Genomic DNA, 72,089 nt, shown 5'->3' with positions numbered 1-72,089 from the left:
TTACCCCCGAGGATGGACCCTTGACTCCTGTTAAAATGGTGCGTAATTTGGGGGTCATGGTGAATGATAACCTCCAAAATGGAACCACAGGCCAACAAAACTGCTAGTGTCTGTTTCTCCCTGCTACTCATGTTACGGAAGGTTCTTCAGCCACTACCAAAAGATACTTGATCTCTTGTAGTGAGGAGCATTTTGAGCAGATTGGACTACTGCAACTCCCTGTATTTGGGAGCACCGCAATATATTCTGCAGGGGTTGCAGAGCGTCCAGTCCTTGGCAGCTAAGCTGGTGCTAAATAGACAGCGTAGGTCTTCCACAGCATTGGCCTTGAGAGACCTGCATTGGCTGCCTATTAAGGAGAGAATTTGTTTCAAATCTCTCTGTATTGTACACAGAGCAGTACATGACCGGGTCCAGTTCCCCTGCAGGAGATGTTCACCTGGCATAATCCCAGGAGGAAGCTTCGCTCTTTGAGTGTAAATCTGATAACAACCACCAGATTTAAGAGATCCAGGATGAGGGGCAGAGCTTTTGGTGTGACCACCACACGCCTATGGAACGAGCTGCCTCAGATCCTTAAACAGGGCAGTTCTCTGACTTGTTTTAGGAAGAGTCTGAAAACCTGGCTATTTCCAAGGGGTGAACACTAGATCCCCCCACTGACAATTGGTTCTGCTGCTACAATGGCTATTTTCAATCCAAGCGCCAGGATACCCGTAGGGTGGCAGTTTTGCATTATATAAGTTTTAATTCAATTCAATATCACATGTCATACCATACAAATATGGCACATTGTGTTACAGAAAACATAATAACAATAGTTACACAATACCATTTTATAGGCCTTTATTATGCATGGTGTATAAATGAAATTACTACACATTAAGATGATGAATAATATTTTATTTCCAACTTACATTGAGGAAGAGACAACATTGATTTTGGTGGTGTTATTCGGACAATAACTGGCTTATATCATGTGAGGACAGTCAATCATAGTAGTGATATATAAGGGTTTTTAAACCTTTTCAGACATGCATAGAAGGCACATATATGTTGCATCCATTGAACAAATAACATCCCTATTTGTTGAAATATGGATATGCACATCTCACAATGTGTTTCATGACAAGGTGTGTTAGCATTAATAGATGACTTGTCCATCTTTCTTTGAAAGTGAGTCTCATTGTGGGGAGTATGAAGGTGAAGACTCATCATGCTCGACTGTCGGACAATGCATCTCTGTATCACCAAGAACTGCCACCAAAGGGGCAACCTCAAGCAGCAAGACTCCTACTACCACACCATCCAAAGCTATAGCAATCACAAGTAACAAGGGTTCGACCAACAGACAATCCAAAACTGCACACAGCACAAACACAGAACCAGCGCCAGTCAAAGTAACAAAGATGGGAACTATTACTGTCACCAAAACACTAACCCTTGCAACCATTTCGACAGGTCTACGCAGTGCTGTCACAGCACGTCTCTGCCACTGCTTCCTTAGCCCCAACTAGCTTTTGGACTTTATTGCTACCAACCAGTGCCACTGCTGCAACAAGTGATGTTACTACTGAAGTTGGGATCCTACACGTGCCAACTTGAAGAGCAATCTTACTGTGTGAGGAGAGTCGGGGCCTTGAAGGGGGTGGGGCCTCATGCTGAGAATAACCTACAAGGCACTTTTGAACCCAACCCCATCACCATACCCCTTCCTCCAAAAAAAAAGCTGGCTGAGGCTGGTGTAGATGTCCTTGGGTGTTTTCACACCCTTTAATGGATGTCCGCAATTCAAAGCCTCAGAAAACGAGCTGGAAACCCACTATTTACAATGGCTTCAGCTTGTTTCCCCTGCCCCTGTGTGATATTGGTTCCTTACCTGGAGACTGTGCTATGGGATTCGATATTGTGTGTCACACAGTGGCAGGTATGAGATCCACTGTGATGTGACCACACTCATCATAACACCTGCCTTTACTGCACCTGCCACTGCTGCTTATGTCACCCACATGATGGATGTGACAATAGCTTCTAACAAAATGGCTTCAGTCACTACACTAGTTACAAACACTGTCCTCTCTTCAGTAAGAGCTGTAGTCCCCAAAGACATTTCACTGAAGCAGAGGCACATATTGTGCCTGCAGATGTCACTGCACTCCCCTACAAGTGTATACGCGAGGCACCAATGGAATTTGAAAGCAATATTACCACCTAATGTCAATGAAAAGTTGAATATACCAAAGATGGGGACAGGGGGGGCTTTTTAAAGAGGTCCAGTATCCGTGCCCACATGAGTAATGTTGTACAAAAAGATGGAAGCTGTTCCTCTAGGAAAGGGGGCCACAGACCAGCAAGTCAGTGGTGGTGGAGGGAAAGTCGGACTAGCTCTAGGAGGAAGAGGGATGGGGGGATCCCGCTCTTGCTGAACTAGGGTCCTCACACACCCAACAAGGTAGGTGTCATGCTTCATCATTTGGACCTGCTCCTTGTTGGGCCTGCGCTGCAATGCCCAATGGGCACCCGCGAAGGGGCTCTTTGTCGGAGATATTTTGTTCCTTAGCAGTATGATGAAGTGGGGGTATGTGGCCCGTGAAGTTGTAGATATAGTGAGGTGCAGTGAGTGAGTATATTAAAAAGGTTGGATATTCCAAATAAAGTTTGATTCCAGCTGGTAATCCACCTTATTAAAAATGTTTTAGAGTGTCAGTTTCCCTATGGAGGGGTAGTCATTTGACATTATGCTCTGCTCTCTGGGTGGACATGTTTCTTGCCCTGTTGGTTATAAAATACCGTGGCAATTCTTCAGGACCTATTAATGTGATAAAGTGAGAATAGAAAATAAGGTAAATATCTACACTAAATGGTGCTTCTAATAGCTTGCTACCATCCCGGAGGTACTACTTATCAAAGTTAATGTAGTCTTTGTGAGAGGACCTCCCTAATTAGAATGAGGTGCCTCAACCGGGGCGGGGAAGTCGCACGGGCGCCTTGAAGATAGGATCCTTGTCAGAAGAGGAAACCACGCTGGGTAACCTACCCTCGCTGCCCGTCCCAGGGCGGTTTCCTCTTTGGACAAGGCTTCTATCTTCAAGGAGCCTGTGGGACTTTCCCGCCCCGGTTGAGGCACCTCATTCTAAATAGGGAGGTCCTCTCACAAAGACCACATTAACTTTGATAAGTAGTACCTCCTGGATGGTAGCTAGGTATTAGAAGCACCATTTAGTGTAGATATTTACCTTATTTTCTATTCTCACTTTATCACATTAATAGGTCCTGAAGAATTGCCACGGTATTTTATAACCAGCATGACACCTAGCTTGTTGGGTGTGTGAGGACCCTAGTTCCACAAAAGCAGGATCTCCCCATCCCTCTTCCTCCTAGTGCGAGTCCAACTTTCCCTCCACCACCACTGCCTTGCTGGTGGGTGCCCCCCTTTCCTAGAGGAAAAGCTTCCATCTTTTTGTTCAGAATGAAAAGTTGAGTCAACCACATTTCATAGCAGAGGAGGAGACAGCAGCCACCTCCCTTGATGAGGAACATAATAGTCCGACATGCTCAGCACAGCATGAGCGAAGACAACATCTTTCCATAATTGAGACATATTAGGACACACATCTCAGTAACTGAGAGAGGCAATCCAAAAGCATGTCTCCTCTCCCTGAGATCAGGGACATCTTAAAACATGAGGTAGTACTCATGCGTCAGGGCGGTTGCACCCCTCCGTGATAGGCAGCAATAGAGATCACAAGCATGTGCACAGGCACATGCCCTGAACCAGCTGACTGACTCCATTCTCACCCTAGGTCATCATCTGTTCCAAGAACAATATCTAGGACCTGATTCCCAAAGGTAAAGTTAGACAAAAGTCTAACTTTGAGACTTGCGGTAGTCACAAATGGTATTTTCGTCCCAGTTTAACTTAACTGTTGGTCATGAGTTTAACTCAAGACTACAATTTTGGTCTCAGTCACACTTAAGACCAAAACTTAAGTTAAACTGAGACAAAAGTCTAACTTTACTACTCGTAAATGCCCTATGTGAATACCAAAAGTCATAAAGTTACACTTTCATCTCAGTTTGCCCTTGTGAATCGGGGCCCTACTGTCTCAGTTCTGCAAACCCTTGGAATATGATTTGAAAGGTAAGGGATGGCGCTGTCTCAGTTGAATGGCTTTGCACAAAGAGCACAACACCACCTACCACACCACCAACGACTGCTGCAAAGCCCTCCTACCAGACCTCAACCCCAATTGTAGTAGAAGGTCAGCACGTATGGTAAAGCTCTTGGGCACTCCTGTAGAGTTTGCACCCAAAAAGAATGGTGTAGACAATGATCTTCTTTAATTGTGTAACTGTGTTTGAATAACGTCATTTCATTTGTTCGTTATATTGTTTAGGGCACCTCTGATCTTGGTATTATATGTAGGGTATAAAAGATTCCACGCACATTTCAGAATGCACCTCAATACATTGGCTGTAATAATGACATATCTGAACTTCTAATTTAAGCACAACAATCATGCGAATGTCACATTATTTTGTTGAACTTCAGAATAAAAACAATTCATTAAGCATCAGCTAGGGTGATTTTTATTAGGTATAAAACGTGTGGCTTTTTCTTTTTCTTATAAACTTGATTTTGCACCTAAACGTTCCCGAATATAATGCTTTCTCACACGCATCTTGCCATAATAATGCGAAAAATCTGTAATTTGTTTAGTCAAACACTGGGATTCTGCAATAATGTTTTTCCAGTTCAAAGTTGTAAGTGGTGCTGTGCATTTTTAGGGGCCTGCACATTGGCAAAACACACGATGGTTTACAACGTGACTTTAGTGCCATTTGCTGGGCAGGAGATATGCATGACATTTCTTTGCAACACTTAATCTGCTGATATGTACCGTGTGTAATTTGCAGAGGGTTTTGAGGGTTGAGCAACCCTTGCATGCGTCCACGGGTCATTTTAGAAAACACATCATGGCGTAAAAGTAGAACTCATAAAGGAAAACGTTCTATTATTCCTCAATACACTTTTGGATTTCACTTGCTGCGGGTTGCACCGGTGGGTTTCATAATTTTTTGTAAAATTGTCACAGTAGCAATTATTCCACAATGCCCCATTTGGTGACTCATTTCCAGCGCTTATTTACCATTTGACATATCGAACTGGGACAAGTCCACATTGTCCACGTACAGGAGTTTTTCGACAGTAATTTCTGCAGGCGTACAATGTGCCAGCGCACGTGAAATTGTAACAGGGGCGTCGTTAACTACCCACTTTAGCAGCTACAGCAGGGGTGGGGTTTTTGAAGGGCCTTTTCTGTCTACCACTCGGCAGACAAAGGCGCATATTTAACGCAAAAGGGTGGGAAAGTTACTGAGGAGATGGATGCGTGACTGAAATAGTGAATGGGTGGGTGAGTGACGTGGGTGTATGGATGCATGAATGAATGAGTAAAAGGATGACTGTAAGGATAGATGAGTGAAAGGTAGGAAGGATGGATGAATGGATGCAAATTAATGAATGATGAGAAAAGGATGGGCGGATGAGTGAGCAAGTGAAAGGAATGGATGGAAAGATTGAGTAAATGAATGGTGGATGGAGTGAAAGGCAGAATGGATGGACGGGTTGAAAGGGTGGATTGATGCATAGATGAATGAGTGAAAGGGAAGACAGATGATGGCTGGGTGAAGGGGTGATGGTTGAAAGAAAAGGTAGGTGAATGCATGGATGGATGAGTGAGTGAAAGGATGGATGGATGTGTGAGGGAAATGGTGGATGGATGGCTGAGTGAAGAGTTGGATGATAGATGCATGGCTGAATGCGTGAAAGGATGGATGTAAGGATGCATGAGTGAAAGGGAGGAAGTTTGGATGGATGAGTGAAAGCGTGAATGGATGCATGTATGAGTGAAAGAATGGAGGGATGAGCGAAAGGATGGATGATGAGTGAGTGAAAGCATGGATCGATGAGTCAAAGAGTAAATGGATGGGTCAAAGAATAGGTGGATGGGTGGATGGATGATTGAATGGATGAATGAAAGAGTGACAAGATGAATGTAAGGATGGATGAGTGAAAGGGAGGGTAGATCGATGGCTGGATGAAAGGGTGGACAGATGGATGAATGAGAAGGTGAATGGACGGATGAGTGAGTAAGTGAAATGATGACTGGATGAGTGAAAGGGTAAATGGATGGATGGATTGATGGATGTGTGAGTGAAATGGTGGATGGATGGATGAATGAAAAGGTGGATGCATATATGCATGACTGAATGAGTGAAAGGATGGATGAGTGATAGGCAGCAAGGATAGATGGACGATGGATGGTTGGATGGATGGATAGATGGATGGACAATCAGAGAAAGGATGGATGGATAAGCAGTTAACATGGGGATCAATGAGGATTCGCGCAAGCGCACATTTCAAGATGGCTGCTGCACTGTGAGCTCCTTTGTTTTTCTGCCCGCTTTTTGATAAAAACGACGATTCCCTGTCCAAAAATCGGCGCAAATGTGGTCGCTGTAGTTATGCTACCACTTACCTGTTGAGGAGATTTTGAGCATTTTTGATCAACGGAGCTGCAGTTTTTAGCTTCATGGTTCCTGCTCCCTGCTTTCTACAGAGGTACTGCCTGAATTGTCTGTCAGGGGGGCGGAGTATACTTCAGGAAAGGGCCTCGCTTGGGCCTAGCCACACCCACAGTCCTGTTTAGCTGCTGCACCAGTCCTTTCTTTGTGGAGAGCTTCATATCCTTTTTCTTATTTACTCTGGCATTAATTATTTACTCATTTTACTTGAAAATTAGCTAATTTTCTCCTGAAAAAATTTAAAATAAAAATCCTACCAATAATAAATGGAGACAGCAGGTTTCACCTCTTCCATTAAAATCAAAAGTGGTAGAGTCCTCTGAACCTTCATTGTCTTTGATTTTAGAAGAAATTTAAGCACTTTGTGCTTATACTGAGATTATTGCGACAGAAGTGAAAAATGTGCGAAAAGAAATGGCCAGTTTATCTATGAAAATCTCTGATAATTCCATCAAGATACAAGATAATAAAGCCAAAATAGATGCTTTTACCCCACTGATGTCAAAAATATCTTTTGGATATAGAAAATCGTAATAGACAATACAATCTTCGCATCTTTAATTTACCAGAAGAAGTTGAGGGATCTAATTGTCGAAAATATTTGGAAACTTTGATTCCTGGTCTTTTAAATATCAAATTTCCAGAAACATTTGAGGTGGAAAAGACTCACAGAATCCCTTCTCATCGCAATCCTCAGCATACAAAACCACGGCAAATGATATTTAAAGTTTTTCGTCATCATAATCTGGTTTTGATCAGGAAAGCTGCAAGAGAAATTCCCTCATTGATGGTCAATGGCAATAACATTTTTGTTCATCAAGACTTTGCTAAAGAAACCGCCCGCAGCTGAGAAGTCTTGGTTTCAAAAATGGCCTTTTTGATCCATCTATAATGCGCATATGGAAAGGCAACTTTTCAAAATCCTTTCACCGACCAGAGGATCTACGACATTTTCTTGATCTCGAATTGAAACATTCAATGGACACTCATGACCCTACTACTTGAAGTGGATTTTTGCTGACAGCTTTATACGTCATTTCTTCAATTTTTGGGATTCAGGGGTTTTGGCCATGTTGTAGACCATGTGTGTGTTTCACTGTTTACATTTATGTTTGTTGTTTTGTTTGTTATTTGTCTTTTCTTCTCTGTTTTACCCTCTCTTACACCTTTTATATTCTCTAGAGCTACTCACACCTTTTTATATGTTCTTTCCCTCATTATCCTCTCCTTATCCTTTTCTTCTTTCTTCTTCCATTATGGCTAGCATTAAAGTACTTTAGTTAAATGTTAAAGGTTTACGCCATCCAGTTAAGCGTACTAAGATTTTGGATTATTTAGGCAGTTCCATAGTCGATTTTTGTTTTTTACAGGAAACTCATGTTGATGATAAAATACTAGATTATATGAAAAGAAAGTGGGTTGACAGTATTGTTTCTTCTCCTGCTAATGGCAAGAAAAATGGTGTAGCGATATTAATTGCAAAGAAATCTCATTGCCAAATATTGAGTAAATTTACTGATACAGAGGGAAGATACTTAATTGTTAAAGTTAAAGTTCAAGACTCTATTGTTTTCTTACTAAATGTTTATGGGCCCACTGCGGATGACTCTACTTTTTGGTCCAATCTTGCAACAGAGGTGCTAAAAATTGGGAATGTTCCTTTGATTGTGGCTGGTGACTTTAATGTTATCTCTGATACTTTACTAGATAGATTGTCTCAGACGAAATTTCATCCCTCTAAGGTCTATTTTGCTTTTAAAATGTTTCTTCAAACTACTAAGTTAGTTGATATATGGCGTCTTCATTTCCCTACAGAAACATTTTTTACTTTCATTTCTAACCCACACAATTCACACTCTAGAATTGATTTTATTTTAGTAACAAGACAACTTATTAACTCTATAAAAACCCCTATGATTGGAAATATTGATGTTTCGGATCATGCTATGATCTCTTGCATTTTAAATCTAAACTCATCATTTCCTAAACAACTGCTCGTCTTTTTATCAATGACCAAGTTTCCACTCAATTTTCCCTTTCCAGAGGTACACGTCAAGGATGTCCCCTTTCTCCAGTATTGTTTTTAGTAGGTATTGATCCCTTTCTTGCCTCTATCAGAAAATGTGATACTATTAAAAGAATTAAGGTTAAAGATGTTATTATTAAAACACTAGCATATGCTGATGATGTGCTTTTATTTATTAGAGATCCATTGTCCTCTTTCCCTTCCTTAATAGAAATAATTAAAAAATATTCTTTAGTATCGGGGTATAAATTGAATACTAAAAAAACAGAATTATTTCCTTTAAATGTTTTTTGTACTCCTGATATGATTCCCATGCAGGAAATTATTTGGCAAAAAATAAGTTAAAATATCTGGGTATTTTATTCTCTTCTTCTATAAAATCAACATTAACTTTAAACAGTGATTTTGTTTCTAACTTATATATAAGATAAAACATCTAAATGCTCTTCACTGCATCTTTCATGGTGGGGTAGACTGGAATCTATTAAAATGAATATTGCTCCTAAGATATTTTACACTCTCTACATTAAAATGTTATAAAGATATTGATAAACTCCTTTCCAAATTTCTTTGGAATAACAAAGCACAACGTATTAGTTATAAAAAATTAAAAATGTCTAAATGTAATGCTGGTTTTGGTATTCCTGATTTTCTTTTTTATCATAAAGCGTTTATTCTAAAACAAAGTGCTATTTGGTTTAATCATTCCTGTATACATAATTCTCCTACCTGGTTCCATATTGAAAAATCCATTGTGAATCCTTTTCCACTTACCACACTGTTAGCAATGTCTAACAAGTCATAATTTTTTCATAAAATCTCTTATCCTCAAATCCACCAAAATGATTTTCAATGATATTGATTCCATTTTTCAATACCCCATGTGCAATACTGATCAATTATCACAGTGGTATAGCAATGTTATTAAACGAAATAGGAAAGTTAGTTTCTGGTCTTTATGGATTAAAGCTGGTATTTTTTATCTTAAAGATGTTTATTCTAATAATAATTTTATTTAATTTCAAAAGTTACAAACAAAGTTTGGTTTAGCTGATTCTGACCTTATAAAATATGAATATTTAAGTAATTCGATTTTGGATTCATTTTCCCAAGCTTTTCCATCTGATATTCATGCTGATTTATCTATCTATATTCAAACAATATCATCTAATGCGCATGGTGTTTCCATTTTATATAACAAATTGTCCAACAATCTAGGAAGTAACATAAATATGAATGCAAAGTTCTGGAACAATGAATTATCGCTTTTAATATCTATTGATACGTGGGAAAATATATGAATTTCTAATATATATGGATGGTTACCTGTTTCACTTTTTCAAACTAATTCTTATATTTTATTCAATTGCTTATGGACTCCATCACGTTTATTTCACGCTAAACTTCTTCAATCTGATACATGTTGGCATTGTAATTTACAGCCTGGATCACTACAACATATGCTTTTTACTTGTCCTTTACTATCCAAATTCTGGACGGAAGTATGGGATATTATTAAAATGATTCTTAATATTCAAGAAGACGTATGATATGCAATGTTAATATGCAAATCTGTAACCTTGTCGCAAGATTTATGTGAACTTGACTGTAAACTTTTTAACTTTTTTAATTTCTGCTGCGTTAAAATCAATCACCTTTTGTTGGAAAGATGTTTCGAAGTTATCAGTTCATGCTTGGTGGTCTTGGGTTATTTTTGCAAGAAGAGGTGCACAGTTATCCTTGTCTGGGGTTTGTCAGAATTCTATTTCTTATCATCTATTTTGGACTCCTATTGATATCTATTTACCAAATTAACAGTATATGTATTGCTTCTCCCCTTTATTGTTCTATTACTATATAAATTGATATTGTATAGTAGCTCTATTTATCAACTATTATGTATTTGATATTTTATATTTCCCTTCCCTACCTTCCCCCTTTTTAAGTTTTCTATGCTCAAGTTCATCTTCATTATTTATAATGAATTAGCAAATGTTGTATCTTTAGTATTTTACTAGATCTTTTGAAATGTTATTCTTTTTTGTATGTCTTGCTTATTGTTTATTATGAAAAACGTTCAATAAAATATTTTGAACAAAAAAAAACATGGGGATCAATGAGTTAAAAGGTAAATCGATAGATCGATGAGTGGGTGGATGGAGTGAAAGTGTGGAAGGATGGATGAGTGAACAGATAGATGAATGAATTAGTGAAATATATTATGAGTGAATGATTGGGTGAATGAGTGAACAAGAGGGTTGATGAAAGGCTGGATGAAAGAGTGGACAGATTCATGAGTAAAAGGGTGAATGGATGACAAAATGAGTGAAAGGGTGGATGGGTGGATGAGTGAGTGAAAGGATGGATGGATGGATTTGTGAAATGGTAAATGGGTAAATGGATGAATGAATGGATGGATGATGTGTGGATGGATGGACGGGTCAAAGGGTTGATGAATGAGTGAAAGGATTGATGGCTGAGTGAAAGAATGGATGGATGTATGATATAATGGCTGGATGGATGTCTGAAAGAATGGATGGATGAATAGTTCATTGGGGCTGGATAAGTGAAAGGATGGATATGTTTGATGGATAGGTTTGACGATAGATGGATATGTTTGAATATGGATGGGCGGTTGGGTGGACAGAATGTTAGATAAAAGAATGAATGGATGACAGAATACAAAGATGAAATGGTGGATATCAGCAGGTAGATGGAAGGATGAAAACATGAATGGATAGCTGCTTGGATGGAAGAGACCAGCAAGCTTTTCTGGGGAGGGTTGTGATGATTTGCTATGCTTGCTTAGTGCCATAAGAGCTTAGGTTCAAAGTGGGCGATATTTAAATTTTCTAGCTACTCCCTTGGATTGTAATTTTAAATAAGACATGCGACAAATAATTCCCGATATTTACCGCTAACAGATTTTACCGCTAGCAGTATTCATCACTGGTGGTCTTGTCCACATATGTTTATTTCTGCATGGAAATCTATTGTGTGCAGTTTTCAGGTGGTAATAGAGAGCAGGGCATGAAACGTGCTTTTTACAGACACAGGCATTGGACACACCTCATTACTCCATATCAGGACCTCAAGGTATATGATGAAAGCAAGCGCATTTTATGACACTGAAAAACACAGCTTCATATTGCTTTGTAGGGTTGCACAGAATGACAAACGACCTTGCACTCTAGAGTGGCTGCCACATTACAAGAGTGTTTGTTTATAGTTATCAGAGAGCATGTTTTTGCATTCTGAAACAGCTGACTGCATGTGAAATTAAAATAAATAAATAGATGATGCTGAACTAATTGCGGTTGTGGCAGATATATGAATAAGAAGTGACATTTGATGGTGTGCAAGCACATTTATTTCTACGTGAGTGTTTCCCATGAATGTGTAACAATGTTAGATGCAATTTATAGTCAGCAAATTTTGCGGTAATAAATCAGAGACTGTTTTCCTAAAACAAGAATGTTTTTCTGTAGGGCCCAGGGGAGTATAATTAGCGGAAATCTTAGCGGACCAATTTCAAGAATTGTGTTTTGATGCATTGTGATGTTTCTTTTTCAAGTGCGCACGCTCCTAGTTCAATCCATTGGTGAATTCGCCATTTGATAGATAAGCGTAGAGTATGTGATTGTAAACTTTTCAGTCAAATTAGGATCAGAACATAAAATATAATTGAAGGTGCATTTTTAAATGGTGGGCAAAGGATATTTTGTACTTCGTCCATGTTTTAATTTCTAAATGAAACCCTTGAAAGCCCAAGTTATGATGTAACAGTGACATTAAAATATAATTGGTATCAATTTATTTCATGTCCGGTTTTTCTTTGTATCTTTATTTTGAAGTTTTTTGAAGTAGCAACAGAATCTCAGGCAGGTCAACATACAGTCCAGTACCATTGCACAGATCCTGTGCAGTCACAAGAGCCTTTCATTCCCATATCTCCCTCATGCCGTGTTTCCAAGAGAGCTCAGTCCCCAGCTATAGTTACTTAGCAACAGAGGGACTGCGGGTCAGCTGGGTATTTGATCCATCCTTTGAGTCGGTAGCTGAATTCCCCCCCCCCCCCCCTCCCCCCCCGAGACCAGGGAGAGCGATGCTGGCAGCATTCTGCCCGCTCAAACCAATCCCCTCGATTTTATCATCCGTCCGGACCTCCAGCATCCAACAGCCAGGGTCCACTAACGTACGTCCTTATATATATATATGTCTCATTATTTACAATAATGAATAACAACATACTCAGTTTCTCTATTAATTTGCTTTTATCTATTTTCTTTGAATGCATATGAAATAGTCAAACAAAGATAAAGTATCAAACTAGAATCCCCAAATAAGAGAACACAATTCAGTTATTCTCAATAACATCTCTATTAAAGAGCATGAGTTGAGTGGATAGAGTAAGAGACAAAGGAGCAATTTTATAAGATCAAATATGAATTCAGATTTTCATAGGAAGAAAACTACAGCACAGCGTGCTAATACCTGAAATGCTAACCCTCTGGCCGGAAGGGAATGCTGGGGCAATCCTCACAAGGTATGAGGAGCGAAGTTAAGGAGTCAGCTCACAGACAGCATCAGCCAAAGAATCTCAAAGAAACAGCTTACACAAACGCCTCATCCAGAAGTCTCATTCTAACCTGACCAACAAACATGGATTCTATCACTAATAGTTATACCCTCAAGTTAAAAGTCCAACCCCACTCTTGTATCAAATTTCGGGAAAGTCTCCCTCCCCCTTGGTCTAGAAGCATAGGGTGTTAAGTCACACCACTTCTGTCGCTCCTTTCTTTCAAAAGTTCTTTGTTTAGTTTTACGCTGTCATTATCGTCCTTCAGCAAAGGAACCAAAATCTTCTCCTTCCTTGACACACGCATATTTAAACAAATATTGTACATTTTACTAGCACAGTTATCCACAAAACTAAATATTTTCCACAGACAGTTGGAAGTTCCACTGATACTCCGAACACGTAGCAGCCATCGACAAGAAAGAACACAATAATCATCTATGAAGAATAGACACATTTTTCAGCATTTCTACATTTTAAAGCAAATTAACCCTAATAGCAGCTTTGAGCCCTTCTTTGTAAAATTTGCATTTTTCTGTAGGAGAAATAAACAGGTTCAGTTATTCGCTCAAAACAGAAGCTCCCTTTCATAATTAATTTCAATCTTCCATTAGTCTAATATAAACATAATCATTTTTAACTATTATTCTATGTAATTAATAATGCTTAATTTAACGATAATTGATAAACAATAAAGTATTTTCATTCCATATTTGCGCATGGAAATAATATTTGCTCCTTCTTCACTGTCTTTTTGTACAGGAAACATTTGTGGCCTACTTAAACACATTGTCATTTTCCCCCACCTTTCTTATTTCTTTTTCCAAAACTAAAGGTTATTAATACTTTTTCGGTTAATCTCAAAACTTTGTTAATGATGTTTACACCATGGAAGGTTTAATCCAAGCAGTTTTTATTTACAGAAAACCCTGCTCCATCAGGTTTCTCCCCGAAACAGGTACCAAGATGCTTGTTTCCGGTCCTGGGAAGACCTGGCTTGGCAGTTCGGGCAGGAAAGTTCTGATGAGGCACAGGATCAAGATTGATTTGCATATGGCTGGGTCTGTACTGGAGTGGTAAAGTGAGCATTGATGGATTCAACCCAGATCTGTGACTGGAGGTGAATGTTTGAAAAATTTTAGCACTCCGTCCATCATCTCCTTTTGTTTGCTTTGTTGTCCCTAGTCCTATATATACCATGTAAACTTTTCAGCCAGAGGTACACACAGTGTAGGATATCGAAGTGTGCTAATTTGAAGAGCGCATTACACGAGACTCCTCTCAGTAATGCATAGGCCTTTGCCCATTCCCTGTCCATCAAAGGCTCCTTCCAATCATTGAACCAGCCCCAGGCTTCCACCCTCAGGGTACCCACCCTATGCCACCTCAACGCTCCAAATAAACGGGAGACCAGCCCCGAGCGGGGCCCTCATCTAATAGCACATCCAATGTGTGTAACATTGTGAGGGTCTGCGGAAAGCAGTCCAGTGGCTGTTTTGGTAAGTTTGGCAAATTATAAAAACTGACTCCAAATGCTTCCTGGGCTGCTGCAAAAGTAATGCACATCTCCCCCAGATACAGGTCTCCAAAGGTCCCAAAACACCCAGCAATCCAGCCCAACATTGACAAAATATGTTTGACATGCAAGACAGGCTTCAACCACCAAAGTGGCAGCTGCATGGAAAATGGGGACTGACAAAGGACCAGTTGCGGCCCGTGGAGGGAGTTACGGTGGGGCAGGGAGCCGGGGAGTGGGAGGGGCAGGGTGGAGGGTGCTAAAAACTGGCATATGGATAATTGCAGGTAAGTAAACAATTTAATTATTAAAACGAATTTCGTAATGCGCACTGCATCGCAAAATGCACCCTCCACCTCCCCCTCCCCGCCTCCCTGCCCCACCGTAACTCCCTCCACGGGCCGCGGCTGCAAAGGACAGTTCTAATCATCAACTCCCACGTCCACGCTATTTGCTGCATTATGTATGGGTAGTATTTATTTCAACGAGCCTCCTCCATAAGGCAGTTGGGCAGATTATAAGAATATATATTATATGTTATAAGAAGGCTATCTATTTTAATAGTTTTGCCTCAAATCCCATGTGCGACAAGACTGCCCACATGAAGTCCCAGCCAACTGTGTCAAAGGTTTTTTCTACTTAAAGTGCCACCACTACCATCTCTGTCCTCAAATCCTGCACAGAGTGCATGAAGGGTGGGCCTATGGATATTCATGAGGGTATTTCTCTGTGGGATAAACCTGCATTGATCATCATGTACAAGCTGCCCAATTTCTCTCCGCAATCTATTAGCTAGAATCTTAGCAAGAATTTTAACATCTACATTAATCATGGACAATGGGTGTGATGAACCTATCTTCTCCAGGTCCCGATCTGGCTTTGTGAGCATGACTATAAGAGCCTCCCTCATGGTTTGGGTGAGTACACTTCTCTGATTGCCTCATTGTAAACCTCCAGCTGTTTCTCGGCCAGAACATCAAAGTAAGCAACAGAAAAATTCTGTGGGAACCCATCCGGACCCAAGACTTTGTGTCTTAGTATTTTCCCCTACACTTCCTGTATCTCTTCATGGGTCAGTGCCAGAGCCAGGGCCTCCTGTTGTGAAGCTCATAGTTTTGGCAAGTCCAAACCGGCCAAGAACTCTTGCACTTCAAGGGCAGCACAATCTTCGCTTCTTTCATACAGCCATGCCAAATATTGTTGGAGCTCCCAATTAACTGCAGCATGTATCAAGACAAGCCTGCTATCTTCAGTCCTTAGGGACATAAAGTGGGTGGCTTTTTCCTACAGAGGAGCCAGAATAGAATACAAAAACTCTGCCATGTATGAAAAGGTTAACTCAAATGTGACTTTTTTTACTCTCAAAATATGATGTCCAGCTCTCACAGAGTCATACTGGTGATATCCAAGATACTGGCCTATCATGTGGCTTTTAGAGTACACAATTATCCCTTTGAAGCTCCATTGAAAGTTTGAGGTACTATTAAAAGGGTTTTAAGAATATGCTACATTTGCTGGTTTAATCTGGCTTTTATACATTGCATCCTTTGCCATATATTTGCTTTTAAGCTCTAGGCATATTATCAGAAAAATATCAATTGGTGCAGAATATGGGGTGGGCTTAACTTGAGTGATTTGCTGTTGTGTATTTACGTGAACTTACCACAAACCTAAATCAGATTTTGCAGAATTACATAAGTAGCATTACCCTACATTTTGCATTATTTACCTAGCACAAAATCTAAATTGGACGATGCTCACTGTTTCTGTGCTCCCGCAAAGGATTTCTGTGCCAAATTACTCATAATTACACTAACTGATGTAATTGTGTGATTGTGGGTAGTTTTACATTAAAACAAGTTATGTGGAATGCCTTCATGTTGACGTGCATCTAATTTGAACCAAACTAGTACTTCTGGAACTCACCTATTGGGTTTGGTAAAAATGGTTCCTGATTTTTTTACATTTTTGAAATTCCAGTAATTTGTCCAGGATATTTGTGAGCATTTTAGGGAAGGCATCCTGCAAGACTTGAGGGAGATTGGCCTCCACATCTTCTAGACTGAATCATCTACAGACTCTCTCAAATTGTACTGCTTCTTTCTTTGGTGGTTTACCCAATTGAGGAACAGGGACAGAGGTTTAAAGCAGATGCCAAGTGTTCTGCCCAAATCCGTATTCTTCTTTATCCCTCCCAACAGTCTGGTGTCAATGTTTCCCATATAATGTGTTCTGGCACTCTGTGTTTGTTTAAGATGTCTATGCTAGCATCTCTGATCAAGTATAACCTTCACATACAATGCTCCTTGATGGGTCAACTGAGCAGAGACATTGGTAAGCGTTTCCTTATCGTCCTATGGAAAAATATAGTTACTCCTTGTTCTGAATGTTGGTGGGAGGAATAGAGCATAGTTTGGGATTATGTTTTAGGATTGGGGGCATATTTATAAAAAAATCAGGCAGTGCAGCAAGCCACTAGGGAAAGGGAAGGAATGCACCATTTTTACCATTATACTGCATGTTCCTGGCTTTTCCCTGCGCTGGTGCACAATGTGCTACGTAGCGCAAATACAGGCACCCTTGCACCATGGTGCAAGGGTGCATGCATTGTAAGCTAGATTTTTTTGTGCAGGAAAGCAAACCTTCCTGCACAAAAACAATCCCGAGGCATTTTGGGAAAAATGAGGAGAAATAAAGATATTTCTCCTTGCTACGCCTCACCTGGGAAGGCGTAGCATTTTGACGCATTCCCAGGTATAACAGTAATGGTAAATTAGGGAATGCGTCAAAATCCATGGGTGGATGTGTGGGAACACCCACACTCCAACCATGGAATGCCTCCCCCCAGGCAGGGTCACGCAACGCAGCGATTTGCTCTGTGTTGTCATTCTTCAGATTTCTCAGGCCATTCGGGGCCACGCAAGGTGGCCCTGCATGGTTTGATAAATCTTACTTAGTATTTGCGTCACCCTTGCGCCCCATTACGTGGTGCAAGGGCGACGCAACCAGCCGCGGCCCGTGCAGATAAGAGCAGTGGGGCGGTTGGGTTCATTTTGACGGGCAACAACAAGGCAAAATGTATTATTTATTTAATGATCCCTCGTCATCGTCCCTCGAAATCTACCCCCACCTGGTCCCACCACTCGTACCTGCATGGGCTGCAGCTGGATGCAACCGCTTGATAAATATTCCCCTTAGTTTGTTGATTGATTGGTATTTGTACTGTATCTCCTGCAAGCCCCATCTCTCTGTGGTCTGTATACGTTTTATAGCCCTCTTTCCTTGGGCATTCATTCTTGGTGATTAGAAATTCTTGGAAATTGAGAGTTATGCATTTATTTATGGATCCCTTTTAGTAGGTTTATTGCGTGTGAAGTAGGTCCCAAGAGGTTTCGCATGATTGCATAGCTCAGTCGCTGAATGCCCAGGGGAAGTATCACAAATGGAGCATTTAAGCACTTACACATGCAGCACTGGAAGGCCATACTAATGGCAGCATGCTTTTTATAGAAATCACGCTAATATAACAAGAGCCGATTGTAGGATAAGCACGCACATTCACAATAAAAATGATACAACACCACGGGTCTCACGGACGGATGGCTTTCCTTTTGATATTGAATAAATTATACATTTATCACACTATGTCACTGAAGTAGGCTTATTGATTTATTTCTAGTATAGGTTCAAATGAATCATAGACCCAGCTGTTTTTGATTCGCACCTTCAGTAATTTCAGCAGCTCCTCTGTTATTGTCACCCCGGAGACACTCTGAAGGGAATAAGGAGGGTGTGAAGCTGTGCACAATGTTGAATCCTAAGATGTATTTTAAAAAAAGGCCTGAAGAATTCTAAGGCATGTGCAAGGGACTTCATCCTGGCTTTCAGAACACTCTGTCGTCCTATACTGTTCATTGCATACGATGCTGCAGACAGCTGTAGGTGCTCTAAAAGAGAGAACTCGACGCTGAGGTGCAAAACTTTTTATCAGCCGCAAACACACTGATTCGCTAAATCAAAGGAGTTGAAACAAGTAGGCAGCTTTTTCTGGTGTACTAAACCCACTTAATGAATCAGAAAGGTTTTCCTGAATCGATAAATGGACTTAGAAGTGGTTTACAAGTCACCATTAGGAAGGGGCGAGTTTTGGGCCTTCCTTCCAAATGGTGATTTGGTCACAAACCATTCACCAGTTACCGACTACCAAGCTCAGGTGGTAACCGATTCACATAGGGCAAAGGATGCTCTTTGGTACCCGTGCCTGCAACCAATTGCGACCTGCCTGATGAATATTAATTAGGAACCTCCTGGAATGTGGTACTTTTTAAATTGACCTAGGTCGGTTCATAAGATCAGGTTGCACTTGCAACTAGTTAGAGCATAATTCATGACCACTAGTTGGGAATGTAATCTTTGTACATCAAACCACGTACATTCTCAATTATGCTGACAGCAGTTCTGAAAGCCTGAAGGGGTTGCAAAATGATATTTGTAGACTGTCAAATTAATAGCTAGTTACATGACTCTTTTCATAGAATTTCCTGCTCTATGATTCATGTTCTTTAATGGAAATCTTCAAACTCCCTGGAGGGAATCTGTAGATTTTCAAAGTGCCCATGACTGACTTTTAAACAATGATTCGGTTTAAAATTGCTAGATCTAACAGCACTTTGATTCATCCCCCGAGATAAATAGTTACTTCCCTGGCATATGTTGACTATTATGAAGGCAGGCATAATTACTTCCAGAATGCACATGGATAGAGCAGTCGCAGTGAGCAGTTGTAAATGTCACCATTTTGACTTGACTTTCATATCACCGCATTGTTGTTTTAAAGTTGCATTTCAATTTTAAGAGAACTCAAAAAATCTTTAGAAATAATTCCATATGAACTCGTGGATCAGAGAATAAAAAGATAATTCATCTGCAACACCAACCTAGGAAGTCCAGTAGGATCACTGAATTGGTTATGGACAGACCCAAAATGATGCCCACCCCATCTCCCACTCCCCACTGTCAGCCGTTCTTGGATGTATGACAGTACGACGCGTACCGTCACAACGCAGTCCTTTACAACGCGTCCCTTACAACGCAAGTCGTTACCACGACTTGCGTTGGGGGCGCGGATTTCAAATAGTATAATTTACTATTCTAACACCAGTCCCCGTGGACACTAGGGAAGGTGTTGGAATAGTAAATATACTATTTTTAATCCTCTAGCGCCCTCCAGCGCAAGTCGTGGTTACGACTTGTGTTGTAACGGACGCGTTCTAAAGGCCATGCGGAGTAAAATCCGCGTGGTAAAGGATGTTTCCCGCCGTTCTTCCTCATTCAAAACCAAAATGACCCTTTGGATTCACATCCTGACACTCCTGGGCAACCGCGCCCATAATGTCTCCGCTAAGACATTCGCTTCCATCCCATCAACACTTCCTGTGCTGCAAGGGGATGTGACAGAGGCCCTCCTGGGACATTCCTGGCACCACAATTGCTTGCTACATGATCGCAAGGCTCTCTAATCAAAAATAGATACCTTCTTCTGGGAAGTTAGATCTCTAGCCAATCAATCATCTTATAACAACCTGCTTTTGTGTCCTTACTGTGAAATTCCAACTCTTGTCCTTTCATGCAGATTAAATGACCAACAATAAAAGAGTGTTACTAGTTGGAAAACACAAAGGTATTCGAGCACATCGAGAAACAACTATTTGGTGTGTCTAGAAAGCCCTCACTCACCGACCTGGTCGGTGACATGCTTCATCATTGGGCCCCACTGGGAGTGACCGAATGCCATCCCAGTGTGCTTCAACGCCAGATTTACTGCGGAGCGGGTAATGTGAAGATGTGGGAGCTAAATGATAAACTAAGTGAATTACACCCCAGCGGTATGGACACGCTAAGGCTCACCCTACCAAGGGACGTGAAAGTTAAAAGTCATCTGAAAAAAGTGCAAATGGAAGGGACCACACAAATAAAAATATTTTGGTGGTAGGTTCCCTTTAGAGTCTCTATGGATTATAGAGACCTCAAAATTTAAAATGCACCTGTGGAAGCAAACAACAAACACAAACATAAAGAGACAAACAAACAATTAGTTTTATGCTCGAGAGCTTGTGAGTAATCAACAGTGACTTGTGCTCGAATGGTCCGACAAACACTCACAACAATACACTAGCTATAAAGTTAGTGGCTCCGCCTCAGGGTGTGTGCTGAGCTGCGTCATAATTCACCATAGGTCCTGACGAATGCCAGGTAAATAAAACAGACATTGGCAGAAACATGTTGACCATCACCTAATAGTATTGGAAACAGACCATTCAACTTAGTTGGTCTAGTTCTCCAACACATTTTTAATATGTCTTCTTGATCAGCCATTAAAACAATTTTTGATACAATAAAGACATTTTTAAACTCACCACTCCACACTTTTCTTTATTCACTTAGTTTATCATTTAGCTCCCACATCTTCACATTACCCGCTCCGCAGTAAATCTGGCGTTGAAGCACACTGGGGTGGCATTCGGTCACTCCAAAGGGGGGCCCAATGATGAAGCATGTCACCGACCAGGTCGGTGAGTGAGGGCTTTCTAGACACACCAAATAGGTGTTGTTTCTCGATGTGCTCGAATACCTTTGTGTTTTCCAACTAGTAACACTCTTTTATTGTTGTTCATAATGTCAAGTGGGGAATAAGAGTGTTGCTCCCTCCCTACCTCTCTCTTTGTTGATATGTGATTAAATAACCAAAACAAAGAAGTGCTCTAGACCACAAAGACATATGCAGCCTTGCTCATGCACAACCATTGCCCTCACATCAAATCCCCCTAGGGGACATCTGTGAGACTATGACAAAGAAACCCCTTTATATAACGCACTCTGGATGTCGTCAATTCAAAATGTCGAAAACCTAAGGATGAAAGCTATATCTTATCCAAGTAACAGCAATGACCTCTACAGCCTCCTAAAAATTAAAACGACAAAATAAAATATAAGCGGCACTGCATATACATCCCTCCTTGCACCTTCTGTGTATCTATTGGTCAGGCGTGAAACATAGACCTGAGATAGTATAATAAATCCTCTCAGCCAATGCCAGACCATCTCATCTTCCAGAGTGCTCTATCACCCGCCTTGAGTGGATCCAGAAACAGTGATGGTGCAGCAGACATCTACTAAAACAGAAAGAAGCCCAGGACCCTAAAGAATGACCACATTTCAATATTTCAATGCCTTTCTATGGAAATATGGAAGGAAAAACCTTAAAACCTATAATCCACCTGCCATTTACCAGTTGACAATCAATCAATCAGAACTTTTGTAGAGCGCACTACTTACCCGTGAGGGTCTCAAGGCGCGGGGGAGGGGTGATGCTGCTACTGCTCGAAAAGCCAGGTCTTTAGGAGTCTTCTGAAGGTCAGCAGGTCTTGGGTCTGCCGTAGGGGGATGGGGTGGTTGTTCCGGGTCTTGGCGGCAAGGTGGGAGAATGTTCTGCCACCGGAATTCGCTCTTCGTATGCAGGGGACTGTGGCGAGGGCGAGGTCGGTGGAGCAAAGCTGGCGGTTGGGGGTTTAGAAGCTGAGTTGTCTGTTGAGGTATGCTGGTCTGGTGTTGTGGAGTGCCTTGTGTGCATGGGTGAGGAGCTTGAAGGTGATCCTCTTGTTGATAGGGAGCCAGTGCAGGTCTCTCAGGTGGGGTGTGATGTGGCTGCGACGAGGGGTGTTGAGGATAAGGCGTGCAGAGGCGTTCTGAATTTGTTGAAGTCATTTCAGGAGTTTGGCTGAGGCTCCTGCATAGAGGATGTTTCCATAGTCCAACCAGCTGCTGATGAGGGCCTGGGTGACCATTCTTCTCATTTCGGTGGGGATCCACCTGTAGATCTTGTGGAACATGCGGAGGGTGTTGAAGCAGGTGGATGAGATGGCGTTGACCTGCTTTGTCATGGAGAGGGTGGAGTCGAGGATGAACCCTAGGTTGCGTGCGTCGTTTGTGGGTGTTGGAACTGTTCCTAGTGCGGTCGGCCACCAGGAGTTATCCCAGGCTGAGGGGGTGGATCCGAGGATGAGGACTTCCATCTTGTCCGAGTTTAGCTTCAGTCGGCTGTTCTTCATCCACTCGGTGACAGCTTTCATTCCTTCATGGAGGTTGGTTGTGGCGGTGTGAGGGTCCATGGTGAGGGTGTTGTCGGCGTAGGAGATGATGTTGATGTCATGTAGTCGGGCGATGTGGGCGAGCGGTGCCATGTAGATGTTAAACAGTGAAGGGCTGAGGGATGAGCTCTGAGGTACGCTGCAGATGATCTCGGTGGCTTCAGCGCGGAAAGGGGGAGGCAGACACTCTGGGTTCTGCCGGAGAGGAAAGAGGTGGTCCAGTCCAGGGCCTTCTCTTGGAGCCCAGCGTCGTGGAGGCGTGTGCGTAGGGTGCGGTGGCAGACCCTGTTGAAGGCGGCTGACAGGTCCAGGAGGAGGAGGGCCGCGGCTTCTCCGTTGTCTAGCAGGGTCCTGATGTTGTCAGTGGCGGCGATGAGGGCAGTTTCTGTGCTGTGGTTGCTGCGGAACCCAGACTGGGACGGGTCCAGGATGTTGTTCTCCTTGAGGGAGCGGGTCAGTTGTTTGTTGACGGTCTTCTTGATGACCTTTGCCAGGAACGGGAGCAGGGAGATGGTCCGGAAGTTCTTGAGGTCCTTGGGGACAGCCTTGGGTTTTTTGAGTAAGGCGTTGATCTCGGCGTGCTTCCAGCTCTCCGGGAAGGTCGCTGTCTCGAAGGAGATGTTGATGGTGTTCCAGAGATTGGGTGCGATGGTGTTGAAGATGTGGTGTGGGCATGGTCTGACGGAGATCCGGAGTGGATGGTGTTCATGATTTTGATGGTGTTGTTGTTGTTTATGTAGGTCCAGGAGAGCAGGGGGTCAGTGCGGAAGGTGGTCATGGGGGCGGAGGCCTCAGTGGTTGTTGGGGCGGGCGTGGCGTTGACACTGTCATGGATGTCTGTGATCTTGCGATGGAAGAAGGTGGCAAGGGAGTTGCACAGGTCTTGCGAAGGAGGGATAACGTTGGTGTTGGAGCAGGGGTTGGAGAGTTCCATCACGATGTTGAAGAGCTCTTTGCTGTTTGTGCGTTGTTGTCTAGGCGGTCTTTGAAGGAGGCCCTGATGATTAAGTGATGGTGTCTGCGGATGACGTTCTTGTGGGCTGCGTAGCTGTCCGGTGTTTGTTCACGGTGCTATTTCTTCTCTAGCTTACGGCAAGTTTGCTTGGAGGCCTGGAGGTCTTCAGTGAACCAGCTGGCTTTCTTGCTTGTGTAACTGTTGGAGGGTTTCTTGATCAGGGAGACGGTGTTGGCGCAGCCGTCGATCCACTGCCTGAGGTTGCGTGGGACGGTGTCGGGGTCAGTGGGGTCAGTGGGTTTGCTCTGGGCGAGGGTGGAGGTTAGCTGGTCCACAGTGACTTTGCTCCAGCAGCGGCGGGGGATTTGTTGGATTCGGTGGTGCGCGGTGAGTTTCTGGAAGGTGAAGTGGATGCAGAGATGATCGGTCCAGTGGAGTTCGGTGGTGTGGTTGAAGGAGACGTTGGAGCTTATGGAGAAGATGGGGTCGAGCGTGTGACCGGCGGATTGGGTGGGTGTTGTGATGAGTTGTCTGAGTCCGAGGATGGCAAGGTTGATGATCAGGGTTGTGGAGTTGGTGTTGTTGTAGTTCTCGAGGTGGAAGTTCAGGTCCCCGAGGAGGATGTAGTCCGTGGAGGCGAGGGCGTGTGTGCTGACAAAGTCGGCGATGGAGTCGCTGAACTGTGTTTGGGGTCCGGGGGGTCTGCAGACGATGGTTCCTCTGAGGGTGGTGTTAGGTTCGGTGTGGATCTGGAAGTGCAGGTGTTCGGCGGTGCTGAGGGTGTCATCGGTGTTGGTCGAGACTCTGAGAGTATTTCTGTGGACGATGGCGATTCCTCCTCCTACTCCCTTGGTGCGGTCCCTCCGGGAGATCTTGTAGCCATCCGGGGTAGCTATGGCGATGTCGGGTGCCAAGGAGGGGTTCAGCCAGGTCTCGGTCAGCAAGGCGACGTCTGGGGAGGTTGAGTCGAGTAGGTCCCAGAGTTCCACAGCGTATTTGTGGGCGGAGCAGGTGTTGAGGAGAATGCATCTGAGATAGTTGGGTTCTTTTCTGGTGGGTGGGTTGGTGGGTCGGATACTGGTGAAACTGCAGTTCCGGCAGGAGAAGGGTCCTTGGGTGCGCTTCCGGGCGGCCAGGAAGCAGGTGTGTGATCGTCTGGTGTTGAGAGCGGGGAGGGTGCTGGCATCGTAGCAGAGACGGGTGTCGTCTGCGGTGGACAGGGGTTCTGGTGCTGGGCGCCGTGGCGCACCAGCGGCGCGCCCGTACAGCAGCCGCCATATAAGTGGAGGTGGAAGGGAGGAGCAGCTGGGAGGCTGGAGCTAGCGGCAAAAGGCAGCAGGGGGGCGGGCCGCAGGGGACGCAATGGCGGGAATGGCGAGCAGGGAAACAGAGGCAAAAGAGGAACAGAAAAGGAGGAACACGAGGGAAACAAAAATAAACCCACAGGCAATAGTAAAAATAAAAGGAGGCAGAGCAATGAGACAAGGCACAGAAAAAGAGGAGGGGAGATGAGGGAAACAAAAGTACACACAGCAATCAATAAAAAGATGTAGATAACACTGAGATAAGGCAGTGAAAAATTAAGGCAGTACCGGAAACTACCAAGGCGAGGGGCCTCAAACCTGCGGCAGTAGCTGTGAAAGGCAGCAGGGGCACACAGACTTACTGGTGGAGCTGTGCGGTGAGGGGGAGCGACCTGCCTGTAGACAGGGTCAACATACATTTTGTGGAACTACTGACTAAACCTTTGAAATTCTGTCTCCTCTTGTTACTATATGGGCCTAGGGGAATTTAACTTATATCAGTGAGATGTAAAGGACTCTGTTGTCTCACAGTTTTCCTAGTTTTTGCACAATAATAGCCTCCCTCAGCCGCTTTGCTTTAGACCTCATCATTGCTGCGGAAAGTGTACTTAAGGCAGAGATTCTGATCCCGAGTGATTGGTCTGTCTAATCTAAGGGTATATTATCTCTTTTCTTTTGTTTCCTCCAAAGACATAAGCATTGGTCAAACAAGAAGAGACAATGACAGGTCAGCAGTGTTAGAAGTATTGATCCAGACTCCTTGACAGAGAAAGTAGCTTCATACTTACCATACATTCATAAAGTAACTGCGCTTATGACATAGAACTCAGAGTCCTCAATCAAGGACACAGTAGTCCCAAAATACTAGGAAGTAAAAAAACATTAAAAAAAGGCAATACTGTACTCGAAGGACATGAATGAAGAAACAAGGGAGTATATGTACTAGGAAGTGGAGGAGAGAGGCATGACCCTTCATGACTTAACGCCTACCTCCTCCACTTCTGAAACACAAGGCTGCACCATATTTACAAGAATGTGATGCAGCCTCGCGTTTCCCAATGTGATGGTGCTAAATTTAGCAACCTAGGCACACTTGCACCAGAGTGCAAAGGTATCTGTGTACAGGGGAGGATTGGTTATGTGTAGAAAGATGTCCCTTCCTGCAGATAAACAATCCTAGAAATGCCATTCTGTCACTTTCATGCGTGCTGCTTCAAACAGCACACATAAAAGTGACAAAATTATTTTTTTTTAAAAAGTTTCTTTAAGTACAGGAAGGAACTCCTTCCTGTACATAAACAAACAATGGCATTTAGATTTTTCAATGTGTGCTGCACAAGGCAGCACACATGGAAAAAGTGGAAACGAGGAGAAATAGTGCATTGCTCCTCGTTTCGCCATCTTAAGACCAGTTTTTACCTGGTCTTGATTTTGGCAATGCCCCCTATGTACACTAACCTTGTACATAGGGGGCAGCATCAAAATAAATGGGTGTTGCGGTGGAACGGCCATCTCAACATCCACTGCCCAACCATCTTATGCTAACTATAGTTTGAAAGGGGTCCTTATGTACAAGGCAGTCTTAAACCACGTTAAGTAGATTAATGCTGCCTTGTACATAAGATGCAGCACCTATCATCACCACAACAACACTATGGGTGACGTTGTGGTGGCGATAGGGGCTTGTACATATGTCCCAAGGTAGTTCAGGGCTATATGGTAGGAAAATCCTCACCCAATCCCCTTGCCAAACTGAGAAGAAATAGATGGAAATACAAACACCAATTTTTGAAGCAAAGTACATGTTCATCAGAAAGGAGATTTACGCAGCAAAACCCCAGGAAGCTCTTTGAATTTGTGCAAATATCAACCCAGCTTCATATAGAGGAGAATGCCAATATTGCGAAAGAAAGGTGTCTGGCGTTTGGAGCTTTTTCTGCAGGTAAGGTGAAAAAGAAGGAAGGTGTGAGTACACTTGCCCTGGTCCAGGAACCACTCAGCCCTTCCAAGTTCCACTCATCAAGAGTTAAAGTAACGCACTTCAGTTCTTGCCCCCACATCTCTGCACTGAAATGTATTTGTCCTGCAATTAAACTCCCTGTGTGCCTTCACTACTGGAGGCTTACAGAATTATGTTGTATATTTAGCAATGACACGAGAAACTTGCGCCTTTCTTGATTTTAGGAGTAGTGACATAAACAGCCACCGTCGCCAGATGACCCTACTAAAATAAAACGATTTCTAGGCCAAAATTATTCCTGTCCTAAACCAGCAACATTCTCGATTAGCGCAGTGATTTTTGCACTGACTAACAACGAGTAAAGAATATCAAACGTTTGTTTCTAAATGAAAAGCGTTCTTTTCTCCAATTAATATTATCATGGGGAAACAAGTTATATATTTTAATTAAATGAGCTAAAAATATTATTTCAAGTGAGAAATGCTCTGCCCAAATGTGTGTCTGCTATGTCATTTTAGGTGCCAGAAAGAGAAGGGAGACGAGAAAAAGAGAGTAATTGTGGCGAAGAAAAATACAATCATGCAGATGAGAGAGAGAGGAAAGCGAATGGAGGAGAGTAGTCTGAGGATAAGATATTCCAAGGAAGGTGAAGTGTGGGGGGTGGGGGGGAGAAGAGTCAAATTTGAGGGGACAGGGAGAAACAAAAGTAGCATGGACGAGGAGAAACAAAGGGAGGAGACAAAGTGACTTAGATGGATGAAGAGCGAAAATGGCAAAGGGAAGAAAGAGGTGAGAGGAGGAAAGAAAGGAATACAAAAATTAAGTGGGATTCTGTTCTCCTATTTCTCGTAGAGGTGCTCAATCTGGGGGAATATAAGGTGTACCCAGAGGCGTAGCTAGAGCTTGTGGCGCCCGGGGCTATCCCTCAGATTGCCACCCCTAGGGTGGGGGACGTATCGCCGCTAATAGTTACCTCGATCATTCAAGGTACATGCACGTACATGACACAGTCCAAGGCTACACAGTTGTGAATACACTGGTGACCTGCAGTACAAAGGAGAACACACAGACTGCCACTCTATTGGATATCAATCTATCTACTACAAACACCTAAAAAGATTACATCTGTGTGCACACAATTAGGGGATACGCTGCCATGTCCCTCTCATTCCGTTCATGGTTCTCACACACATATCTCTCATGATCTTTATGGTAACCCCCTAAGGCCCGCCGAGCAGTGCAGATGAACAAGAGTCTTACCGAGTCTATTTTGTCATAAGGCTCGTACTGGCGTCAGGCGGGAGGGTTCCCAAAGAACACAAACTGTGTTCAAAAAGAAACAATAGCACTCAGGGCAAGTATATTGAAATAACCCTTAACCTGCATTCCCTCTACCTCCATGTTAACTTAAACTGCAGATAGTGCAAAGAACAGTCTGATTAGCCGGCAACCCACATGGGTCTGTGGACGAGCAAACAGACCCCAACAGTAGGTATTAGATTCAGGCCCCTCCTCGTCCTACAAAAGCTTAAGCTGAACCAGCAAACCTTTCTTACTGCACTGATGCTCCATGACTTGCCGATCAACTTTGCTGATGGCATTGGCAGCAAGTCTTGTGAATTGCTAGCCTTAATGTAATCATTTATTAAAATTGGGCAGAAACGTCATTTTTCTTTTATTACAAATGACGAGAGCCATCACAATGCGACCGCAGTAATGACATTAGAGATTTGCTTTTAAACATGTAGTTCAGGCTCGCTTGCAGTAAAATTACTTAAGATTGGGGACTTTGAAGACTACCAGACAGGTGACCCTGTATCGAGTATTTGAAATGTGATGAAAAAGGTGTGGAGATCCTTAAAAAAAGCACGTCCAGAAAAGCGTACCTAGAACTCCTTTACAAGAGATGTGACAGATGTAATTATAGGCGTGGCTAAAAACACGTAAACTAAATTTCTGTGTTCCTCACAGCATATTGTCCTCGGTCCGCCACGGCTTGTGAAGATTGTGCGGACAAACGTGAAGGCATTATTCTCACTTCCGTTCCATTGGCCTACTAACCGGAAGTGCAGTTAGCCTCCCAGTGTCTCTATCTGCCTTGTGCCCTACATAAGGCCAGTGGCGTGATGAACCTTGAGGGGGCCCCACTGCAGGGTACGTGAAGGGGCCCCCTTCGGACTCAATCTAGAGCTCCCCAGCAGAAGTGCGGTGCTGACGGGGCCCCCTGGAGGGTGAGGGCCCCCCGCACCACAGGGGCTGCAGGGGCCTGTGTTACGCCCCTGCATAAGGCGGGGCTGTGCAGTGGACGCACGCAGCGGCGTGCCTTCGGCGCGCCAAATGCAAGCCCGTCTGCGCCCATCCACACCAGACCGCTGCCAGCTGCCTGGACCCCTGCCCATTTCTATTTTTGGTCTATCCTAATCTTCATAGCTAGCTGTAATTAGTCAGTCCTATGATGTCCCTGCTCAGATATTCTAGTCAGGTACTGAAGGATCTTAATCCTTTTTCGTCTCTATACCCAGTCGCTCCAATCATTGCCGCAACTAGTGGGGATCATATCACTCCTTGTCTTCTTTCTCCTGTTTGTGAAACCTCTCGCACTACTACTCATTTAAAAGCAATTAGATCACTAAAGGCACTCTATTTTAATGCTCGCTCTATTCCAAAACATGCTGTGGAAATCTGGAGTTTCATTGACTCTGAGTCATCTGACATATGCTTTATTACGGAAACCTGGTTGCACGAGCATGCCTCTCCAAATGTAGCCATTGCGTATCCTCCACAATATAAAATAACAAGAGTTGATAGGGAAAAGAACAGAGGAGGTGGTCTACTGATTGCCACTACTCCGACTGTTTACATCAATTCCTTAGAGTCTATAAGTACAAGCATTTTGGAAGTGTGTATCTTTACTATGGATGGTTTGTCAGGTGGAGTATGGAGAGGTGCATTAGTATACAGACCTCCGGGTCCTAAAAAAGAGTTTCCACACAAATTACTGGAGATTATTGCTCCTCATGTTTTAGCCTCTAACTCTTTCCTCTTGTTAGGTGATTTTAACTATCATGCAGAAGTATACAACACGATATTGACACTGAACTGTTAATTTCTAGTATAAATTCTTTGGAATTAGTCCAACTGGTAACCGGCCCCACGCACATTGCTGGTCATACACTTGACTTATTAATGTCAAATTCTACTAAGATCACGGTAGAGTCTCCATTACCACTATTATGGTTTGATCATTTCTTATTAAAATGTACCATTCTGGACCATTCAATTAACACGGTCCCTTGCAAGGAAGTAGTATGGAGGCGATCTCGGCGTAAAGTTACTTTTCCTCTTTTTGCTGACACTTTTAGCCTAACGCCATTCTGCCCTATTGACAACATCGACTCTTCTGCAATTTCTCTAGATAGAAATATAACTAACACCCTGGACATAATTGCTCCTCTTACCAGAGTCACTCTTAAAACTCGAGCTGCTCCTTGGTTTACTGATCATCTAAAGCTACAGAAGCTTTCTTGCAGGTCCGCTGAGCGTAAATGGAGGAAAACCAAGGATCTGACTGATCGTGTAACATATAAAGGCATTCACCATAAGTATATGGCAAATATTAGGCATACAAGGAAACTATTTCTCTTAACCGTATTGAGAAGGCGGCAAATTCTAACAAGGAGCTCTACCACATTTTAAAATAATTCTCTACTCCCCCTTATCAACTTCCACTCTCCATTTCACAAGACTGGATCGATTCCCTTTCAAAATTCTTTGAGGATAAGATTATGGCTATCCATGCCTCTTTCCCAGTGTTGGACGACTGCAATGACTTAGGGAACTTTCTGTCAAGTTCTCTCAATTCTCTTCACATATTGAAGGAATTCACCCAGTGTTGCTCGGCTGAGGTGACTGAGGCCCTTAATAACCCGCTACCGAGAATCTATTGGCGAATACAAAGCTCAAGTAAAAGCAGCCCAGGCCACCTATTTCTCCAATAGAATACTGCTAGCCAAGTCAAAGCCTAAGGAGATTTTTCAGATCGTTAAAAAGCTAATGAATCCCCCCCCTGCCCTGCAGCCCGAAAAATCCACCACTCACTGCAACAACGTTGCTGAGTTCTTCTATCAGAAAGTAAATACTATCTACTCAGCCTTCCCCCCCAAAAAGATCACCTCTTCAGTCCAATCTAATAAACCCCCCGCTCCCCCCCTTTTTTTACCTCAACCCACTCTGACTCATTTTCCCCTACTAGACTCCACAACCCTTGAATCATTAGCGCACAGAGTTAAATCCGGCTCTCCTGCCGACCCAGCCCCGCCGGACATAATAATGGCTGCTTCTCAGATTACCCTGCCTACTATTAGGGAGGTATTAAATGCATCCATTACCTCCAGCACTGTCCCGACCGTCTGGAAGCAGGCCATGGTTAGATCTTTGCTGAAAAAACCCAATTTAGACCCGACTGACCTGGGTAACTACCGTCCAATACCTTGCTCCCATGGGTGAGCAAGGTATTGGAAAAACACATAAATCAACAGCTAGTAAGCTTTCTGGAAGATCATCACCTACTAGACCCCACCCAGACGGGTTTCAGACCGAAACACGGGACTGAGACCGCTCTCCTCATGGTCACAGAGGAAGCTAGAAAAATCCTGGATCAAGGAGGATCAGTGGCAGTGATCCTCCTTGACCTAAGTGCGGCGTTTGACACGGTCAGTCACGACACCCTACTGTACCGTCTGTCCTGCGCCGGGATTAAGGATAAAGCCTGGTCGTGGTTTAAGTCCTTTTTAGAGGACAGATCTTTTAGAGTCTTTGAGGGCGAGTCCGTGTCCTCCAGCAGACCTCTAAAGTGCGGAGTTCCGCAGGGCTCCTCTCTGAGCCCCGCACTCTTCAACCTGTACATGAGGCCACTGGCTGAGGTCGTCCGTCCATTCGGGGTTAAGATCATCTCTTATGCAGACGACACGCAGCTGGTGGTCTCACTGGCGCAGGAGGCCAACCGGCCTGCGCCAGGTGGGCTTAGAGAATGCCTAGAGGAGGTGAAGACCTGGATGTCCTCATCATCCCTCAAGCTGAATGGGGACAAAACGGAGCGGATGCTCCTAGGCCCCCCAGATCTCTGCCTCCCCGCCTCTTTGTGGTCTCCGTGTCTGGGTCTTCCTCCATCTCCCAAAGACAATATCAAGAGCCTCGGAGTGTGGTTGGACAGATCCCTGTCTTTCAACGTTCAGGCCACAAAACTGTCAGCCACCTGTTTTGGCATCATGAGGATGTTAAATAAAATCTTTCCCCTTCTTCCCATGGAAGCCAAACAGGTGGCTATATAGGGTCTTATACAGTCACGCCTTGATTTTAACAATGTGCTCTATCTCGGCGCCCCAGAGTACACCCTGCGCAGGCTGCAGACAGTGCAGAACTGCGCAGCGCGCTTACTGCTTAAGATCCCTCGGAGACAATCAGTGAGGGCCGGACTGGTTAGCCTTCACTGGCTACCGGTTCGCCAGAGAGTTCTTTTTAAGGCAATGTGCATAGCCCATCAAGCTTTCTGGGACACTGGCCCTAGCATTACCCGTGACCTAGTCACCCACTACACTCCCAACAGAAGTCTTTGCTCCAGCCAGACCTTTCTAGCAGTGGTTCCGAGAATAAAAAGATCCAGATCGGGCGGCAGGACGTTCGCCCACAATGCGTCCAGAACCTGGAATACCCTGCCACTGCACCTCAGAGCCAATCCCAATCTCTCTGTGTTTCGTAAACAGTTAAAGACCTTCCTTTTTAACTTACCCCTTTAACTTAGCTAACTTCCTTCACAGCTCTCTGGTAGGTTCTGGTTATTTTTAGCGCTTGGACTCCTCTGGGCAACAATTCGCGCTCTACAAGTCCACATCTAATCTAATCTAATCTAATCTAATAAAGTCAAAACGGGTTCACCCACTGACCCGTTGTCTTCAAAAATTTTCCCTGTGGTGGCTCCAGTGCTCCTTGATTGCCTTATGGATTTATTTAATAAATCTTTGTCTGAATCAAAGTTTCCCACATCATGGAAAATTGCCAGGGTCAGGCCTATATTAAAGAAATCTACTGCAGACCCAAAACTCCTTAGTAACTATCGTCCTATATCGCTGCTTCCTCACTTCGGTAAAATGCTCGAGTTCTTGGTCAACAAGCAGCTTGTTGTCCACCTCGAGAGCCATAGACTGCTCGACCCTTCTCAATTGGGCTTTCGGGCAGCTCATAGCACCAGAATTGCTTTGTTGGAGGTAGCCGATAACATCAGATGGGCATTAGATAGAGGGCAGTCATCCATCCTTGTCCTGCTTGACTTATCTGCAGCGTTTGACACCATCTCGCAATGCATTTTAGAACGCCGGCTCTGGGAGATTGGTGTCAGGGGAAAGGCTCTTCAGTGGCTTAAGAACTACTTAACTGATCGTGCTATGATAGTACAGGTGGGGTGTACAATCTCTCGTAGTAGACCAGTTGAGATGGGAGTACCACAGGTTTCCATTCTGGGTCCAACACTCTTCAATCTTTATGTGACCCCTTTGGCCAAGGTGATCCGATCATATGGTTTTGAGGTTGTCTCTTATGCTGACGACACTCAGATCTTGGTTACCCTTGGTCCTTCCTCTCCGGCAGAACCCAGAGCGTTCGCCTCCCACCCTTCCACTCGAAATCCACCGAGATCATCTGCGGCGTCCCACAGGGATCCTCCCTCAGCCCGACGCTGTTCAATATCTACATGGCACCACTCGCCCACGTCGCACGACAACATAACCTCAACATTATCTCCTACGCCGACGACACACAGCTGATCATATCCCTCACCGAAGACCCCCACACTGCCAAAGCCAACCTCCACAGAGGAATGAAGGACAGCAGACTGAAGCTGAACTCAGACAAAACGGAGGTCCTCATCCTCGGACCCACCCCTTCAGCCTGGGACGACTCCTGGTGGCCCAGATCGCAAGGCGCAGCCCCAGAACCCACAGACCACGCACGCAACCTGGGGTTCATCCTCGACTCCACCCTCTCCATGACCAGGCAAGTCAACACCGTCTCCGCGTCCTGCTTCAACACCCTCCGAATGCTCCGCAGAATCTTCAAATGGATCCCCACCGACACTAGAAAAACCGTCACCCAGGCCCTCATCACCAGCAGACTAGACTACGGGAACGCCCTCTACTCAGGAACTACAAACAAACTTCTGAGATGACTACAATGAATCCAGAACTGCTCGGCTCGAATGATCCTCGACGTCCCCCCGCCGCAGCCACATCGGCGTAAAGTTACTTTTCCTCTTTTTGCTGACACTTTTAGCCTAACGCCATTCTGCCCTATTGACAACATCGACTCTTCTGCAATTTCTCTAGATAGAAAGCCTGCACTGGCTCCCCGTCAAGAAGAGGATCACCTTCAAACTCCTCATCCACGCACACAAAGCACTACACAACACCGGACCCACCTACCTCAACAACCGACTCAGCTTCCACACCCCCACCCGAAGTCTCCGCTCTGCCAACCTCGCCCTCGCCACAGTACCTCAGATCCGGAAAACAACAGCCGGAGGAAGATCCTTCCCCTACCTCGCCGCCAAGACCTGGAACACTCTCCCAACCAATCTACGACAGACTCAGGACCTACTGGCCTTCAGAAGACTCCTCAAGACGTGGCTCTTCAACCAGTAGCACCCCCCCCACTCCCCCCAGCGCCTTTTGACCCTCACGGGTATGTAGCATGCTCTATAAATGTAATGATTGATTGATTGATTGATTGATTGATTGATCTGAAATGAAGTTGCGCTTTATTGACTGTATGTCTCAAATTGAGAAGTGGATGAGCACTAACCACCTTCAGCTGAATGGTGGGAAAACTGAGATTTTACTTTTTGGCTAGGCGGATGAATACTGGACACCAGGTCTGTGGCCCTCTAGCCTTGGCCTCTGTCCTACTCCAACTCAGTCCATAAGAAATCTGGGTTTCCAATTGGACATTAAACTATCAATGAAAGACCATGTCAATAAGACCTTTGGCGCTTGTTTTGGAATTATGCGTAGCCTGCGTAACATTTTTAAGTGGATTCCACCGGAGGCAAGAAAACCCCTAGTCCAGGGTCTTATCATCACCCATATAGACTATGGGAATGCCCTATTGGCCTCCACCTTCGGCTCCCAATTTGAAACTTCTGCACCTGTTGCCTGATGCATAAGAACATGTACGTAAATTAACCTGGTATGTCCCTGGCAGAACCCTGAGATCTAGCAATCAAGCGCTCCTTGTGTCTCCCAGAATATGCACCACTACTGGTGGAGGGCGTTCTTTCTCCTTCCTTGCTCTGTCTTTCTGGAATCAATTACCTTTACACCTACGCACTATTAGTGATCACAATCATTTTCATAGGAACCTAAAGACATGGTTGTTCGACCTTTAGTTGCATATGAAGTCTTATCCTTTCAGAGACATCCACCAGCGCCATGAGACTCCTGAGTGATATGTGTGCTTAATAAATGTTTTATGATTTGATTTGATTTGATATCGCCTGAACTCGTCAAGCTCCGAGAAACTTAAACCCCTGCCTTTAATCCCTTTAGTGGTCTCGCTGCTAGATGAGACCTGTGTAAGGCGCGTACTCTGACTGCACCAATACCTACACAGGCAGTAATTTACCTGGCCACAGCATATATTCCACACACCCTTACTTACCCAGTAATGTGCAGCCCCTAGATGCATCTCAATGCACACCGGTGCGTTGGGCGGGATGTTCCATTGCTTATCCTTCAGCATGACTCCAGACTGCCGGGTTATGACTCTGCCTGAAAACTTGACATGAGTAGCACACTCAATGGACAGCAACAGAAATCCGCCGGCTGCGTGGTCCACGTGCGTGCACAGCGTGACCTCATGCACGTTGCTCGCACGGGTGAAACAATAGGACGCAAACTAAGAGAGAGACATTGCAACTGGCGGCCATAATTGAATTTTGCCGCTGTCACCATAAACATAGGGCTAGATTAGTTTTTTCTTGTGAAAAAAACAAGAGGAAACCCGAGAGAGCAGAACGGAAGCAGGGCCGGACTGGCTACCAGGCAGTTGTGTGTGCTGCCGAGCTGGGGGCTATTTTCTCTGTGATGTGGGCTTATTTAGTTGATGGGGATGTGCGTGCGCTTTGAAATAAAAAAAGCAAAACGAATTTCGTTTTGCACACACGGGTCCCCATCAACGAAATCATCCCCCTGCTCGGCAGGACACACAACTGCCCGGTAGCCAGTCCGGCCCTGAGCGGAAGTGACAGGCGGGAGGAAGTGGCAGGTCAAAACAAGGTAAAAATAGTTCCAAGTCAAATGGGGGAAACATATGGCGGCAACACATGTGACTTAAGGACCTATTTGGAGAGAAGAAACATAAGGAAGGAAAGACCAGCACAAGCGCGTGCCTCGCGCGGCAGCAGGGGTAGGTGGCCTGCGCGATTACCTTGCGGGAGCGTGCAGCAAGGCACGCTGATTGCTACCATATGGTGCCACCATATGACGCTGCGCGCTCCCTCAAGGAAATCGCCAGACGTGCACGCGTTGCCATTGCAAGCAATGCAACGCGTGCAGGTTTTTGCCCCCAATGCTGTGCGATGGCTAATGGTCTCTCTCCTATGCATCGCATGCGTGATGCGTAGTCGAGACCTAAAAACGGAGTTGGTTAGTGACCTTGCATAGGCAGTTGAGGAGCGTTGACTTTTTTCTAAGGCACTTTTTAGACCATTATACTGTGGTCTAGAAAATGCCATAGAAAAACTGAATTAAGGGGTAACTTCTGAAATGTATATCATTTCGTCAACTTAACTACTTCATTCTACTCAATATGAAGTGTCACACATAACACATTTAAGTGTCACACATAAGTATCCTGAAAACATCAAAATGTCACTTATAAGTAACCTGAACACTTGGCGGGTATCAGCACTGTGCCACCATCCAGAAATGTAAAGGGTCTTACCCCCAAATTCATCATTGTAATGTTTTGCGAGTCCTTAATAGCGATTATTAAGGAATCGCTATTAAAGACTCGCAAAACGGCATTCATGTAGAAATCGCAAAAAAAATGCGATTTCTACAGCTTCCATATTTGCGATTAGCAAATTGCTAATCGCAAATAAGGAATAACTCTCCATTCATTCCTTTGGGCCTAAAGGCTAAAAGCCCATAGGATTGAATGGGGAGTCATTCCTTATTTGCGATTAGCAATTTGCTAATCGCAAATAAGGATGCGATTTCAAGGGTGCCAGGGGTGTCCAAAGGACACCCTGTAGCACCCCTGAAATGAAAATGTAGACTGATGTTGCGCACACACATGTCCAAAGGACATGTGTGTGTGTAACATACAACTTAGAAAAATGCACTAAAGTGCATTTTTCTAAGTTTTCGCTATTTACCACGAAGTCAGACTTCGCGGTAAATAGCGGCCAAAAATTGCGAATTCGCAACTCTAAATTGGTTCATGAATTGCATTTAAGGAATCTCAAATAGAGATTCCTTAAATGCGATTCCTCGCAATATAGCGATTTCGCAATTTGCGATTTTTGCATTTGGGGTGATGAATCCCAAATGCAAAAATTGCGCTCGCAAAGGGCCAGATTCTCAGAATCTGGCCCTTTGCGAGCCGAATTTACTTTGATGAATCTAGCTGTATGTCATCCTTCAGAGAAGTCACACACTTGGAAATGTTCCACACAAAAGGCAAGACCAGGTCATCCCGCCATTTTCTAGGAAACGTATCCTATACATTTACCAAAGGAAAAGCTTTACGACCATTCAATACTGGTAGAGATTAGCTTTTGTGTTTCTTTTTAAACTTGGTTTTATGATGAATTCGGCGACTGAAATTGTGCTGATGCAACTCCATTTTTACGTGCTTTTAAAACAATGGAAATCTGGATTTTATTATTGCTTTATTGTGGAATTTGTATTTGTATTTGTACAGATTGTCAAAAAATAGGCTATGTATCCACCATTCTGAAAATAAAAACAGGAAAGTATCCTGAAGATCTGTATGATTTCTGCTCAGTCTGTAAATTACTTTTCCTTGCAAAAATTCTAGAGAGCTGCATGGATGCCCAGCTGAAGGTTTTCGAAGTGGAATATGATATACTAGTTAAACTTCAAGCTAGATTCTGAGCAGGATAAACCAACCAGTTCTCAAAACAGTTGGCAATGCTCTTCACATCGTACACAAAGGTGACCAATCGTCAGCATCTGACATGGTAAATCATGCCCATTTTCTGAGAATACTTAAGAATTGAAGCAGAATGAATGATGATGTAGCTTTCAGTGGTATAAATTAGTGGTTCTGAGCATTTTGACTTCTGCGTACCCCACTGAGTCATAACTGGAAATCAGAGACCCCTAAGCCGTTTCTGTGATATAAACCGTAACAATATCACACATGAAATACACCAAAAAGTAAAGAGTATATAAACTCAGAACATTTAGGGCTCATTTGTGAAAAGTGTTGCATTGCTCTTCAAGAACAGCGATGCAACACTTTTCATAGCGCCATCCTTGCAACAACATGGATGCGCAATATTTACAAACAGAACTCTACGTCACAAGGATTGCACAAATGCGTCAGGAATCCTGGTGACGCAGTAATAACGTACTAATGGAGTGTGCTGTTAAAGTGATGCAACTCCAGCAATGTGTCATTACACATAGGACGAGGGCCATGCAAAAGGCCATGCATCATTCCTTACGCCTGCTTGAAGCAGGGGTAAGGATTATGATGGAGTCAAGTCGTAGGAGTTGTGCAGTGAAATCTCACTGCACCATTTCTACTATGCTTTTTTTACGGGGAAAGCCCACCCTGCATACATTACACCTGACGCAGGTATAATGTAGTGCAGACCTTCACAAATTGATGCATCTGCCTAGATGTGTCACTTTGTAAACAGGGCACAGTGTGGCGCATTGTTTACGCCACCGTAGCTTCACGAAAAATTGAGACAACCTCAGTTTATATCCTCATAAATAATGACCCCAAGTTTCCTTTGCAACTCCTTGTTAAAACATGAGAGTGCCTACACATGGGAATAAGACCCTGGATGTATTTACAAATCAATAGGTAATCAAATGAAAACAGAATTCTCAACAGAAGGGGTGGAACAAAAGTGGTAAATGGATTGACTTTGGCCTAAGACAGACAGAACAGCAATCAAGCTTGGTATTGACAAGGCAGGAGACCATGCAAATTCTTACTGTCAAAAAGGTGATTGCATACAAGCTAAAAGGGCAGTGGCAGATTTATCATTGTATTGTGTTGCCCTTGTGTCCCACAGGGCGTTGCAAGGGCAGTGGAATACTTAAGTCACATTTGCCAAGCAAAGCAAGGCTGCCTTTCGGAATCTTGTGTTGCTTGGTAAATCTGGAGTATAGCAAGGCGCACAAGTCGCTATCTTGCATTACTCTGCCTTGGGACGGCGTTTCATGGATGGAGAGTGGGTGTTTCCACGCATCCACCCTTAGAGTTTGGCACATTCCCAGGTATACCGAGACTGGTAATCATGGGAATGCTTCAAAATACTATGCCTTCCAAGAGGAGGCACAACGAGAAGAAATGTTTATTTCTCCTTGTTTATTTCTCTTTCTAAGTGTGCTGCATTCTGAGGAGACAGCCTCTAATGATTATTTGGGTGCTTGAAGGTATCCCTTCCTGCACAAAAACAATCCTGCCTGCAACACAGTCACCCTTGCACTGTGTCCAAAGCTGCATGCATTGGTGCTAGGCAGCAGATGGTGTGCCAGAGCAAGCAGAGAGCAGGAATGCGCCATATAGTGGTAAATATGGTGCATTTGTGCCCTTTCACGAAATGCAACAAGTTCTCTTGCTGCATTGCAGTCTGTGAAATTTTTATAAATCTGGCCCCCGATTCTTAGTATGGCAGAGTCTATGCTGTCTACTAAAATATAATAATCTGTGTGTGGGAGTATTTCAACTAAGCTGAAAAGTACAGGCTTGTCCCATTTACAAACAAGAAATATAGGTCTGTTGAGTCTGCGAGTCTTACAACAGATGAGAATGTACAACCAGATTTACCTGCAAATGTCCTTCCACCAGGGTATGAAAATTATAGGCCAGTTACTGCCTAACACCCTGTTGAGATGGAAAAGCCCTCTGCATGCTAAAGACATGTACTGCTGTTCTGAAAGCCCAACAGTTCTGTTGTCTGGGTTCCTAATGCTGTGCCATAGGAAAACACAGATCATGCATGTGTGCCATGATACAGGCCTGTCAGATAGATTGAGGACCAGGATGGCCTTCCAAAGCTCGACCCTCGTAGTGGTGGAAGACTACCACCTTCACCAGGAGTTAAGCAGCATGAAGGGCAGAGGTGCGAGCATGCCATGTAGTGGTCAATAGTAGTGAATAGGACGCCTTTACACAGTGTCACTGGAGTGAGGCCTGTAGGCTCACTCACCTTTTTAAATCTTCCACTGCAGTCTGCTTAACTCACCCTTGGCCTACATAAGGTAGACGTGGAGTACTGTGTAGCACAGGAGTAGTGACTTTGCTTTGGTTGTATCTGTGCCTGGGAAGGGTACTGCAAAAGACACACAATTGATGGACGGAATGCAGAACAAATCAAAATATTCGCCCCCAGTCAAGAGATCTGGGCTAAATCCATCATTCTTTTCCTCACCATGCCACCCCAGTTTAGACCTGGCCATATGCAAATCCGTCTTGACCCTGTGCCTCATGGGAACATTCCAGCTCGAACTGACAAGCCAGGTCCTCCCTGGACCGGAAATGAGCATCCATCCTGTTTTGGGGTTTCACCCCTCTTCAGTCAGGATAGCTTGATTCCAATGGCACAGTGAGCCCAGTTCCCACGTCTGGGCATACCTGACAAACTTAGGGCGAGAAAGCAAAAGACACACAATTGATGCAAGGAATCCAGAACAAATCAAAAAATTCACCCCCAGACAAGAGATCTGGGTTAAATCCATCATTCGTTTGCTCACCATGCCACCCCAGTTTAGACCTGGCCAAATGCAAATCAGTCTTGACCCTGTGCCTCATGGGAACAGTCCAGTCCGAACTGCCAAGCCAGGTCCTCCCTGGACCGAAAACAAGCATCCTAGGACCGGTTTCAGGGTTTCATCCCATTTCAGCCAGGATAGCTTGATTCCAGTGGCACAGTGAGCCCACGACCCACGTCTGGGCATACCTGAAGGGAAGGGTACTGGACAGGTATAGAGCAGTACTGTGTAGTACATGTGAAATTTGTGCATGTGCTAAGTGTATGTATGCCTGAAAGGAGAACATAACATGAACATTGTAGTGCTGATCAGATGGTGCTCAATGAGAGCATGTGCTGGATGTATGTGTACTTGTTTGAAGTAAAATACATGACGAGTGAAGTGCTGTGCAGTGCTGATATGGTGGATGTGTGTGCTGGCAGTGTGTGTGTTTGTAATTAGCACACCCTGGTTAAATATAGAAAAACGCCAGTGCTGTACAGTGTGCTCAGACCGAGTGTGTGTCATGAATCCATGTGTACATGTCGGTAAATGGTCAAAATATCGATTCCAAAATATAGACTAACCTAAATATCGACTCCAAAATATAGAATGGACAAAATATCGAATGGACAGAATATAGACAGCAAAAAATATTGTTTTGAAGGTAAGTAATGTAATATCGATTTAAAAAATATAGACAGTCAAAATATTGAAGTACATAATATAGTTTATTAAAAATATTGAATTTTTAATAATATTGTATTTTTTGTGTTTTGTATGTTAGTATATGTGTGAAAAGTGTATATATTTTTGTAATTTATTTTAAGTAATTAATTTTATGTTATTTCATTTTTGCGTAATTTAATTCTTTAGCGGGTTGTGGGTGTATAGGGGAATAGAGTGGGAAGTAATTTAATTATGATTAATTAAATATGTTAACTAATTAATTGGTATTTATTTAGAATACATTGTTAATTAATTTTTAATTGGAAATTAATTAATTCCTAATTGATAATTAATTTTTATTAATTGATTAATTGATAATTATGTGAATTAAATTAATTTATTTTCTGTAGCGGGTTGTGGGTTTATAGGGGAATAGGGTGGGAAGTAATTTAATTATAATTAATTAAATATGTTAATTAATTTATTGGTATTTATTTTTAATAAATTGTTAATTTTTAATTGGTAATTATTTAATTCTTAATTGATAATTAATTTTTAATAATTGATTAATTGATAATTATGTGAATTATATTAATTTATTTTCACTAGAGTGGGAATAGTACAATTTACCCCTATGCTATCCAACGCTTTCCCCACTGTTGCACTCTCTGGAGTGGGAATAGTAACTTTTACCCCTACGCTATCCAATGCTTTCCTTACTGTTGCACTCTCTGGAGTGGCAATAGTAATTTTTACCCCTACGCTATCCAACTCTTTCCCTACTGTTGCACTCTCTGGAGTGGGAATAGTAATTTTTACCCCTACGCTATCCAACGCTTTCCCTACTGTTGCACTCTCTAGAGTGGGAATAGCAATTTTTACCCCTACGCTATCCAATGCTTTCCCTACTGTTGCTCTCACTGGAGTGGGAATAGTAATTTTTACCCCTACGCTATCCAACGTTTTCCCTACTGTTGCACTCTCTGGAGAGGGAATAGTAATTTGTACCCCTACGCTATCCAACGCTTTCCCTACTGTTGTACTCTCTGGAGTGGGAATAGTAAGTTTTACCCCTACGCTATCCAACGCTTTCCCTACTGTTGCACTCTCTGGAGTGGGAATAGTAATTTTTACCCCTACGCTATCCAACGCTTTCCCTACTGTTGCCCCCTCTGGAGTGGGAATAGTAATTTTTACCCCTACGCTATCCAAAGTTTCCCCTACTGTTGCACTCACTGGAGTGGGAATAGTAATTTTTACCCCTATGCTATCCAACGTTTTCCCTACTGTTGCACTCTCTGGAGTGGGAATAGTAATTTTTACCCCTACGCTATCCAACGCTTTACCTACTGTTGCACTCCCTGGAGTGGGAATAGTTATTTTTACCCCTACGCTATCCAACAGTTTCCCTACTGTTGCACTCTCTGGAGTGGGAATAGTAATTTTTACCCCTATGCTATCCAACGCTTTCCCTACTGTTGCCCCCTCTGGAGTTGGAATAGTAATTTTTACCCCTACGCTATCCAACGCTTTCCCTACTGTTGCACTCTCTGGAGTGGGAATAGTAATTTTTACCCCTACGCTATCCAAAGTTTCCCCTACTGTTGCACTCACTGGAGTGGGAATAGTAATTTTTACCCCTATGCTATCCAACGTTTTCCCTACTGTTGCACTCTCTGGAGTGGGAATAGTAATTTTTACCCCTACGCTATCCAACGCTTTACCTACTGTTGCACTCCCTGGAGTGGGAATAGTTATTTTTACCCCTACGCTATCCAACAGTTTCCCTACTGTTGCACTCTCTGGAGTGGGAATAGTAATTTTTACCCCTATGCTATCCAACGCTTTCCCTACTGTTGCCCCCTCTGGAGTTGGAATAGTAATTTTTACCCCTACGCTATCCAACGCTTTCCCTACTGTTGCACTCTCTGGAGTGGGAATAGTAATTTTTACCCCTACGCTATCCAACGCTTTCCCTACTGTTGCACTCTCTGGAGTGGGAATAGTAATTGTTACCCCTACGCTATCCTACGGTAACAATATTGTGTATTTTTTATTAATCTTATGTTAATATATATATATATATGTTTTAACAGATATGATTGTATAATATCTGTATAATTTTTTTATAAGGTAAAATAGTTATTTAATAATTTTAAGGTAATTTAAGTTTTTTTAAGTACATTTTAGCTATTTATTTTTAATTTTTTTTTAATTTTACATTATTTTTAAGAAATTCGATATTTTTACAAAGTATATATATATATAAACGATATTTTGGGTTTGGTATTTTGGTACTTACCTGTTTGTAGATAGGAATTCGATATTTTGTCTGTCGATATTTTGGAATCTATATTTTGGGTAGTCTATATTTTGTCACTTGATATTTAGTCAGTGATCCGTACATGTCATAGTACAATGCATGGAGGAACAGTGCTGGACAGAAAAGTGTGCTATGAACTTACACCGAGTAGGTTTGCCTGCCATATTTTATTACATGGAGGATCCTAGGTCCGATAATAGGAATCCCAGGCCTTCCTGGTAAAGTCCTGAGGTGGAAAGGAATCTCTCCGGCCAGGCCTGTGTATTGCTGCATTCTTTGAGCTGGGTGGGACACACAGTGGAAGAAAAAAGAAAAAACTCCCTTTACACTTCAAACAACTGCTCCTTGATTCAGTGATACATCATAAGGAAGGACACTGGCCACATATCTGAAAGTGAGATGGGGCTGATAAGGGAATCATAAAGAGTAGGACTGGGGGTCTGGAATTAACCTTTTTAAGCACATATCGCTGTGGCTGACATCCAGGTGTAAACCCTGGTCACTCCCATGAATTGTGTTGTGGGCAATCAGCTTCATAGTCATGCCTTCTGATACAGATAACTTGCATGAATAAAGAATTAAGGGAGAAGTGACTACTTTAACAGAAGCAGAACCCCAACATAAAGCGTCAAGGACCCAGACTCTAAATTACATTTTGGTGTCTAGAATTGGGCAATAAGAAAGGGAGATTAAGACCCCAAAATTTGTCATCCACCAAGTAGCCAGATGGGCAGTGAGAGAAAGGGAAGCTCTGTAAGACTTCTGGCTCTGACCAGGGCTATATGCAACAGCCTGCTATTCTCCCTGCTTGGTGAGGGAACATCACACAGGTGAACCAAAATCACCAGCCCTGAATCACCCGAGTCTTCCTGCTTGCCAAGACCAGTGTGTCCAGTTAGGAAAAAGAGAGCACTGAGGGAGCTAGGTCCAGTGTGGAGCCCTACTGAGAGGATTCCATGTGCGAGATGTGAGGACTCAGCTGTGTACTGATCAGACCTTAGCCCATGTGCAGGATTGTTTTTGGTGACACCTGCATGGAAAGAGAAGTCCACAGTAGACTGAGGCATGTGTTGAGTGCCATGCGGGTACTGCTGAGCTCGTACCTCTGTGTTGCGCTGACTCTGTATGCCAGAGGGAGTCACTGGTAAAGTTGCTACTTTGAGTAGTGCCAAGATTTGCAATTGTCTAGGCAGGGATGCTTGGACCGAAAGAGCCTGCACCTGTATTGCCATGTACCACAGCAACCCAGTATGACAGGAGAGGCTGCCGGTACCGATGTTACCAAAGGATATATGGGCTGCAGCCTGAAAAAGAGACTGAGACCTTGTTTGGTGGGTTGGACACACACTGCGAGGGAATTGCCCAAACTCACCACCGAGGACTACCAAAGATGCCATGGACTACGTGGCACCCGTTCTGGCTCCAGTCGGGAGCTAGAGAAAGGATGCCATCTCCCCTGATGGGTAAAGCCAGCTTACTGTGTCTTTGCAAGCTGGGAGCTGCTCCGACAACTTAAAGATCTCCACAGAGAGATCAGGATAGAGTGCCTGTTCTGCTGAGAGCTTCAGTTTGAGCCACGAGCAGGCTGACTTCGTTGAACTGCGCTGGACTCGTGGGTGCTCATGTTAAGGACACCCACAGCACTGCTGAACACTTATGTGCGGCACCATCAACACTTTTGATTAAAATCGTGAAGAATCCAAGGGAATTCTTGAGTATGGCCTAATAGTGAGCATTCCCAGAATGTGGCCACCAGTGTACTGGGAATAACCCTGTGCATGTTACATGGAGGAGGGTGGGGCAGGAACTTGCCTGACATCTTCTGCTGCCTCGAACTCAAGGGGGGTTGTGTTGTTTTTCTTGATTGTTGTATTTCTTTCAATGTGTAGACTTAAAAATAAAATACTACTTTTCCTTACAAAAGCAAGTATTTGGCTGGACATTGATTGATTGTTTGTACTGTTTGTACTTTGAGTTATGAGTCGTTTTCCCTGACCTGTATTTGCATCTCCCTAAGAGAGCCTTGACTGCTAGACCACAGCTACCACTGAGAGTGAAGTGCAGAAGGGGTACTTGGCCCAGTTGAGCAGGATCCACAGTAAGGAATGGGTCTGGTACACCAGGAGTAAAAGGCCTCAACAACCAGGGGTGGGCCCAGTAACCCTTGTGTGCCCCATGGCCCTCTGAAATTAGTTCTGACATACCCACTGCTGGACAAAAAAGCATCCTCGCAGGCTCAACACAATTAAAACAGCATTCCTTCTGATGTGTGTCCACAAACTTCCTCCTCACTGTTCCAATATTTGCTTAAGTAGTTGACTGTACTGAACTGAAACCCTGCCATTGTGAGATTTGCAAAATCCCTAGGTTTCTTCTTGGACAAAAATCAGAATCTACCAGCGCACATTGCCTCACTGACTAAAGATGTACAATATTAGATTAGGCTCCCAAGGAAAAGAAAGCATTTTATCCCATAAGATTATCTTTACTAGTGGTTTAATCAATAGTTCTTTCTAGACTGGAATACGTAATCTTTCTAGTTGTAGAAGTTCCAAAACTCCTACTAGCCGCCCCTCCCCCGACACCACCAGCCGAACACCCCATTACACATTGGATAGGCTAGCCACTGGTTTACAAATGTTTAACTATATATTTCCAATTCTTCTGCAGTTCAGTCGAAGAGCCAGGTCTTGAGGTCCTTCCCGATTGACGCAGCGAAGGCGATTGCTTGAAATGCAGAGGCAGGGAGTTCCAGGTCTTCGCAGCGAGGTAGGAGAAGGTTCTTTCTCCAGCCAAGATCTTGCAGATCCATGGAACAGTGGCCAGTGCCAGATGGGCGAAGAGGAGGTGTCTGGTGGGTGTGTAGAAGGATAGGCTGTGGTTGAGGTATGCAGGTTGGTGTTGTGGAGGGCTTTGAAGCCATGCGTGAGGAGCTTGAAAGTGATTATTTTGTTAATCTGGAGCCAGTCAAGGTCTCTCAGGTGACTGGAGATGTGACTGCGGTGGGGGATGTCCAGGATAAGTCTATCGGAGGCATTCTTAATGCGCTGCAGTTTCTTTTGGAGTTTTTGGGTAGCGCCGGCATAGAGTGCATTGTCGTAGTCAAGCTTTGCTGCTGACAAGCACCTGGTGACTGTTCTCCTGGAGTTTGAGGGTATCCACTTGAAGATTGTCCAAAGCATGCAGAGTGTGTGAAAGCAGGAGGATGAGACACTGTTGATTTGGAGGTTCATTTACAGCAAGGAGTTGAGGATGATGCCACGGTTATGTGCGTGATCAGTGGGTGTGGCATTTTCAGAATCTTGAAGGCCTCCAGGAGTCATCCCAGCTGGAGCAGGTGGTGGCCAGGATGAGGATTTTGCTTTTGTCAGAGTTGAGTTTGAGGCAGCTCTCCTTCATCCAGGCGGCTACTGTCTTCATCCTATTGTGAAAGTTGCTCCTAGCGGCTGTAGGTTTGTCGTGAGGGAGAGAATCCACTGGGGGTCGTTGCCATTGGAAACAATGTTGAACCTGTGGTTTCTGATGATGGCTGCAAACGGGGCCATACATTTGTTAAAGAGGATGAGGCTCAGTGAGGTGCCCTGGGGAACTCCACAGCTGATCTCTATAGATTCTGAGAGGGTGGGAGCTTGAATCTCTGGTTTTGACAGGTGAGGAAGGAGCGGATACACTCTGAAATGTTGCCACGGATGCCGGTGCCATAAAATCTTGAGCAAAGGATGCCGTGGGAGACGATGCTGAAGGCAGCAGAGAGGTCCAGTAGGATGAGTGCTGAGATTTTGCCTAGGTCAAAGAGAGTGCGAATGTCCGCAGTTCCGGCGAGGAGTGCCTTCTCTGTGCTGTGGTTGCTTCTATAGCCTGATAGGGAGGGGTCCAGGGTGTGGTTTGTTTGGATGAATTCAGTGAGTTGGGCATCGATGGCCTTCTTGATAACTTTGGCTGGGAAGGGGTGCAGAGAAATGAGTCTGCAATTCCTGGAGGCCGTCAGGTCAGCAGAGGGTTTCTTCAGCAGGGGGTTGAAACCTGCATGTTTTCAGTCTTCAGGGAAGGTGGCGGACTCGAAGTCTACAACTCTTTGGAACAGTGTCTGCACATTCAAGCATTATTTTGGCATGCGCTGATATTGACACAGCTGTTCTATCTATCCCAATCACCTCCTACAACAAATGCAACGAGGTGTCCAATATTTCATCAAAAAAAGCTCCAGTGGTATGTTTGCCATGCATTGTAAAGTTAACAGGCTGGAAGGCAAAATAGCAGGTCTATTTATCACAGACTGAAGATGAAACATTGTGAATTTAGCAGTGAATATATTTATTTTAAAATCTCTCTTCCTTTTAATTGCTGCAGTTTTAATGGTGCTGTAACACATGTGCTTGCTGGATCGGAATTGTCTGCATTTTTTACTGTTTGTTGACTACCATCATTTGCTTTTCATGGGCTGTGTACCACAAGAAACAGAGCTATGCAAATTAAGGAGGCTAGGGAATGAAAGCTGAAAGAAAAATCCAGCTGTACCAATAAACAACATATTAATAAGCACTTAGAAAAACAACGATTTTGTGAACAAATTGCAGCTGAGAGAAGGAGAAAGGAGCAGGTGCAGGACTCCGCTAATTGAGCGTTGGCTTCCCCGTGGTGACTATGATTTCTAATTTTCGGGTCCGTTTTTGTTTTTTAATTTGCAAATCACAAAGGACCTTATTTAGACTTTTGCGGACAGTTTTACTCCGTCGCCCCAATGGATATCCCATTCACCAAACTTAGAGATGTTTGCCACCCCGCCGACATTTCTATGCATTGGCATGAGCCACCATCAAGGCTGTTCCTGTCAAACATATTTTATTTTGTATTAAATGAAAATATATCTTAGCTTCTTGCCCTGCACAAATAAAATTAAATACCAATCACATGATGTGATAGGTAAATGCTGTTCAATATGAAATGTTTACCGTTACATACTGAGCAATCATACCTAGTGAAGTTTTGATGAAGTGACACGTCGCTGAAGTACAGTGGCGATCTCAAAAGTTTAATTTTAGTAGCTAATACTTCCACGATTTCACATGTGTTTTATGTTGTTTTAAAAAGAAAAATAGCCAACACTGTTTTTGCATCTGAATATGATGGCATTTTCCTCAAGTACCACACATTTGAAACAATTTTATAAATGAAAAAGAAAAATAGCCAAAACTGTGTTGCATCATAATATGATGGCATTTTCCTCAAGTACTACACATTTGAAACAAGTTTGCAAATGTTACATAAACTATCATTTAGTGTTAGAACAGGACCACCATATGCTACAATTATTAAATATTAAAGCCAGTCGTTTGAGTAATATCAGATAGTTTGTAAGTTCACTAGTAAGTACAGGCTATAATCCTGAGCTGTATACAAGTTAGGATGCAAAACAATGTCACTCGATGTATTGCAAGGTTTTGAAAGACATCTCATTTATCATTAGGCCCAGGTAAACATTTAGACCTCGCAACAATGTAACTTTTTTTACTAAGTAACAGCTACCCTACTTTGAGCTCATGAAGGCTGTTCCTATCAATGTAGACAAACTTTGATGGACGGCTCCGTCAAACATGATGGCCAGCCGCCAAACTTTTCAAAATGTTACATTTGTCAAAAACAATCTCCATACCTAGGAGTTTGTTTCCAAAAATGAAAAACTGATGGCCCCCATGCCATGGACAAAAAAAGAATGCCACCCACCTGCCCATCCTGAAGAAAATAGTAATTTGGCTTGCCTCTGATAGACCAAACTCTGTCAGGGCATCGTAAGAGTATGTCGGGATGAGGCCTATATGCTGTTGGTCCGCCCACCTCTAAAAGGGGCAGGCGGACCGTGAGTTTGGCGGTGTTGGCATTCTGCTACCATTGTGATGGAATACCCTCTCTGCCAAACTTTAAATCAGCCTCTGTTGGCGTATTTCAAATTAACGTGGATGTCCAAGAGATTCTTTGTTCAAAAAAGGGTGAGGGAGATGATGGAAAAAATTGCATATTTGTTCATGAGAAACGAGTTTAATAGTCTCTCTAGATAACTTATAACCACCAATTGAATGAATTTGATTAAAGCCTCATTGTGCTCTGCACTTTGCCTCCAAGAATGACAGAATGAAGTTCCTAATGCGCCAGAAAGGCGCTCATGACAAGTGCAGGTTAAGCTATTACGTTTGAAGACGAGAAGTGAGTGGCTGAGATCGCGGGGCTTGCACAATCTGCTGTTGGAATAAATAACGAGCCCCTGGCTGCAAAGCCAGGCACAATAGAAGGAAACGACTTTTCAGGAAATAGGACTTCCATTATAGCACATTGCGCTGACCTGTCATTTCGTTCTCCGCGGACTTCATTCACAGTAAGAAAGGTTTCCTGGCTCGCATAAGTTTGACATTGTAAAGAGAAGGCATCTCCTGGGTCATTGTTTCTTTAGAGTCAAGCAAAGCTCTAATACAATCTGCTTTTCGACACACAGACTACTAATACAATATAACCCACATAAGTGCTGATGCACCGTTCAAACATGTCTCATTATTGTGATTTAACTGGCTGCCTGCCTACCTGCCTATCTGTCCACCTCGTATTTTACGCCTACAAAATTGGAAGCTATTAACAGCAGCAAACTGGGAAATCTAGTTTCAATGCTTAGTCTCATAAAAAGATTTAATATGTTGTTCTTGCTGTATTATCCGATGCCCATGGTGGGGAGACTTTTGAGGAAATATGTGTTCATTCTATCACGTCACAAGCAACTGTGAAATGAAAGGAAAAGGGCTATGTGTGACATTGCTGTCAAGTTTTCAGATTGCTTATGTGTGACGTTTCCGTGTGTCAGTGTACTTACGAGTGACGTAGTACAACCAAATGTGTGACACTAAAAGTGATCCATATATTGTGTGTCATGAAATTTTAACTTCCATATTCTCAGTTCCTTCTCAGTCACAGGCACCTTAAAAATGCACACCACTATTCCACACAGTGATAGAGCGCGGGCTCACCTACTCATTTTACCATACTCACCATGGCCCATTAAATAATATACATTTTGAACAGGTAAACCTACGCTAATCAGCAATTTAATGTAACCATTTAGGACCTAAACCGTTTGTCTTACCAATCCTTGTCACCGGTACCTAGAGTCCTAGGGATCAAGGGTGTTAGCATAATAGGCAGTAAATAAACATTTGCACTCATAAAATAACCACAGACTCTGGAAAGATTTAAACACGTTATCTTTGTACATTCTTAAATGTCAGAGTCCATACTAAATTAGTCACAACTTGTTCAATTAGGAAGAATATTATAAAAGCAAGATGATGCAAAAATATTATGAGACTTTCTTTAAGCATTGAAACATAGGAAGGGTAAGAAAAGGGAAACAATACAATGACATACCCACATGGATTTATAATGACCTAGAATGGTGTGAAGACCAACCCTGGCCATGAGCTGGGATAAAAGACAGGACTCCGATAGTTCAGGTGCCAACAGGATAGAACAGGTGCAGACCATAATCAGGATAAGTACTGACCAAATTGGATCAGGACAGTGCCACTGCAGGTCAGGACCGGTACCCACAGCTAAAGTGCAACACCAGCATCACACCCCTCTCTGCAGCTAACAGTCGGGCCCCGATTGGGTTATCGAACCTTCTCCCACAGAACCCCGATTGGGTTATCGAACTCCTTTCCAGAACCCCGATTGGGTTATTGAATCTTCTGACATAGTGCTCCACCAGCACCTCTGCTCTCGATCGCCTATTGAGTGCGTTGGGTCAGTGACAGGTCAGCTATTCGGACAAGTCAGACAATCTAACTATCTAAGCCTACCTTAGTTATACCATTTTCCAGGGCAGTGTACCACCCCCAAATGTTGCAAATGTGTGTATTCCCTCAATTTGATTGGTCAAAAGAGGAGGAGAGGTCATCACACCATACCAGTTATGAGGTCATTTGATTCATATATTTAAATTAATGTTCCCTCCCATAGTTTTATTTTCCCATGCACTTTTATTCCTCCCAACAATGGATGTTTCAATAACAAATACAATGTATACGAAGATTGGTAAGTTGTCTTCCTTTCCGTAGGTCAATAGTTCATTTTCTCAGGCGCATAGCAGGCAAGACTGTCGTTTGCATAGATTCAATGCCATGGCTTCTGGACTCAGGAGAAATCAGTACATGCGCGTTGAGAGTCTAAAGAGGGAGTTCAGCAATGACACATCAGGCCCAAATACGAGCTAATAGCAAAGTCAAAGAGAACCAAATTTAGAACAAAGAATAAATTAATTCACTGTATACCACTTATCTCTACTCTATTCCCATTACTTTATTTTAACTACAGCGTTTAGGAATTAAGCGGAACGAACAAGTTAGTAAAGCTGCAACGCAAGCGTTAGCACATGAAAACATAGAGCAGCCATCTTTAGTTCTAGTGCGCAGAAGCAAGGTTTTCCCACCAAAGCAGAAAGTACGTCATGTCACATGAGTGTGACAGACGCATGCGCAGAAAAGTTCCCGCATTGCCGCAGCCATATTAGGTTACTCGAGTGTCGTGTGGTGCATTGTTAGTAAGACAAAACATGTTTATTAGTGCATTACGGTTTATTTTGAGAGGGGTGAGTACAAGCAAGTCTCTTTACATGCAAAACATTGCTCCATCAACAGTGCCAACCAGGCATTCAGTTGTGTTGAGAAAGAGAGAGAGCGAGAGAGAGACACACGCACAAACACACACACGCGCTCACACACACATACCCGCAGTGATTGGAATAGTCATTAAAGTTTTTTAATGTAAGAGGGCATTTCCCACGATTACTTAAACTTGCATTTTTCTTTCATTTAAGGTATGTGCATTATTTCATCTGCAGTTCCAGAGGATGAATGACCAACAAAATGGAGAATAATGTAACCCTTTTTAGGTCTCTGCTAGGCAGCGCATGCGCTGTCTCATCGAGAGATATTGTATACAGTAAGTGAGGGTCGCTCTGTCCACTTTCCGTCTATAATTTTTCATTGGCTTCCATGATAAATTCAGCATTCTGATTGGTTTTTAGCTTCTTAGTTCTGCCTCCTGACGGCCATGTCGTCAATATTATTCTTACGAGGCTATCAGCCCCTTTACTGTAAAAAACGTTTTGTTCCCATGCCTCTCCCCTTTCACTCGAGCAGTCCGTAGTTTTTTAGACCACAACCACCCCCCACCCCCTCCCATTCGTGCCTTCTTTAATACCCGCACTTCCCTTTAAAATGCAATAGGGCTCACATAAATACAAGTCCTATTGCATTTTGAGTTCTTGTTTGCTTTGTGATTGGTTGGAAAATTCGCACTCTTTGTCTCTCATGCGTGTGATGCCTCACATCGTACGTATGCGTGACAAAACAGTGGCATTATCCAATTCACTATGGGAGGCAGTGACAGCACAAGCAGTGAAGGGGCGGCAGGCCTGGCCAATCACCGGTCAGCGCTTCTTGTTGACTGTGGCTTATAGTATTGGAGTGCTTTATATTTATATTATATTAATTTACAGATAAAGACCACCTTGCATCTTCCGGAATGTGCACTTTGGGCTGGTTCCCCGCCTTCCAGCTTGAAGGCAGGTTCCTGGCCTGTGAGAGGGTTAACTTTCCAGTGTGAACACAATAATGTTGCAAAGCATTTTAAATTCTCTTACAATCGAGCCTCTTGGTGTGATGGTTCGTACAGTTTAAAGAATGTAGGAGGATAAATATGCAAGTGCATTTGCGAAGCCTGCACAGCATCGGTCCACTCCACTCGCGAATGTAAAACTTGTGGCTCAGGGTTTCATGAGTCAATTGCCTCTGTGTCTAATTAAGATAAAGCAGATGCGATTTGACAGAGTAATAGGCACGGCTCAATGTGAGGTGCTTGTGTTCTCCACAGTCTCTAACGTGTATTTCAGCTCTAGTAGTATATCGTTTGTAGTAAGTTCCTTAGGCTTAATTACTTAAACATTAGTTTATTGCTCTCAAGAGATGCACAACAGCAGCGGTCAGTACAACAGTCAAATAATGAATAACTGTCAAAGACTGCACCACCACATTCTACAAAGGAATACAGAACACTCTAACCCAGTGTTTCCCAAACTGTGGTCCGCGGACCCCCAGGGGTCCGTGACACATTCCCAGGGGGTCCGTAGGCAACAGTTTTAAAAGCACAGAAACGTTTCTTGTATAATTACCAGCTTTCCAGTACCAATAAAAGTGTCAAGAGCATGCCAGTGATTAATGTACCTGCTGGAGAGCAGGAGAGTTTTGTTCAGTGGCAGCTTTGATTTAACTAATGTAGCACAGAGGGTTAATGTGCCTACTGCAAAGAACGTGTAACATGCTTCTTAAAAAGCAGTATTTTATGTGCCTAGGTTCGTGGTTACTGCTTTTGTCACAGAGATTCTTTTGTTACTGTGCACTTCATAAGTGACAATCGTAATCTAGCAGAGGGACCTATATACTGTCATCAAAGAGCTGCTTGCAAACTGCATGGTAAAAGTTAGTAACTTATATTTTGTCCCAGTTATTAATTATCCTGATGCTGCTAAAAAGATATATTTGGTGTTAGTCAATGCTAGCCACTGTTATGTTCTGAATCCTGAGTTTGTGCTTTTCAAGACCAAGCACTCTTTAAACATTTTATATACACACTGATTTACATGTATGATTCAATGTCTCTATATGTGTGTGATGCAAAGTGCTATGACATCCTACAATGGTATGAGAGATGCTATAAAACAAATGAAATACATGTGACAGAGGGGCTATTACCTCAATATAAAATACTAAGGGCCAGATGTACGATCCGTTTGCACATGCAAAAACCTATTGGGCCATGTACATAGCCTATTTCGCAAGTCGCAATTGGTTTGCAACTCTCTAAATAGGTTTTGTAACTTGCTATTTGGAAGGGGCATTCCCTTCCAAATAGCGAGTCTTAAAACCATGTACAAATGTTTTGCGGTCGCAAAACAGTCAGAATTACCACCTACTTCAAGTAGATGGTAATGCATTCGCAAATAGGAAGGGGTCCCAAGGGGACCCCTTCCCCTTTGCAAATGCATGCAAAATTATTTTTTAAGGGCAGGCAGTGGGCCCAGGGACCTTTGCCTGCCCTTAGAAAATGAAACAAAAATGTTATTTTTTTTTTTTTTTTTTAAATGCATGGTAAACAGGCTGCATTTTTTTTTTAACTGCTTTATTTAAAAGCAGTCCGAGATATGGTGGCCTGCAGAGCCCAGCAAGCCACCATCGCTGGGAGGGCTGGCATTCCCAATGGGCTCGCAAATTGCAATAAACACACTGTTGTACATTTCATTCAGCAACTCACAATTTGCCACTCGCAATGTGTCGCCAATTGTGAGGTGCTAAATGAAATGGTCGTACATCTGGCCCCAAAATCCTTAGTACTTTGAGTATTTGTTTTGTGTGCACACGTGTGTATTTTTTCGAAATACTGTTTTAATGTTTGAAATTTAACTCATACAAATTGCTTGGGGGTCCCCGGCTTCCAGTGGTGACTCAATGGGGGTCCTCAGGAGTCAAAAGTTTGGGAACCACTGCCTAACCTATACATTCCAACTACAGATGCCTAGGTGGTGAAAATAGAATATTACATAGTTCTCTCCCTGCTGTAATGCAAGGAAACCTATCACGAGTAGTTTGCCATCCTCCCCATATTGTCTGTAAACACCGTGGTTCTGTTGGTACAATGAAGGCCTCTTTTGTTCACGTTTGATTTGCCGAATAGTCTTGGCCTACAAAATGTGGCAGGATAACGAGGCGTGTGCAGTACCGAGTCAATGTCTCTTTTTTGATTGTGCAATGATTACGCAACAGTGCATGCGTGCGACCTGTCTAGAATTATGTATTTTGACAACAGTGAGCGTTTCATTAAGTATACACAAATAAATTAAATTAAAATTGATCCCCTTTCAGTTCTGTCCTGAATTTAATGGTGTGGCATCTGCTTCACAATATCTTGAATAGGAGGGGGGGGGGGGGGGGTTAGAATACGCATTATCCAGAATGCAGCAATATACATATAAATGGATCACTTATGAAAACAATTCATATTTCACACGTGTCCACTGCCATGTGTAACAGCTTGCACGTACTTTGTGTCCAGGCCATTGAGCAGCGAGGCACCGACAGGTGCTCTTAAGGGGGCCGTCTCAGGACGGGGCAGGACAGGAGCCCTTTCGCGGAGCTGACCAGCACAGCAGCAGCAAAGCGCCGGGGCTGTAGACATGAACCAGATCTACAGCCGCGGCGAGGACAACCTGGAAGTGTTCACAACCGTGATGTCACCAAAGAGTGAGTGAAGTTCAGAGCTAGGAGGGACAAAGGCTTGTTTCTGCCTGGAAGGGCATGTGCGCCCGTCGGTGTGCAGTGGGAAACCAGTGGTGTACTCCTGTGCAGTTTGTGGGAAGGGGAGTGTTGCACCCAGGCTACAGCACTAAAAGTGTGCTATGCTATGTGTACTGCACTGAGACTGAGGTGGTTCAACTTGTCGATGTTAGTTTTACCTACGTTAAGTTGCTTGAATTATCCACCTCGGAAGGATGAAAGGCTAAGTGTGCTTCACTAGAATTAGAACAATGGGCACAGTTGAGGTCACACTTGTGGCGCAGCCCCTGGCTCAGTGGTCAGACACTAAGCTCATCCGGACAACAGTGCCCCGGACACAGCGGAGCATAGGCAGGCACCGACACCCTGGGCACAACGCTGCCAAGACACTGATTCAAGTGGATGACTGGGCTAAGGCAGCACACACCTGCGAGAAAAGCAGGGAGCCAGCACCACAGCCGCTACTTTCCTGATAGGGAATGCGAAGGACCCCTGTCCTTTCTTTGAGGGGGATCAGGGTAGTTCCAATACCTTGGATGACTTAGAAAGGCTCCCATGAAGAGTCTACTTTTAATTCAACTGACCATTCAAGAGGATTTGCTACAATCAGAAGGGTCTCTCAGTCTTAGGAATTCTGGTTAGCATTTTTGGTCCATCCAGGCATAGGTATTCATCTGTCTTTAAGGCCACGTGAAATGATCTGGCTGTGTTCCCTGTGTTACTCACTCAGATATCCATTTGAATAAAAATGCATATTTTAATTATGTTTACAAAGTTCAGTGCTATGCAATCATTTCATTTTTTTCCTGTACATTGTTTTGAACTTTTTCTTATTCTAAACCTATTGCCCATCTATTGCCATTGGTTCTGTATTATGCTTGTCTTAAATGCTTTCTTTTTATTGGTACATTTTTGTAGACACTGTCTGTGAGAAATGCTGTATTCAGTCTATGGCTGCATGGATAAATACTTATATGGTCCCAAAAGCTAAACCAATTGCATTGCAAATGCTTATTGCAAATTGTCTTCGACCATGAGCCCGCACTATGCTACAGCCTCTATTGCTCTGAGAATGGGGGCACTGGCTTGCAAACAGTGCAGGTTGCAAAATGAGGCGCGTGGGCAGGCCAGATAGTGATTGGCTGAAAATTGCCTACCTAGGGCAGCAGCTTTGGTAACTTTTGCTAAATGCAATCCTGCAGCGCCTAATCCCATATTGTATTCATAAATAATTAATTTGAGTGTGGTGATGCGGGCCATAGCACTAAAATGTATTCGTCTGGCCCCTGAAGCTGATACTTGGCAGGGCTTTTGGAGGAAGTGAAGACTGAGGAGAGGGCAGACAGCTCTCTATAGGACTGGGTGATGGAAGAGAACTGTACTGCGACTGTGGGTTCCCGCATAAGACACGAAGCATGTGTTTGTGTCTTAAAATGAAAAATATCGCCCAAAATTCAGGAACTATTGCCGAAACGTCAAGTTAACTAGAACTCATTTGGTCACCCTGAGATTCAAATGATATTTAAAAAATTCCACAAAATCATGCAGATGGAGTTCGGGTGTAAGGTACAGATAAGGTTCTTAGAACATGCTTTAGTGCTAAAGTAAAAAAAAAATGCAATGAAAGCAGTGAAGTCTCGTAAGCCACAAGGTGAACAGGTCTCTTAAAATATTCAGTACAATATTGATTCAAGCTTGTTTGGGGGTCACAAAAGTTGGACGGTTTTACTTGCCTTTGTGTTGAACGGACCCAACTATCAAGCTCCAGAATGAACAGAAATCGAGACGTTACTTTACATACTGTCCAGGTCTACACCCAAAACAGAAGATTAACAGGTGAGACGGGCCTTCAATTCTTTTGACGCGACTTCCAGCTGGAAGTTTGGTGGGCTGTCCCTAACACACCCTGTCATACAAGGCAATCATCAAGAACAGGTGAGAGATTTACATCTGATGACGTTCTTTTTAAAGATCGTTTCTTCATGGCCTGCACAGGAGGCATTTCTTTTACCAGAATATGTTCCAAAGCCTGCAGATCAAGGGGGATATTCTCACGGACCGGCGATACCTACCGCAAACTCCAGTTAGCGGCAGTCTTTTTATCACCGCCTAACCCTGAAAACTATCGTCATGTTAGCGATGTATTACCAAGCCGTCACTACATGATGATAGTACCAGGTAACAGCGCTGACAACTGCCGCTAACATCAGCGTGATGGCAATAGGAAATCTGGCGTTAGCGGGTGAAAACTACTGATAGGCCTGTTAGCGGCAAAAAAGACTCACCTTAGTCAGCCCAACATCAGATTTTTGTGTCTCTATTGCAAAAAATAGCCCATCAGTCAACCTCCATTATAAAATAGTCATAAAAACCAATAAAATGCGGAATGGAGCAGCCAGGGCCAAGTGCAGCACACATCAACAACCCCTGCAAGCCACCCAACATCCAGGATGACCAGGATGAGAGCCTGGATGCCTCGCTGGACCTGCGCCTGGAGCCTGGATGCCTCCCTGGACCTGCGTCTGGAGCCTGGATGCCTCTCTGGACCTGCGTCTGGAGTCTGGAGTGGGATGCGGAGGAGCTGTGGAGTCGATGAGCCATGGTGGTATACGTTGAGGTGCGATGATCGCCCGTACCTGATGGTGAAGTCTAGCAGGTCGCATGGAGACATGTTGCTGAGCTGTGTGAGTAAACTGCCTTGTGCACCGTGGAGCTGTTAATAGTAGAGGCGCTCCTGCGTCCCAATGTAGGGAGGTCTGCATCGCATATTACTATCCACCACAACACCGGGGTGCAAGTAGGGGATTTTCAATGGTGGGTGCTGCCTCTCTGCATCACAGGCCGGATGACGTTGGGCTGGCCGGACGCTGTGGAGGGTGAGGCCCCTGAGCTGTGCCAAACTTGTGTGGCTGGAGCGCGGCAACTTCACACCTAAGGGGGCCCTGCTGCATCAACTGTGTCATGAGATTCACCAGTGGACATGGCATTGACTGCTGTACCCATGCTTGTGAAATCCTTCCGGGCTGAGGCTGCTGCTAGCTGAGTCACAGATTTGGAGAGAGTGCAGCGGACTGCATCACAGTGTCAATGTGAGGTAAGGAGAAGGTGGGACGTGTAGCGCAGGCTGCATGGGGATTGAGTCCCCCAGGCCTAGCACACGTAGATGATGCAACCCCAGTGGCGGCTCATCCGCTTTGGTGGAAGAGTTTCGCCCCACTGCTTCCAAGCAGTGCAGAGGAGGAACAATTATCACATGATGATACCGAAGACATCCATATCACTATTCACACATCAGAGAGTGCAACTAAAAACTAACCTTTGCACCCCAAACCCAACCGTGAACCCTGGAATTCCTTTTTGGGCCACCAAAACACACCCAAAAAATCATATTTCACCTTGAAAAACCCTCCCGAATTTCATTATTTACCCTATAACACACACCAATTTCATATTTTAACCCCAAAACACACCCAAATTAAATAATTATCACAAAACACACCCCAATGTTCAGATCCGACATCCGCAATCCATGCCACGTGAAAAAATTTAAAATTACCCCATTACTGACCTCACAATGCATTGTACTTAAATGCGATGTAAAGGCACCGGCGTTGTCGTAGTGGCGTAGTTAATGATGTACTGCCTGCATTGTACTGGATGTCTCCCATGCCAAAGGCAACCCATAGTCTTGCCCATTTGCGTCCGTCTGCCCCTGGACCACGTTCAGCCCCAAGGAGCCTTCCTCTCGGACACTCCACTGCTACGACGCCATCACCCTCCTCGCCATCAACCCTGAATGCCACCTTGTCTGCCAGGACCAACCTCTGCTCCTGAACTTACATCGCCATTGCCATCACTGACGATTGAAGTATCACACTCGAGGAGCACCCCGACCGTCAAGGAGGAGGCATTGCCATCAACTACTGGAGCACACTCTGACTGATCATGCACTCTAATGCCCCAAGGGTGACCATGGACCACCTCAACTCCCAGATCCAGACCAAGCCCAAGCACATCCACTGTGGCACCCTCATGTACAGGCCCCCACAGACCTTGGCCACCCATTTTCAAATGCCATTGATGACCTCATTGCACCCCAGGGTCTCCCATCCACCAACGACATCCTACTAGGTGATCTCAAGTTTCAACTGGACAACCCCAGTGACCAGGACACCACCGCCTTCTGGGGAAGGTCCCCAACATCAGACGAAAGCAGCAACTCATCTCAACAGGCCACATAGCAGGACACAAGGTCGAGCACGTCGCGGCCGCCAGCGGGAGCTTCAACTTTAGCCGCAACACCGGACTCTCCTGGACCAACCATCATTGAATACATCACGTCTTCACCTTGTCCACCGAACGCCAACGCCATCATCGCAAACCCTAGCAGCTGGATCAAGGCCACGGTAGGCCGTCTCGACAACTCTCTTTGCACCAACACTCCGCCACTGCTTCCAACCGATATCACCACTGTGCGCAACCACCACTGATGGAAATCCAACAGCGCAGACATTCGGGCACCCCTAATGAACAGCTCTGCGTCAGTGCCTTCCCCTGCCTGATGGCGGGCATGAGGGTGACACAGTGTCACAGGGATGGGCTGACCCCATGCATTGATGGAGTTGCGTCATGGTTGTGACACGACTGCAGCAATGCGTGACTTTTGCGCAGACAGATACTTCAGGTTTCCCAATGTATTTGTCATTATTTGCGTCATGGAGCGTGTCCGGTGAACACAGCGCATCCATACTGTCGCAAGAAGGGCGTAGTGAGAAGTGTTGCAGCGCTGTCTTGTCGCAGCACTGCAACACTTTTCATGACTGGGGCCCAGTAATGCGCACTAGCTCATTGATTGGGGCGCATTCCTGTACCGTAGTTTTGTCGCAGGGCAGCACTGCAACATTGCTTGCAGCGCTGTCCAGGATCAAAACCTGCAGTGATGTGGGCCCAAGTGTTATCCCCATTTTTATGACCAGCTGTTTTCTGGCCTTAAGTAACTGGCTCTAACTGCAGTTAGAGCCAGTTTTTTGGGTCTTCAGAGGTCAACAATCACATGTGAATATGGAGTAGTGGTGTTTGCCTCTCCTGCATATAATTATCGCTAACAGAAGTGGCGATCATTCAAACTGAAGTTTTCGCCTTCAAACTGTTGCTATTGACAGTTAGCGGCAGCTTGAGAATACAGCACGACTACTATATTGACAGTACTTAGAAAAAAAAGAGTATGTCAAATTCTGATCATGAGTGCCCGCTGCCTTCATTGGATCTTATGTCTATGCCTGCTCCTGGAAGAACTCAGAGGCATAACTTCTGATTGGAAACCCTACTTAAAAGCACACTGAGGCTTGTTTTCTTGTACTTGGTTTTTAAGTTAACAAGGAAACAAACCACATTTTCTCTGCAAAATCTTCATCCAGGATTTTACTACTTTTCAAGAAACTCTGACTGGAGCAAAGTGTCAGATCACACCTCAGAGGTTACATTTTGTTGGGCACCATACTAGGGTATAAATCATATTAAAGAGTTGCTTTTGGTCCTCTGTTGTTGGAACTCACAGTTGAAATATGCCTCAGGAACATAAATTTTCCCCAAAACCCCCTGAGTAGGACAAGATCAGAAGCATCTTGCAGATCTACAACTGAGACGAATAGTGACCCCTAATCTATATCAACGTTTTTCCATGTTATGGTAAAAAACCGGAGGACCTCACAAATCGTGCTTGTCCTAACTATGAAACCCACTTGAATGTCAGACAGCATGTTTGTACACTGTATCCCCTCCCAGAGTTTTGTGAGGAGTTGCTTACTTTAAGTCATCTTGATATTATTAATAAGGTTCATTGGCCAAGAATTACCTGGAACATGTCTAGCTTCCTTTTTTAAAATTGGTATAATATATGCCCCTTTCCATGAGTTTGATATTGGGGCACCTGACGCTATGGCTTTGGACAGACCATTCATGTAGGAACCCCAAATCAGTGGTTCATAGGAGAACAGATCAGAAGGGATCCTATTGAGTCTGGCTGCTTTCCCTTCTCTCTGGGCGTAGATCACTTTGAGGGTTTTTTCCAGTGTAAATTCCACAGGGTCATCTTGAATGTCGTTGGTGGTAATAGAGACCCTGACGTTATTTCCCTCCTCAGGTATTGGATCTTGGTAAATATCTGTAAAGTGCTTGAGCCACTCCCCTGCAGAGATGTGACATTCTGGATGAGCATAGTCCCTACGTCCATTGTGAGGAACCAACTGCCAAAACCATCTTTCAACCAACTTTCTCTACTCTCAGAAGGCCCTCCAAAAGCTGTTCTCATTAGGACTTACTAGTCTTAATATCATTGGAGTATTCTTATCTAAACGTAATAATATCCGGCCTCTTTTTACTTTTTAGGGCTCTCATCAATTAAATGTTGGCCTCTTTACAGTGGTGGTTAAACCATTCATGCAATTTAGGTGTTTTGACCTCTATAACAAATAGTTTTTTTAAACTTGCAAAGAAGTCTTCATGCACAACTCTATTCTGAGAAGCTGTACAGTCTGATCTTTAAGTGTAAACAGAGCTGCACTGATAGTTCCGTAGATCTATTTTAGGGCACTCTCAGTGTTGTATGTAACCACCCTTCTCATATTCAGTCTAATATTTGTCAGGACTGTTACATTAGATGTAACTGTCTCAGGGAATGATGAATCCTTGATCTGAGATACCTTCAATTCAAGTGAGAGAGGCAAATGGTCACTATCCTGGCAATCAATGACTGCCATGTCAGTCATCTAATGACAGATCTTTTTCATCTAACAATATGTAATCAATATTACATGCATAATCGCCCCTCTTAAAAGTTGGTTTGGCTCTAGAGTCCGAAGTGGAGCAGCCATTGCACGCTCTTAGGCCATGGGACACTACTATGTCTGCTACCTGTAGGGCAGCCAAGCTCATCCTAAAATTTTTCCTTGAATTGGAATATGAAAGAATTCCCCATATTCATCCCTTGCTCTAACATTAGAGAGTAGGGCTGAAATCTGGTATCAAAATCACCAGAAATGACCCCATGATGTCCTGTCCCATAATCTTCTAAAAGAGTAGTCAAGGGGGGGCGTGGCTGGCGATCGACCAAGATGGCCGCGTTCTGGTGAGGCTCCGAGGGTGAGACCGTAGCCCTGAACTAATCCGGCCAGTTATCCTGCCTAGAAGTGACCGAGACTGAATGAGCCTGTGTCGGAGGTGATTTGGGGCGCATCGACCCCACTCCGAGATCGCTACGACATTGTGGACCGGAGCTGCGTCGTGCGGAGACCTGCGGCCTACTTCCGCGCCAGAAGCACCGGCCTAAATTTGGAGGAGAAGCTGCCGGAAGAGCGCCATTGACGATCCTCGAGTGCGGGCGCGGGACGGAGCTTGGACATCTGGAGGCGGGTGAGTGGTGTACCGACTGCGCCCCCCGCCCGGCTTCACCCCTCCGGTGAGCATACGAGCGGGATCGCTGATCCCCCACCCGCCGAGGGGCCTGTGTCCGACGACACCGATGGACCGCTATTTGCACCGGCACCTGCCCCAGCCAGACCCACGGCCCCAGAGGCCTGCCGAGGCGCGCAACAGCGAGAAGAACTCCTGCTCCCACATCATCGGCCGGAGCACGCGCCTGCCTACGGGCCCCCCCCCCCATGATAGACAGACCCGAATCGACTGCTGCAGGGGCCTGGGATTGGTGTCCCCGTGGGGCACCTTGACGACGCGTGGGGGAAGAGGCCTGCTATCTTTGATACCGGACCTGCCCCGGCCACCTGTACATCCCTTCACCTACCCCAGTGTGACCAGAGGCGGCAACCCCCCCTCACTGCCCCATAATGAGCGGCAGGGGTAATCGTGGGACCCAGCAGAGCAAATTGGAGAAATTTGCTTACAACAAAGACTTTTCCCCGCTGACGGAGCAGAAAAGAACCAGCGCTAAGGGCGCAGAGGGCGGCGCGGTTCCGGTTATAACACTGGAGGACATCATGGCGGCCCTGACTCAGGTGCAAACCACGGTTGGCTCCATCTCAACGGATGTCACACTGCTGCGGGCAGACCTACAAAAGATGTCATCAAGGGTCACAGCGGTGGAGCAGGTCACTACGACCCTCACCACGGACACGGCGTCGCTGCTGAAAAGGGTGGCGCAATTGGAGGAGGACAACAAATTCCTGGCAGACAAGATGGATGACCAGGAAGGGCGCTCCAGACGCAATAATATCCGCCTTATTGGCCTGCCAGAATCAGAAGGGGAGCCGGCCATGGACCTATATGTGGAAGACCTAGTAAGGAATGTGCTGCAGCCAAAAGGCCTCTCCAAGTTCTTCTCGGTGGAGCGGGCACACCGGGTCCCGGGGGGGCGTCCACGCACCGGGGCGCGACCAAGACCTTTTATAGCGCGCATATTCAACTTTAGGGATCGCGATGCCATCCTGCAAACGGCAAGGATCGCGCCGCCCATACGAATACAGAACTCGGAAGTTTTAATTTTCCCAGACTACACGACGGCGGTGGCGGCGAAACGGAGAAGCTTCCTCGAGGTGAAAAAAACATTGAGGTCTCGTGAGTTGCCATACTCCATGCTCTTCCCGGCGCGCCTAAGGGTGGTGGCTGATAAAAAAACTTGGTTCTTTGATACGCCGGAGGAGGCACACGACTGGCTCGAGGGTTGGAGACCGGCGGAGGGCTCTGGCAGACAGAACAGCAGGCGCAGACGGCAAGGACAATCCGACGAGCATGAACTGACCGGACAAGAGGAGAAGGCTGAGTCCGACCCGGTTGCGGACTCGGGGGAGTGACTCCTGCTGCGTTAAGGGAAGTACCTTTACTTTTTTGCTTTGAACTATAGCAGGGAACCGAACTTGCTCTTACTGCTGCTCACCTTCCTTCATGTGCTACTGAGACTTTACCAGTGAACTAGGACTCTGGGACTGTTAAGGGCTATTGGTCCTCCTTGAACTTTCACCCCCCCTATGCTCTTGTAATTAACGTTGTCTTTTGACTGGGATCGTAAGCACTCTGCTGAGTTGGGGTGGCGGGCAGTTTGGAGTCCGCGAAGCAGGGAGGCAGGGAGGGGGGAGGAAAGGGGGGTATGTTTTATGTTGTTAGTTTTGTTTTTTGCTACTGCGATACACCTAACTGCACTGAGTGGCATGATGTTTGGAACCACAGAAACGATTATTTGTCTACTTGGCACACTGATCCAGGATGATGGGGGTTGACACGCACATAGCTCAACGGGGCGGTGGGGCCAGTGTGACACCATCTTTGTCGATACTCTCCTGGAATGTCCGGGGCCTTGGGGACAAAGTCAAGCGGGGTCTGGTCCTGAAAAGCATTAAGAGGGAAAAGGCTGCAGTTGTCCTCCTACAGGAAACGCACCTCACTGGCACGGCCACAAAGACCATGGACCGATGGGGTTTTCAGGTGATGGCGCACTCCGAGTTCACCTCTGGGTCAAGGGGAGTCGGAGTTCTAGTGAAAAAACAGTTCCCCCTACTCGTACACTCTATTAGGTCAGATACGGCGGGTAGATTTGCCGCTCTACACGCACAGTGGGAGGGAAAACTCATTAACATCGTCTCCGTATACATTCCACCCGCATTACAGGCGATAGCCCTAGCAGATCTTAGCGCTTTTATACTTGGTCTCCCTGAGGGGGATTTACTTCTTGGGGGAGATTTTAATTTGGTAGCTGATAGCCTGAAAGATAGGGTTCCCCCGAAAGTGGCTCCAGCTGGTACAACACGACTGGAGGACTTCATGGCGGCTATGGGACTGGAAGACCTATGGAGGACTCACAAACCCCGGCACCAACAGTACACATTTCACTCCAGCGTCCATGATACGCTCACCAGGCTTGACTATTTTCTTATCTCACCGGGTGGTCCTGGTACTGTATCCATGGTGGAGATAAGACCACGCGGTATTTCGGACCACTCTCCACTGTTGCTTACCTATACACATCACCAACCCACACGGCATCGGATTTATCCAATCCGCGCTGCATACCTTCACAATTCTAAGGTCAGGAAGGAGCTGAGGGTGGGAACCAAACAGTACTTCCGAGACAACACGGGCACAGTGTCCTCTGCTGCCACTCTGTGGGAGGCCTATAAAACAGTGCTTCGAGGGTGTGCGATAGGTTCCATTACAGCGCTTAAGCGGGAGGGACGAGCGGAACTGTTAGCTCTAGAAACAGCGGTGGCGGGAGCTGAGGCGAGGCATGCGGCAGATCCAAACCCCACTACAGCGCACACTTTATGAATAGCACAACATCGTCATAAAACACACCTCACAGAGGAAGTCAAGCTGCAACTGTCTGCCACGCGACACAAAATTTACGAGCTGGGCGACAAAGCGGGAAAGTTGCTGGCTTGGTTGGACAGACGTGACAGACGAGACAGGTGGATAGCGCAACTGACGATAGAGGAAGGTGTCCCCATTAGAGATCCCAGTGCAATAGTGCATGCACTTGCTAGTCACTATGAAACGGTGCATGCGTCAGCATCTACGATCTCGGAGGATGAGGCGTACACTTACATTAACGATCTCAAAATGCCAGCGTTGACTGAGGAAGAGACTCAGGCTTTGGACGCAGACTTGACGACCGATGAGATACAACTGGCGATTAAAGCCCTACGGACGGGTAAAGGCGCTGGGACCCAATGGAATACCGGTCGACTTATACAGGCAGCAGGCGGACACGCTAGCACCGCACTTGCTGAGTATGTTCACGGATAGCCTGATGACAGGGGTACTCCCGTTAGATCAGCGCACGGCCACAATAGTGGCAATCCTAAAACCAGGGAAGCCAGCGGACCAATGTACGTCATACCGCCCGATTTCCCTCATTAACGCTGAGGCTAAAATACTCGCGAAACTATTGGCGCAACGCCTCACGCCCCATCTGCCCAAGCTCATACACGAAGACCAGTCCGGCTTTATGCCGGGCAGAAGCACGGCACTTAACTTGCGCAGAGTACATGGTGCGCTCGCGCGAGCGCAGTTTCTATTGGAGCCCGCGGTGATACTGTCCCTCGACACCCATATGGCGTTTGACACAGTCCACTGGCCCTTTTTATTTGCAGTGCTACGTCACTTTGGTTTCGGCCCGAAATTCTGCTCCTGGATCCGTCTGCTCTATGTAAGACCGATGGCACATGTAGCCGCCAACGGCCACATCTCGGCGGACTTTCCATTGTTTAGAGGCACGCGCCAGGGCTGCCCACTTTCCCCGTTACTGTTTGCCATGGTCCTTGAACCTCTGGCCGAATGGATAAGGTGGGAACCCACGATCAGTGGTATCCGCTGGACGGATGACTGGGAAGATAGAATATCCTTATACGCCGACGATGTTCTGATATATCTCACCTCTCCCAAGCGCTCGATTAACAAGTTACTAGATGTCTGCACGGCCTACGGCCGAGCCTCCGGCTACTCGATCAATTGGTCCAAGTCCACCATGTACATATTGCACGGTCCTGCACCGCGCTTACCGGACACCTGCCCGCTGCGCATCTCTGACGCCGGGTTTAAATACTTAGGGATACACATTACAGCTGACCCTGCCACTTTCCACACACATAACCTACAGCCACCTCTTGACCGCCTCAAGCGTGACATCCAACACTGGGAATCACTGCCGCTGACACTGCTGGGTAAGGCGGCTCTGTTCAAAATGATGGCCCTGCCCCGCTTCCTCTACGTTCTAGAAAACACACCCTACCCTGTCCCTCCCAAGTACTTCGAAACCATCGCAGCGCAGGTCTCGGTGTTGCTGTGGGGCACTAAACCTGCCCGTATAGCGCAAGCCAAGCTTATGCGTGGCTGGTACGATGGAGGCATAGCACTCCCGGATGTCAATCTTTACTACTGGGCGTCGCAGTTGAAGATTGTTAACCAATGGCTTCATCTTCCCCAGTCTGAACCAGCCCTAAAGGCGGACAGGGCGCAGTTGGGATTCTCCGGACTGCTAGCTCCCCTATACGATAAATCATTACTCACATCAAAGATTGGCCCACTACGTCACACACTCACCGTGTGGCATGCAGCACTGAGCAGGCTGAAATGGCAGGGAGTACTGACACAGCTGACCCCGTTGTGGGACATAAAAAAACTGGGTCGACTGAGGCACTCCAAGGGCTTCGACCGTTGGGATGCTATTGGCATCTCTACCATTGGAGATCTATGGCAGAGGGGGCAGGTGCTACCTTTCGAGACACTGCAACAACAATACGATCTGGCGCTGACAGAACGTTTCAGGTACACACAGGCACGACATGCGTTGACAACAGCGCTCAAATCTGGTACAGATGTCCCAGAGGCGTCCCCACTCGAGGACAGGCTTCTGACTGACTTTATGCCTTCAAAGGCGACGTCTCTAACGTACAAGAAACTTGTAAACAACTTACCTGACCCTCTAGAGGCCCTGCGGGAGAAATGGGTACATGACTGTGGCGACATGGACGACTCAGAGTGGCAAGAGGCGATTTCGTCTCCGAAAGAAATAGGTGTCCCCGCGCGTCTTTGCCTGGTACAACTACGTATATTACACAGGTCATACTACACGAGGGATGCACTACACAAAATGCAAAGGATAGCACACCCATACTGCCTGAGGGGATGCGGAGAAATAGGTAGCTTCTACCACACAATATGGGAATGCCCCCGAATTGCACACTACTGGGCTCAAGTGCTGCGCACCATGTCCCAATCTGAGGAACTCTCCATACTGCCTGACCCCAAGCGATGCCTGTTGAACATATGGGAACCCAACGACCTCACGCGATATGGGCAGACTTGGATGACAATAGGTATGATGGTCGCGAAAAGGAATATAGCACAAAGGTGGGGCGGGGGGATGCCGCCTTCCTTAGCGGCCTGGAGGCAAGATATGGATGCTGCGATGATTGCAGAATGGGCTGTGTATCGCAACAGAGGTTGCCCCAAGAAATGAAGAGGGTCTGGGGGGCGTGGAATAAATACAGAGGGAACATCTGCGACCCACCTTCTGATACGGACAACACTAGCTCCGATACGGAATAATACTTCAAGCCTTCAATTATGGTTAACCACCCACGTTTTGATATGTACAAAGGTATGCTCCTGTATTCATGATGTGATTGTACAGTTTTCTGTGTCCAAGCTACGATGCCTGACTCATTTTGTGTTCATATATGACATTGTATCGCATTGTTTTCAAAATACCAATAAAAATAATAAAATTTAAAAAAAAAGAGTAGTCAGGGACTTCAGAGCCTAGGAGGACTTATTAAAAGGAAACAACCTGTTATAGATATTAACCAAAAGATAGGGAGTCCCTAACTTCGGAGTCAATTTAAGGAGAAGAAGGTCTAAGGAATCGGTATCAATTATCTTAACAGAGCCATCGAGGGATGTTTTGATCCATACAATAAGCCCTTCAGATGGCCTACCTGCTTTCGAGGATAAGGCCTAAATACTAAACGTAGTGAATCCCGGCCTATATACCTTATTGACAGCCCCGATCTCTTGGAAGTTGCAAATATGAAATCTGCCAGTAAATCCTCCCCAGTCCTCATCTATCAATTTGGAGCTAATGCTGGCTATATTTCAGTTTCCTATCAATAAGTTTGTTGGCAAATGTTGTGGGGTGAAGTTTATACTAGGATGGGCATACAACCTATTTGAGCCTCAACTCAAAGCAAATTTCTAACCCTACATGAGGGGAAGTGTGCTGGTCTAAAAATAAAGCAGACGCCCTACCAGCTCTGGGCTATAAGCTTCAGCTCAATACAATCCCATTGACCTTCATGCAAATCAAGAAGTCTTAGATTTACAATAGCAGTATATATAATCAAATTATAATGTCTAACATTTATGGTTGAGTGCAAAACCTTATTTCTCAGTAAGTCTCTGCCTTCAAAGGTATCATGCAATAGTTTAGGGACATTTAACATGAAGACAATGTGTCCCACTTGGGGTCATGAAGTACTCAAGTCTCTGATGGAAGGAACTGCTTTAGAAGGCTTGGGACAGTTGGGCACTATCGTTGTAGAGTACATGCCAGCTGTTGGTAATAAACAAGGATGCTGGGTGATAATAGGATAATTTTCTGTAAGCATAGGCAAGTCATTGGATGGAAACTTGGTTGGGGACTGAAGCAAAAGTGGGAGCACACCAATATTGTTAGCATGTGGGAAACACAGGCCTTCATCGTTTCTCTACCATCTTGTAGGCCCTTTGGGGTGCACCCGGGTATAGTCTTGGGGGGTAAGCTGTGGCTTTATTAAAGTCTCCAGGGTGGGAACAGGTAGTAAGACTTGGAGACCCAGTGCTCATCGAGAGGAGAAAACTTGAACGACCTCCAGATAATTTGTGAACACACCACGCCTGACATACCTTGTTTGAAGTCATTAATCTGGTCCCTTAATGCTTTGAGAAGGTCAGCTGCCTCTTCGAGAGTTGAGGGGCTGGAGCAGCAGGTGATGTTGTTGGTAGAATAAATCAAAGAAGAATTTTAAAGATGAGTAGCGAGACAGTGATCCAAGTCCAGAGCTTCGTACCTGTTTGAACACTCAACATTTGGAATTACTTGAAAATTCCCCATATCTTTGTGTGGATCAGGAGGTGATCATTGCTCCTTCGGTTGTGGGGGGAGGGTCAACAGTAGTAGAAACTTTGGATGTCCTTGGCTGCTTCTTTAATGTTTCCTGCACCTTCCCCTTTAGTCACTCTATCAATTGCAAGGGCACTAGTTTTTAGTATATTTTCCACCTCGTCAATTAGGTTGTCAATGTCTCTGGCCACACTGTTTGCTAGTGGATGTTCGAAATGTTTGGGGGGCTTTGGTTGAGTAGAAGCACCTGTAGGGCTAGTTGTTACCTTCTTTTTCCCCATAGTGACCCACACTGAAAAGTGGGCAATGAAACACCAAATAAATCTCCAAATAGGCAGTCACAAGTAGAAAAAATATATAGGGGACGACAATACCTTACATCTTCAGGGCTTGCAGTGACCTGTGTTCTCCAAGCTAATAATCAAGGGGGAGACCCTACCCTGCCTTATCCTGGTGGTTTCACAGGCTTGGACAGACCCTCCCTTGGCCCAGGCTTTGCCTGGAGCACTTGGTAGATGTGTGGGGGTAGCCCTGCCCCCTCTCAAACGGCTGTTTGCTTGCTGGCACCTCTGGGCAGCGTTGGATTGGTAACGTGGGCATTCGGGTGTGTGGGCTGCCTTTTTTAGCAGTCTGGGGGATAGATCTGGGCGCTGTCTCCATTGTTCGAAGAGCCAGCAGCCCAGTGGGTGTCTGAGTGGCCTTTCTATAGGCAGATGGGCGCTCGTTACCTCCTGTTTAGCAACAGGCAGAGGTGTCACTCTCCCTTTGTCTCGCTGGCCGGCACGTGTGCACATACTGAGCGGGGGCAGTGGGTCTGAGTAGAAATGGCCTCACTTGTTTCCAGGTGTGTTTCAGCAGTGTAAACTAACGTGTGCATATTTTCTCACCTCCACTTTTTTTTTTTAATAAGATTACGCCGAAGCAGTCATTTGAGGAAAGGCATTATGCAAATGTGGGCCGATTTTTTTTTTGCGTGTCCGGGACGATTTTCAGTCCCAATCCAACCCTGCCTCTGTGCATAGAGAACACTCTATAGTCTC

This window comes from Lissotriton helveticus, chromosome 3_1 (assembly GCF_964261635.1).
Source record: "Lissotriton helveticus chromosome 3_1, aLisHel1.1, whole genome shotgun sequence".
In the NCBI taxonomy this organism is placed as follows: Eukaryota; Metazoa; Chordata; class Amphibia; order Caudata; family Salamandridae; genus Lissotriton; species Lissotriton helveticus.
The sequence above is the reverse complement of the archived record's forward strand: the minus strand, read 5'-3'. Positions refer to the sequence as shown.